A 72,089-nucleotide genomic window follows, 5' to 3' on the forward strand; every position below is an offset into this window, starting at 1 on the left:
CACGGCAGAAACCACCAACACAGACAGCCACTTTAACACTGCGACTGCCACAGCACTTGCAAAAAACACCACGGCGGTAACTGCCAACAGCCAGGCCGAAGACAATGTGCTGCCCACCACATCACAACCCACCAATCCGCCAGCTTTTCCGGGGCGGTACCAACTTCATCAAAAGCACGGCAGAAGCAGTGTTTGGAAGGGAAACCACTCACCGCTTGACCCTCAACAAAGAACCAGGACGCTATGGAGCCCGAGTTACAGGTCCTGCCCATGCTGGTCTACCTCCTCATCTACCAGGAACACCAAAGACGGCGGTGACGACCACAGTGATTACTGTATCTAGTACACAGGGGAGAGGGGAGGAAAAAGAGAATGACACACACACGCAACACACAACAACCCCACCCTCACCCACAACACCATACACACAAACACATGCAGCAACATTACATTTATATCCTTAACCCCCTGGAAGAACGCAAGGACAAAGGAAATTGAGCCACATCAGTGATATTTTAGAAACAGGCAGATATACTTTAGAATTTGAAAAAACTTAGCTACAAAAATTTACAATATGTACAGAAGGCCGTACATTGTCCTTCACAAATGTTCGTGGGCCACTGGGCCAAAAATCATGGGCCAAGCCCACACTTAACTCCTGCCTCAATACAGAGAGAACACTGCAGGTGCATCAGGTCGAAAACACACAGGCAGCTCAGAGGGAAGGGGAAGGGGGGCACCTCAGCTGCAAGGTGGTACTATGCCACTGCTCCTGGAGGAGGCTCCATGCCCACAGCGATGTCCCGGGGAGTGCAAAGCCACAGTCTCTCTAGGGGGTGGTGTGCCTACTGTTTGGTCCTGGGGAGTGCGAAGCCACAGTCTCTCTAGTGGGTGGTTTGCCCACTGCTTGGTCCTGGGGAGTGCAAAGCCACAGTGTCTCTAGTGGGTGGTTTGCCCACTGCTTGGTCCAGGGGAGTGCAAAGCCACAGTGTCTCAAGTGGGTGGTTTGCATACTGCTTGGTCCTGGGGAGTGCAATGCGACAGTCTCTCTAGTGGCTGCTTTGCCCACTGCTTGGTCCTGGGGAGTGCAAAGCCACAGTCTCTCAAGTGGATACCTTCTTCCACTGGTTCTGGAGGGGGCCTTGTGCCCAGAGTGCTTTATCCTGCCAATAATTGGGTGAGTGGATGCCTTTCTCCACTGGTTCTGGAGGGGGCCTTCTGCCCAGAGTAGTTCATCGTGCCAAGGATAGGGTGAGTGGATGCATTTCTCCACTGGTTCTGGAGAGGGCTTTGTGCTCAGTGATGTAGCACTTGGGGTGTGCTTGTTCACATTCCCCCCACCTGGGTGTCTGAGGCACGAGATTTGCAAGGAACAGGTAGCATGATAGTTCACGGAGACAGGGCTAGACTCCATCCTGCGGGACCTAAGGCTGCTAAGTGGTGGTAGCGCTGGAGCTGGTGGGGGTGCTGCCAGTCGTGGTGGTAGGCTCTATACCCTCTCCTGCAGCCTCGGACGGCCGCCCACTGGGGCTGCTGGTGCTGGAAGTGGTCCTGCTGTCAGCGATGCATGTGGCGGTGCTTGCAGTGGTGCTTGCGGCAGGGCTGCTGGAGGTGCTTGCCGTGGTGCAGGTGCCGGTGCTACCAGTGGTGGAGGGAGGCTCCAGCCCTTCTCCTGCAGCCTCGGACCGCTGCCCACTGGGGGTGCTGCTGCTGACCGAAGTGGTGGCAGTGGTGGTGCAGGTGGCGGTGCAGGTGGCGGTGCTTGGGGCGGGGCTGCTGGCGGTGTTGCACACGGTGCAGGTGGCGGGGCTGGTAGTTCTGCTGGTGGTCACCAGGCCTTCACCTGCAGCCTCCGTTGGCTGAAGTGCCTTGCCTTCAGTTTTCTGCCCCTTCCTCACCTTGGCAGATGCTGTTGTGACCTTGGCTCTGTCAGCTGGAGTTTTGGAGAAAGGCTTGCTGGGTGGGTCGTGCTCCTTGCCCTTGCTTCATGCTGTCCCCTTCTTCACCTTGGCAGGTGATGGAATGGTTTGGTCCTTTGCAGGGGTTGGTGGCACAATGACTGTCCTGATGGGTGCCCCCTTTGAGCCTCTGGGAGTTGCAGGTACTACAGCGGACTGCCTACCCCGAAAGTGCACAACGCCATCGCAATTACCTCATTTCCGCCTGTCCCTCCTTACAGGTCAGGCATCCGCCATTTCAGGGGGCACAGGGCATAGCACCTAACTGTGTCACAGCAGATATTGGCACAGCGGCCGAATTTCGGATTCACATTTTGTTTCTGTAAAGTAAAGAAATCAACATTAGTGCAATAGATGTGGGAATATGACCCTCTGCTCACCGTTCTCTTCTGTAGGCTTCAACCGCTGAGGCTGAATATGAGATGGCGGCATCCTCCAGTGTACAGACTCCTGGTGGACCTTGCGACAATGGAGGACAGACCATTATCATTACCTACAGACTTGATTGTACCACAATCCAGGAACTGTTTGCCCAATTGGAGCCAGACCTGATGTCAGCTATCCGACAGCCCACAGGTATCCCCCCTCTTGTGTATGTCCTGTCAGTGCTCCATTTCCTGGCAAGTGGTTCCTTCCAAACAACAGTGGCCATGGCATCAGGGATGTCTCAGCCAATGTTCTCTAACGTGTTGACAATAGTGTTGTCAGCCCTGCTGAAACACATGCGCAGCTACATCGTGTTCCCCCTGGTGGAGGATTTGGCCACAGTGAAAGCTGACTTTTATGCCCTGGGTCATATCCCCAACATCATTGGTGCCGTTGGTGGTACACATGTGGCATGTATCAATCCCCGTAAAAGTGAGCAAGTTATCAGGAATAGAAAAAGATATCCCTCTATGAATGTGCAGCTGGTGTGTTTGGCGGACCAGTACATCTCCATTGTGTATGCCAAATACCCTGGCTTTGTGCATGATGCCTTTATCTTGAGGAATAGCAGCATCCCATATGTGATGGGCCAACTCCAGAGGCACCGGGTGTGGCTAATAGGTGAGCCCAAGGTCCCCACCCAGTATATGGTGGTGTCTGGGTATGGGGTTGTCCTTAAGGGTTAGTGTGTGTCTAACAGTTGTCCCTCAATATTTGCAGGTCACTCTGGTTACCCCAACCTCTCATGGCTACTGACCCCAGTGAGGAATGCCAGGACAAGGGCAGAGGAACGTTACAATGAAACACATGGGGGTACAAGGAGGGTTATAGAAAGGACCTTCGGCCTCCTGAAGGCCAGGTTCCTACATCTGACAGGTGGCTCCCTGTACCACTCACCCACGAAGGTGTGCCAGATCATCTTTGCATGTTGCATAACCTGGCCTTGTGATGCTAGGTGCCTTTTCTGCAGGAGGATGTGCCTGGAGATCGTCTTGTGGCAGCAGTGGATCCTGTGGACAGTGAGGAAGAGGAGGCAGAGGAAGAAGATGTTGACAACAGAAGGAACATAATTCAGCAGTACTTCCAGTGACACACAGGTAAGACATTGTATGTTCACTTTACATTTCTGTTCTCTGTTGGACATTGTACAAGGCAGCCTCTTACCCTATGTCTATGGCCACTGACTGTACCCTTTGTCATCTCTATTTTCAGATCCCTGTGCCCCATTCCTGCTCCTGCTATGTGCACTGCTGGCCATCTAAAGGTCATTCCAAAGTATATTACACTGTACATTTGAGTTGCAATGCTTTAAAAAAGTTTTACTAATACATTTGTGAATCATTTGACAGACTCCAGATTTTTTATTTGTTCCAAGGGTGTTTATTTAAGTGTTTATAAGTAGAGGGGGTGTGCAATGGGCTGGGCTGGTGGATGAAGAAAGTCTATGGTAGAGTCCAGTCTCTTAGTATTACAGGTGCATTTTCCATGGGGACATGGAAAGTGGAGAAATGGCAGTTCAAGCTGGACAGGGTGACAGAGTGGGATAGAAGAGTGACAATCAGGAGAGTCTTATTTCCAGGCGGGGGTCTTGGCAATGTTCTCTGGCTTCCGCCTGGATCACAGGGACCATTTGTGGGGTGGTTCTCCTACTGCAGGGGGTGGGGTGCTGGTGGCCTGTTGTTCCTTTGGCGGGGCCTCCTGTCCACTAGCGCCGGCGGAGATGGAAGGCTGTTTATCGGTTTGGCTAGTGTCAGGGGCCCGTCGTTGTGCCACTGCCTCCCTCATGGTCTTGGCCATGTCAGCCAGCACCCCTGCAATGGTGACCAGGATTGTGTAGATGTTCCCCAGGTAGTGTCTCTACTGCAGCCGCTGGGTCTCCTGCACCTTGGCCAGTATCTGGCCTATGGACTCCTGGGAATGGTGGTATGCTCCCAGGATGTTGGAAAGTGCCATCTAGAGAGTGGGTTGCCTGGGCCTGTCCTCTCCCTGTCGCACAACAGTCCTCCCATCTTCCCTGTTGTCCTTTGACTCTGTCCCCTGAACCGTGTGCCCACGCGCCACGTCCCTGATCGTGCTGTGCTTGTGGGGTTGCCTGGGGTCTCTGTAGTGGTGGACACACTGCTGATTGACGTGTCCTGGGGACAGAGGGATGGGCCCGCTGGGTGGGTGCTATGCTGGTGTTTCCTGAGGGGGGAGGCTCTGTTGTGGGTTGGGACTGTGGCAGGGTAACCAACTGTCCAGAAGTCCCTGATGGGCCAGGTTGGTCATCCTGATCCAGGCATCCAGAGCTGCTGTCGTCACTGTGGGCCTCTTCGGGGGGGACTGGATGTAGCTGGCACCTCCTCTCTGGTTACGTTGATTAGGGGTCCTGTGGGGATGCAAATGCATTGTTAATGTATCTGCATGTGCCATCTTGTGCATGGGTGTGTTTGCCTGTATGGTTGTGATTTCCCTGTCAGCTTGGCCTTGTGTGAGTGGTGATTTTGTTGGCTGGGTGAGTCTCTGTAATGACCATGCTGTGGTGATGGGTGTCCATGCAATCTGTGTTGGGGGTCTATGCATTGGTTTTTCATGCAGGGCTTGGTATTGGGATGGGTGGGTTGTGATGGTGGGGTATATGTGAGGTGTTGGAGTGATGGATGTGAGGGTAGGGTAGGAGTTTGTGATAGCATGCAGGTTGGGGGGTGAAGTAGTAAAAATGTGACTTACCAAAGTTCAGTCCTCCTGCTACTCCTGAGAGGCCCTCATGGTGCATGATCGCCAAGACTTGCTCCTCCCATGTTGTTAGTTGTGTGGGAGGAGGTGGGGGTCCACCGTCAGTCCTCTGTACTGCTACCTGGTGTCTTTCAACCACGGAACGCCCCTTCCCCCGTAGGTCGTTCCACAACTTCCTGATGTCATCCCTTGTTCTGGAGTGCTGTCCCACGGCGTTGACCCTGTCCACGATTCTCCGCCATACCTCCATCTTCCTTGCAATGGACGTCTGCTGCACCTGTGATCCAAACAGCTGTGGCTCTACCCAGATGATTTCCTCCACCATGGCCCTTAGCTCCTTCTCTGAAAACCTGGGGTGTCTTTGGGGTGCCATGGTTGTGGTGTGAGTATATGTGTGTGAGGGAGTGTGGGGTCATGTGTTGGGGTGTGTGGAGTGAGGTACATGGATAGTATATGGGTGATGGTGTTCTGTGCCTCTGATTGAGTGGGTGCTCCTGCCTTGTGTCTCTCACAGTTAGAAATCTTTTTTTTTTTGTGGAAAGGGTTGTGGGTAATGTGGGGGGTGTTTTATAGTGGTTTGGGTGTGTGTGGTGTGTGTATGTGTGTCGGGTGTGTGTAGTTTGAATTGTCCAATGTGGTGTAAATTTGTTAGTGTGTGTGTGTATTTTGAGCGTGGCGGTGTGTACCGCCAATGGTTTACAGCGGTTGAAAGACCGCTGCTGTGATTCGTGGGTCGTGATACTGTGGGCATATTCCTGTTGGCATAACGGTGTGGGTTTTGCTATCACCAGTTTATCACTGACCTTTGGTCTGGCAGACTTGTGTGGGTGTCTGTATAGTGGTGGATTTTTCAGTGTGGGTCATAATACCCGTAGCGGACTAACGCCATGGCCACGGTATGTTGGCGGCCGTCAGCACAGCGGTCGGCAGCATTTACCGCCACAGTTGTAATGAGGGCATTTATATCACTTTTCAGAGACATCTCTACATTTACATATTGCATCTTTGATTGTTTTGACCTGCATTTATCCAGATAAATATTCTATATTTTTCTAAACACTGTGTGGTGTATTTATGTGGTGATGTATGGTGGTATTGTATGATTTATTGCACAGATATTTTACCCATTGCCTTCTAAGTGAAGCCTGATTGCTTAGTGCCAAGCTACCGGAGGGTGGACACAGGATAATTTAGATTGTGTGTGACTTACCCTGACTAGAGTGAGGGTCCTTGCTTGGACAGGGGGTAACCTGACTGCCAGCCAAAGACCCAATTTCTAACAGTAGCCAAACAGACTTATGTTAGATACACATTCATAATGGGATATGATTGAAACGAAAAAGATGACACCTATGGGGACTGAGAATAATAAGAATTTGAGGACTCGCCCGACGAGAAAAAATGAACCACATCATTTGAAATGTGTAGTTTACTTGTTTATGTTACATTCAGCATTGGGTAGCAACAGTAGAATTCATTGTTCATTTCGCACCAAGCAACCATCCAGCCAGTTTAATGTGCCTAGCAGTACTCTTCGGGTATCTGTTGCGTGTTTTTCTTGGTCCAAATGTAGATATCCGTGCCCAGGAAGTTTAGAGTCTACCGGCTAGAAGGGGCACATGATACAATTGTAATGAGGGCACTGCTAAGGTGAGAAGCTGAGAGATTAGAAGATGTTATGGAGGGAACCCGCAGTGGTAATTGGCTCAGATTCATCCAAGAACTCAAAGACGTTTGAGGATGGTGGCCACAACTCTGAAACAACAGTAAAATACAGTAAAGTGTAAGTAGGTGCCCGCTTTTGGAGTTGATGGGCCTTGGCCAACAAATATTAGTTGAATATCTGTGTTAAGAATAAAAAAGATTGGAAAAGAACGGATGAGACCTGAAGGCAAATGAGAATAGTCATGGCAGACGAGACAACAGAAGTGTTGTCCATAGGATGAGAGGTGCAGGCAGACTGCACAGAGCTCATCCATTGGCTATTGACTCAGGACATGGTTAAAACAGGAGCACTATTTTAGGTGGAAGTGAAAATAGCAATGGAGATGGGACACATCAGGGCACTGAAGCACCCCTGCAATGCACACGAGTAACGTACAGTTCAGAATGAAGAGGAGATATACTTCTGCAGTGCACAATTGTTTCTCAGAATTTGCCCCCTGTAAAAAACTTGTCTGACTCCAACCAAAACTCCAAACTTCAACTCAATAACATGAATGCACTGCAGAATGGAGTAAGAGTGGGGTGTGCACCGCCATCAAAATGAAGTAATGTTCCTCTGTGGGTGTGCCCTGCCCATTCATGTATCTCTGACCCTAACTCCACACCCAAGCACCTGTGGCATGCGTAATTCATACTATCACTCCCAGCAACAAACTTTGCTGGGAGGTAGGATAGGATATGAGCCCAAAGAGCATACATGCTGATCTGTTACATGAGAGCATCCCTGAAGTGCTGCGGTTCAGGTGTGACTGGGACACATCTTTACAGTGCAGAGTGGGAGTAAGAGGAGAGCAATAGAACATGTTTCTCCACTTCAAAGATGCTGTAGTTTATGTTACTGATGGCAGGGAATCTATTGTCTTGTAGAGCACAAGTGACTGCAACTGAAGGTAAAGCCTATGACAGGTTATGCTTTTTCAGTAATACATAAGTGCTGCAGCCCAACGATGTGGAAATACTTACCCATGAAGATAGTGCATCGGCAGCTTAATTTGGCAGTTTTCAATCTACAACATAAAAAAGATTAAATCATTTGGCTACATTTGCTAATTTTCACAACTTCTGACAGATAAATCCTTCTCAGGCTAGACCACTGTGTATTTAGTTGATAACATTATACACTGACTCACTTAACTCAGTTCGGGATAATAGACACTCACCGTACACCTACAGACACAAGAGATTGCGAAGGTCCCTCATAAGCCTAAGGGGAAAAGGATGATCATAATCTTGGTCAGAATACATTATAGCATCATAATTTTTTCATTAATTTAAAACACACACATGAACACTTATCAATAACAAAAAATAGGGGCACTTGCCCTTTTGTTATATTGTGCAAACACTGTTTCTAATGTCATAAAAGTCCCTAAACTATGCTTTTCATAATGGCGGGTCACGCTGGCCAACTTTGTAACAGAGCCATTAGAGCCAAAAATAATCAACAGGGAATGTTGTATTAAAAAGGTAGTGGCTTTAGTGAAGCAGATATGTTTTCAAAATCTCCACTTAGCAACTGATGTGAAACCACCAAGTGACAAATATCATGCTGTCCTGTGTTTAAACAGAAAAGCCTGTGTGCACAGTTTTGAAGCAGCTCCTGTCATCACAGACTGCTTGTGCATTGATGGACTGCCAGTAGAGTCATTTGTATTAAAGGCCTACTCTGTGCTGTGGAGGCTGAACGGCTGCAAACAATGGCATCTAGGACTCCAGGAAATGAGCAGTAGCATAAAAATGATGTGGTACATTTTGACATGTATTACACACAAAAGAGAGTTCTGGGAGTGTATTACCCCCATACAGTCTCCCTGACATAAGAATCAATAACACAATATGTATGGGGTATGTTAGGAACAGGCTACGTTGGCCCGTTCCACTGGTCGGTAGTTCACCAACTTGGTGATATACTCGTCGACATGGAATGTGGTAGTGGTAGCCGGGTGTTCAAAGAAAGGTGGGGGTGTTCCCCTTATGGACCAGGTCGTCTCACACACATTATAGTGTCATGCTTTATCATTTGACCACCTACCTCAACCCAAGTAAGATGATACCACCTGGGCGGACTCAACCTCGTTGTTAAAAGAACTCTGAGGGAGTGCTGAAATTAGTCTTTCTGGATAGAGCAGGGATCCACCTGAAATGGAATATAAACTAAAATTAATTCACAAATCACCTGTCTAGTTTAATCCTTTAATAACGGTGTTTGTTAGTAAGATTAAAAACCAATTGAGACAATCTTGAATGTAATGATTTAAGGTATTGTTAGATCTTAAGAGGCCAACATGTTTCTGCCCTCTTCTATAGCCAAACTGCTCTGGGGCATTCATGAGGGCCTAGGATCCCTCCTATTTATGGGGGTGGGTGGCTAAGCTAAAAAGTGAGCACATACATTGAAATGCACACTGGGCCTACCTGTTCGTGAAAACAGTTAGATAGGCCTGAGGAGAAGAAATTTGATAAAATACATTAGTCAAAGAATACGAGGTGTACACGGTGCCTGTGAAAAACCACTGCAAATCACTGCACACATGTGAAAAACCATGCTACGAGTCACACAAACAGCCGTGCAAAACTATCGGAAGTGCTGTATATGGCTCGTATTAGAGCCCTAAATAATATGCTCAGGGCAGAGGCTCTTACCACATGAGGAAAAGGCAATTTGCCTTAGGTCTGGGAAGGGGGGTGCTGTCCCTTGTGGTCACATTCTGTTGAAGGGATACAAGTCCGAATTGGGAAGGTATGCAGGAGGGGTGTCAGAGGAATAAGCAAAATATGTGACAATGCACTACTCTATAAGGCGCACAGGGCCTGCCTGGAGTCTTGAAAAGGATCAGCTAATTAATGTCGATATCTATATTGATAAAAAAAACAGCTACACACATATAGACATAGCGAAAGCAACCAGCTGCAATTAAATGCGCGAGTACGGAGTACTGAGGCAGCCTATTCCCGAAGCCATCTCGGGCCTCTTCAATCCATTTACATCCTCTCCATGGTCCTTCAACTCACTCTTACAGTTTTCTCCCATTGTGACGCATTCTCGTTTTTCTCTTCCTCCGTCCGCATTAAATGCTTGAGGCAGAAAAATAAATACCGGCCCTGAAAAATAAGTGCCGGTGCTCCGAACCGGAAACAACATGCACAAATTCAGCACTGTAGTGATGTGATCACCAGCTTCCATTCTCCAATGGTGAGAGGATCACATCATGCAGGAATCAGAATTTTGCCTCTGCCTCTTCTTAGTAGGTGCCAAAGAGAGTGATGCGGAGCCTGCACATCCTCTTTCTTCTCTCAAGTACTTTTTCGTCCGGATAAAGGCAAGTGCAATAAATACCTTATATTATCGGAATTTTGACATGTCTCTTGATAGCGTCCTTATGCTGTGCATGATTGGAGTTTGGTCGATGAGAAACAGAAGGTGATAATTGTGGGGAAGGTGTCAATCACACCTCATTTAAATTGAGCGTGCTAAATCAGATATTCTACTAAACAAATGTTTCCAATCTGATTAATATTTGTTTCATGTTACTGGATTTTGTTGTAGTGATGGAGACAGATATGTTTTTCCCTTTCTGCATGCAGTCTTGCAATTATTTAATCATTCTGTTTCTGTTTAAATGTGCGTCTTGTGTTTGCACCTGTTTTTAAGTCGACGTTCGATTTTTCTTTGCTTTTTCTGCTCGAATTATTCTCTTTGTTTCTATTTGATTTAATTGTACTTTCGCTTCTGGCCTGCTCTAACGTATGACTTACTGCAAGTCTGAGCTGATGTAAATGTGATCTTGATTTGCCTTTAATACTATTTGAGTCGTTGTGTCTTTTAGTTGGCTTTGTCATAGATTTTTGAGGGTGTGCCGGTGAGTGTGCATGCCACCCATGACTCTTCCTTATTTTCGATTGGGTCTCCCATGTAACAGCAGCTTTTCCACTTTTGGAAGTCACTCTCCATGACTGCGCCCTGATTAAATCCTCACTAGTAGGATTTCAGGATTTACTAATTTGCACTTGTGCCAGATTATTCTGCACACAAGAAATAGGCCTTACCTGTGTGAAGCTTTGTGAAGCGTCATTAATCAACACATGATATAGTGCTACAATAGTACTATTCCTCCGGACAGAAATGGCTTTGCAATTCTATCCCAGACTCTCTTGAAAAGTGAAAGGAGAAGGATATTTACACATGAAACAGTGGTGAGGTTGTCAAGATTTGTTACAAACACAGAAGTTAAACAATTTTCTTGGATTGTAGACACAAAGAGAGCTCCAAGGTTGGCACCTCCGATTAAAATGATTACGACAAAGCGAGCAATGAAATTCATTCATTCAACCACAGTTCAATAGCATCTCAGTCATAACCAAGAATGTACCACAACAAGATTCCTAGTCTGGAACCGGCCATTTTGAATCCTGCATTCTAATTGCACAATCACACTTTTTCAAAGCAGTGTACATATGATTACTCTAGTGAAAGTATTTTTTTCAAAGTGAATGCTGAACCCATTGTTGCAGTTTTGCCAACTTGTTTCAGCCCCTTCTGCTCAAAAGGGCCCAGGGCTTCCGACAATTATGTTACACTGACCAAGTGTGATGCCCAAGTAAAGTGGACACAAAAAGGAAAATGAACAAATTTCTATTAGAAAAAAAGAGTGGACATTCTGCAAAAACTTGGACTATTTATCACAATCATAAATATATCTCCTATTTGCGCTGACTAAAACAAATTATGAATGAGCCAAGCACCTTAGGTTGCAGCTTGATAGCAAAACTTAATTTTATTAAGCTGAGCCTCACCTGTTCACCTTGTGTTGTAGACGCCCTTTGCCTGACTGGATGAAGCATACCTCCTCCTTTGACGAGAGTATTAAGATCCAAGACCAACTACATTGTATTGATTGTACTATTTACGTTGGAAATATATATGACTAGTTTTAACACTCCCTCCTATGTGGCCAATGTAGTTACCAACATATCTCATGTAGGTGAAGAATGCGATGTCTTTATAGAGCAGCACCTCCCTAATCCAGAGAGGAGAAAACAGCAGAATCTAAGGAAAGAAGAAAAGAGGCATTTTGAGCATATCTTCAACGAACCGTCATAAATTCTTAAACACACTAAGCCCCTCATTTCCACCCTGGCGGTCATAGACCGCCAGGGTGGTTGTCCACGGAAGCACCGCCAACAGGCTGGCGGTGCTTCATGTGGAATTCTGACCGCGGCTGTAAAGCCGCGGTCGCCCAGCCGGGTCCGGCGGTTTCCCACCGGATTAGCCCCGGCTGTGAGAATCCTCCATGGCGGCGCTGCTGGGATTCCGACCCCCTTCCCGCCAGCCTGTTTCTGCCGGTTTTCACCGCCAGAAACAGGATGGCGGGAACGGGTGTCGTGGGGCCCCTGGAGGCCCCTGCACTGCCCATGCCACTGGCATGGGCAGTGCAGGGGACCCCTAACAGGGCCCAGCATGATTTTCACTGTCTGCCTAGCAGACAGTGAAAATCGCGACGGGTGCAACTGCACCCGTCGCACCCCTGCAACAACGCCGGCTCCATTTGGAGCCGGCTTCTGGGTTTCAGGGCCTTTCCCGCTGGGCAGGCGGGCGCTCCCTTGGCGGGCGCCCGCCGGCCCAGTGGGATAGCCAGAATGGCCTCTGCGGTCTTTTGACCGCGGAGGGCCAAGTGGCGGTTCCCACTTGGCGGGCGGCGGTAGGAATGACCCCCTAAGTCAGCACAATAGGATTGAGGTAGCACTAAGAACGTGCGCCATTAAAATAACACAAGTGAGAGGTCAAGCATATGAAATACATGAAGGCAACTGCACAATGAAATGCTGCCACCTTGACGGCTTGAAATAAGAGTCTTGATTCTAGTGACATGTCATGTACCAGTGGGATCTAAAAGAAAGCACTCACAGCCAAGCACAGCCCCACTAGTAAAGCAACATAAAGCATTATGCAAAGGCAAGCCGTAAGATGGACTAGTGGAGGGCTGGGAGACCAACAGTGTAGGGTCATGAGTATCCTAGTATTGCTTAAAGGAATTCATTTCTTCCAGTTCAAAAATGGTGAGTGTGCCCCTTCAGAAAACACTGCCTGCAAAGTGCTGAGAGCCATAGAAAATGTAGCTAAATCTCAACACCCTAAGAGTGATATGCATGAGCAGGCATGATTTCTGTTCTCTTCATGAACTTAAACTATATCTCACCGATGAGGGATAGCAATGCTCAAACCAGTCTACAGTTGCTTGTGTCCCTGTTCAGACAGCATGTGGCCTGGGAGCTCAGGCTGGTCTGTTCCTGCAAGACCAGGGACACGGCTGATTTGCTGTGGTGAAAAAGAGGGGCATATTTACAAGCCCCTAGTGTCACAGAAGCACAATGTTTTGTGACGCTCTGGTGGCGCTAGACACTGCACCATATTTCCAAGGGGGCGCTGAGACACTTTATGTGGCTTAACTCTGCCTCATAAAATGTTTTCTTATTAATTAAACAATAGTAGAAGTCCCCTGCAGAGTTGGCAGATAAACAGATAGGAGGTGAAAATATATCAGAACAGAATAATAGATGCCATTTTAGAGCTGTAAAACAATTAGGAAGTGAGAAGTCAGAAGTAAAATAGAAATCAGATGAAGTATATACTAGAGAGACTGCATTAGCAATACAGGCTGAATTAGAAAGACACTTTCTACTTATAGAGAATTGGGCACCTGAGACTTTCATGTACTGATGGAACTACTTAAGTGACAATTGAAGAACACATATCCTAATACACCAATGAGCTTCTGATTAAAATCGTGTGATCAGATACAAGAAGGAGATACAACTCTGTGGGTAAGAGGTTATTATACATTGACTGGATTTAATACACTATTCCCTATTGGGAAACATGGAATAAATTAACAAGATTCCTAAATGATTACTACCATGAGAGCTAGGGTGTAATACAACCAACAAGACGGTATTCTCTCCTCAGTATCAAACAAAAAATTAAACATAAAGTAAAAATGTAATAAAATTAAAATAACATAAAATGGAAATTCCGAAAACAACACTAATGTGATCAATTTGAAGGTGAAAAATTCAGTGGAAAAGGAATTTTTAACCAGGTGCAACTGTGGTGGGCTGAATGTACACAACTTTTTCACGTAGGAGTTCCATCCTTGTTTGTTTGTTCATATAAGCTTCCAATTCACGAACCAAATGGTGTTGTATTTCTGGTAAAACAATTGATGTTACTCAGAACCACTATTGAAAGCATTTGTTCGACAAATGTTTCAGTAGTTTCAAGACAGACAGCTGTTTCTGGACGGGGATTACATCAATTAGCGACATTTACCATTGGTGTTGTGGGACTTTACAATACTATTGAACCTAAAAGTAGCCATCTTTAGTACTTGACCCTAAGGGTACTGATGTACAGAGGTCTAAGATTTAAATAGGTAGGTGGTGTGGGGGAAGAGACTAAGAATTCAATAGAATATTTAATAAAATAATATTACGGGTATTTTGTTAAAAATATGAACACTTTATTACTAACACAACATAATCACTAGACATAACCAGCAAAGCACACTTTCAAATCAAATCAAATCATTAACATTTATAAAGCGCGCTACTCACCCGTGCGGGTCTCAAGGCGCTAGGGGGGAAAGGGGGGGTTATCGCTGCTCGAACAGCCAAGTCTTTAGGAGTCTCCGGAAAGCGGAGTGGTCCTGGGTGGTCCTGAGGCTGGTGGGGAGGGAGTTCCAGGTCTTGGCCGCCAGGAAGGAGAAAGATCTCCCACCCGCCGTGGAGCGGCGGGTGCGAGGGACGGCAGCAAGTGCGAGGCCAGCGGAGTGGAGGGGGCGGGTGGGGACGTAGAAGCTGAGGCGTCTGTTGAGGTATTCCGGTCCCTTGTTGTGGAGGGCTTTGTGTGCGTGGGTGAGAAGACGGAAGGTGATCCTTTTGCTGACTGGGAGCCAATGCAGGTGTCTCAGGTGGGCGGAGATGTGGCTGTTGCGGGGTACGTCGAGGATGAGGCGGGCCGAGGCGTTTTGGATGCGTTGCAGGCGGTTTTGGAGTTTGGCTGTGGTCCCGGCGTAGAGGGTGTTGCCGTAGTCCAGGCGGCTCGTGACGAGGGCGTGGGTCACGGTTTTTCTGGTGTCGGCGGGGATCCAGCGGAAGATCTTACGGAGCATGCGGAGAGTGAGGAAGCAGGCGGAGGACACGGCGTTGACTTGCTTGGTCATGGTGAGAAGAGGGTCCAAGATGAAGCCGAGGTTGCGGGCGTGGTCTGCGGGGGTCGGTGCGGTGCCGAGGGCCGTGGGCCACCAGGAGTCGTCCCAGGCGGACGGGGTGTTGCCGAGGATGAGGACTTCCGTTTTTTCAGAGTTCAGCTTTAGGCGGCTGAGCCTCATCCAATCTGCGACGTCCTTCATACCCTCTTGTAGGTTGGTCTTGGCGCTGGCGGGGTCCTTGGTGAGGGAGAGTACAAGTTGGGTGTCGTCGGCGTAGGAGGTGATGATGATGTCGTGCTTGCGTACGATGTCGGCGAGGGGGCTCATGTAGACATTGAAGAGTGTCGGGCTGAGCGATGAGACTTGAGGTACGCCGCAGATGATCTTGGTGGGTTCTGAGCGAAACGGAGGGAGGTAAACTCTTTGGGAGCGGTTAGCGAGGAAGGAGGCGATCCAGTCCAGGGCCTGGCCTTGGATCCCGGTGGAGCGTAGGCGGGTCATTAGGGTGCGGTGACAGACGGTGTCAAAGGCAGCCGAGAGGTCGAGGAGAATGAGGGCGACTGTTTCACCGTTGTCCATCAGGGTTCTGATGTCGTCTGTGACTGAGATGAGGGCGGTTTCCGTGCTGTGGTTGGTTCGGAATCCGGTTTGTGAGGGGTCGAGCAGGTTGTTGTCTTCCAGGAAGGTGGTCAGCTGTTTGTTGACGGTTTTTTCTATTACCTTGGCTGGGAAAGGTAGAAGAGAGATGGGGCGGAAGTTTTTCAGGTCGCTTGGGTCAGCCGTAGGTTTCTTTAGTAGGGCGTTGACTTCAGCGTGCTTCCAGCATTCGGGGAAGGTAGCAGAAGAAAAAGAAGAGTTGATGACGGTCTGGAGGTGCGGGGCGATGATGTCGTCGGCTTTGTTAAAGATGAAGTGCGGGCAGGGGTCCGAAGGGGCGCCGGAGTGGATAGAGTTCATGATGGATTTGGTTTCTTCCGTGTTGATGTGGGTCCAGTTGTTGAGGGTGATGTCCGGGGAAGCGGGTTCAGTGGTGTATGGTTGGGTCTGGTGTCTGAAGCTGTCGTGGAGGTCGCTGATCTTGCGATGGAAGAAAGTGGCGAGGGATTCGCACAAATCCTGTGAGGGCGTGACGGCGTTGGCGCTGGCGCTGGGGTTGGAGAACTCTTTGACGATGCTGAAGAGTTCTCTGCTGTTGTGGCTGTTTTTGTCTAGTCTGTCGGTGAAAAAGTTCCTTTTGGCAGTGCGGATCAGGTGGTGGTGTTCGCGTGTAGCGTTCTTGAGGGCGGTCATGTTGTCAGCGGTGTGGTCCTTGCGCCAGGCCTTCTCAAGGGCACGACAAGTTTTCTTTGATTCTTTGAGGGTGTCAGAGAACCAGAGAGGTTTTTTGGTGTTGGTCTGTCGATGCGTGCGTTTGAGGGGAGCAAGGTTGTCAGCGCAGTTGGAGATCCAGTTTGTGAGGTTGAGAGCTGCGTCGTTGGGGTCGGTGGTGAGGGTGGGTTGGTTGGCGGCGAGAGCGGAGAAGAGTTGCTCTTCAGGGATCTTGTTCCACTGTCGATGAGGGATGGGTTGAGTGCGGAGGTGGGAGGTCTCGCGTCGGAATGTGAAGTGGACGCAGCTGTGGTCGGTCCAGTGTAGGGCAGAGGTGTGGCTGAAGAAGACGTGTTTGCTGGCGGAGAAGATAGGGTCGAGCGTGTGTCCGGCGATGTGGGTGGCGGTGTTCACCAGTTGTTTGAGGCCGAGGTTGGCGAGGTTGTCGAGCAGGGTGGTGGTGTTGGGGTCGTTGTTTTGTTCCAGATGGAAGTTGAGGTCGCCTAGGAGGATGTAGTCCGGTGAGGCGAGGGCGTGCGGGGAGATGAAGTCGGCGATGGCGTCGCTGAAAGAGGCGCGAGGTCCGGGAGGACGGTAGACGAGGGATCCTCTGAGGGTGGTCCTTGGGTCGGTGCGAATCTGAAAATGCAGGTGTTCAGCGGCGAGGGGGGGGTCTTCGGTGGAGGTGGTGACGCTGATGGAGTCTTTGAAGATGATGGCGACACCTCCTCCTACTTGGTTGGTGCGGTCTTTTCTGGAGATCTTGTAGCCTTCGGGGATGGCGGTAGCGATGTCTGGAGCAGAGGAGGCGTTCATCCATGTCTCCGTGATGAAGGCGACGTCCGGGGCTGTGGAGTCCAGGAGGTCCCAAAGTTCAACGGCGTGCTTGTGGACGGAACGAGCGTTGATCAGGATGCACTTGAGGTGGTTGATGGCGCGTGGGCTTGTGGTCGTGGTAGTTGCGTGGTGGAAGATGCGTTTGCAGGAGTTGCAGGCGAAGGGTCCATGGGTGCGTTTGGGGTGAGCTAGGAAGCAGGTTTTGGAGCGCCCTGGGTTGAGGGCGTGGAGGGTGGTGGGGTCGTAGCGGATCAGCGGGGCTTGGGGGAGCTGGGGACCAGGGGTCGTGGCGCTGGGCGCGGGCCAGGCGCGGGCCAGGCGCGGACGGGCGCAGACGGGCTTGCATCTGGCGCGCCTCCGGCGCGCCAGCGGCGTGCCCGCTGCGCGCGCCCGCTGCGCACTCGCGCAGCGGCCGCCATAAGAGGTAGGAGGGGGGGGAGGGGTCAGCTGGGGGCGAATGGGAGCTGGGGGGCGGGGGCGTGCAGGAGGTCGCGGCGGGAAAGCGCGAGGGAGGGGGGGGACAGGTAGAGTGAGAGGAGCTGGGGGAGGGGGTTTAGGGTGGAGGAGGGTGAGTGTTAGGAGGTTTGGAGATTAGGGAGAGAGATAGGAGTAGGGTTGTGAAGATAGGGGAGGGGGGGTTGTAGAGGTGGGTGAGGGAGAGAGGTAGAGTGAGATGATAGGGAGATAGGTAGTAGAGGGGGTGGCGGGAGGGGGGGAGAGATAGAGAAATAGATAGAGAAAATAGATAGAGAAGTCGATAGATAGGGAAATAGATAGATAGACAGATAGGTAGGTAGGAGGAGGTGGAGAGTGGGGGAGTTAGATAGTGAGATAGGGAGCTAGAGAGATAGGAAGATAGGAGGAGTGAGGGAGGTAGATAGCGAACGGGTTAGCTAGGGGTGAGAGAGGGGGAGGCGAGTGAGGGAGGGGGATGAGGAAGGAGCAGGAGGGCAGGCTCGGGGGAAGAAGACGGAGGAGGTAGAAGAGCCGAAGACAGGAGAACAGAAGACAGAAGAACAGAAGACAGAAGAACAGAAGACCGGAAGAGCAGAAGACAGAAGAACAGAAGAACAGAAGAACAGAAGAACAGAAGCACAGAAGATCGGAAGAGCAGAAGAACAGAGAAGAACAGAGAAGAACAGAGAAGAACGCAGAAGAACCGAGAAGAAGAACACAGAAGCACCGAGAAGAACAGAGAAGAAGAACACAGAAGACCGGAAGAACACAGAAGAACAGAAGGGAAGAACAGAAGAACAGAAGAGAAGAACAGAAGAACACAGAAGAAGATTGCAGAGGGGGAGCGAGGAGGAAGAGACAGAGAGGAGGAAAAGAAGCAGGAGCAGGAGAGAAGGTGAGTGGCGCGGGGCAGGGCGAGGGGATGGGAGGGGGGGGGTACTTACAGTTAGGTGGGTCTCAGGAACACAGGAACTCGGGAACTTGGAGGAGCTGCAGCGGCAGGGGGAGCGACCTACCCTTGGACCTACCTAACCTTTGAGTTGTGCACTGATAGTAACCTGGAAATACTGTACTCTGAAACACAAACTACACTTTTTCCCTATGGAAAACTATAACATGATAATGTTCTTTGGCAATTAAGCTTCTGAGGTGAGTGCCATCGGAGCTAATTCGGTTGGCCCACTTTCTGTCCTTGTTGAAGTCATCAAGAAAAATGTGAGTGCTTTCCACCAGGGTCGCAATGATGTAGTGCCTTTCTCTTATGGTTGTAATTGAAGCAACCTCGGCCTACAGCAAGGAGGCCTTACTTGTTCTTCATCTGGGTCTAGCTGACATTGGTTGCTGTCAGCAGTAGATGTACTGGCGCATACCAAGTTAGGGGAGCATAGGAAGCACCAGTACGAGCAGTGGAGTGACTGGGAGTGATCATGCTACTTACAGTCTGATGAATCATGGGTCTTGCTTCTTCCTGTGGCTCAAACAGCAGTTCCCACTTAAACAAATCTGCAAGTCTCCACAGTGGCAGTGATGGATAGGGCATAGATCCTTGTACTCACTCATGAACAGGGACCAACATACTGATCAGCTCCTTATGCTTCAAAGAGATAGTTTCTGGGAGTGGGTTCATCCCTTAAGAACTCCATTGACCTTCTGGAAAGCTGCTCTACTTGAGGCAAAAAATGTAACTGAAACATGAAATAAAATATAAAATTAAATAGATAGATGTTGGAAAATGGGTCATTGGTAAGGGCAGGTAAGAACCTACACTTAGCAATAGTCTACTAATCCCCACTTAGGTCCAGTTAGGTCTCAGTAAATTAAACCTAGTTCAACCCTTGGTAGCTTGGTAAGGAGGCTTAACTTAGGAGACATATGTGCAAAATATTTAAAGATCACAGAACAGTAAATAAGTAAAACAGTAAACACAATAAAAATCCAACTCCAATTTATAAAAATGGTGTATATTTCTTATCTTTAAAATGACACCAAAATGAATAAAATTGGATAAGGGGAACTGGAGATATGAATTTTTAAAGAATTAATGCTTTCTAGCGCATAGAAACAAAAAGCGCCAATCTGGTCATCTGGTTGCACCTCGACCGGGGCAAAATCAAAGTTTAAGGCTGACTGTGATGGAGCCCGGTTTGGCTACAGCCCGCGGGATGCCTCGGTCAAAAGTTTATCTTAGGACTTAGTTGTTTTTCTGGAGATTTCCTTCAGCGGGACCAAGTCGCCAGTCCAATCCAACCTCCTGAAACTCTTCCTTGGATACACATCGTGGGAGCCCTCCGTGGAGATTTTTACCTTTGGACTTAGTCATTTTTTCGAGGTGAAAATCCTTTGACCGGGGCAAACCTGAATCTTGATCCGACGTCCTTGGAGCCCTCTTTGGATACACTGCCTGGGAAGTCCCGGTCAACTTCCTACGTTCGGACGTAGTCACTTTTTCAGAATTTTTTTTCACCGGGATGAACCTGCAAGTCAGGCCGGGTCGCGATTGAGACAAGCCAGCTAGATTCACCGAGGCGGGTCATTCCCTTTATGGAGCTTTATTTAAAAAGTTCTCCAAACTTCTCCAAACTTCTGGATCTTCTTCCAGATGATCCTTTATGGGGTCCACAGCTCACCACAAGGTTCCAGAAGCTCTTTGTCTTTGTGGTCTTTGTGGTGGGCTTACCACCTCCCTCCCTAGGCTTTTGGGGACCTCACCCCCGCTTCTTGGAGTCTCCCCCCACGGACTTGACAACCACCCTGGTTCTCAACCACTCATCAGCTGCCTCCTGCAGCTCTCTGGGGTTGGTTAGCTTAGAGTCCACTAGATGCTGACGTAACCTTTCTTGCATGCATTTGGTCAAGATGTGCTCTCTCATGATCTAATTGTATAATCCCTCATTAGTATCCACTTTGTTATCATGAATCCAGCCCTCTAGTGCCTTATGTGTCTAGGAAAACAACCCAAGACTGGGTCTGGACATTTTGGGTGTCCCTGAACTTCATCCTTTACTGCTCTGGGGTCAGACCAAACTTTTTGGTTAAGCACCTCTTCATATTAGGGTATGAATCTGCATCCTCCCCACTTAAGGTCAGAAGCCTATGCCTCCCTGAGTTGGGGACCAACTCCCATAGAAATGAACCCCAGTATTGAGGCCTAACCCTTCTCATTTGGAATGCCCTCTCAAAGGCCTCCAACCACTTGTCCATGTCATCCCCCTCTACATAAGCAGGAACCACCCCCTTGGGTAGTCTGGGACAAAAAAAAACTAGCCATGGACACCTCAGCTTCTCTGTTGCTGCCACCATGTCTCTGTTCAAATCTTGCTCCCTTCTCCTTCTCTAAGGCCAACTTCTCTGCCTCCAAAGCTATGAGGGTTTCCTGGGCCTTAAGTTCCCTTTCGCTGAGGCCCAGTTCTGCTTCCTCTTGGTCTGATACCACAGACCTTCCACTCCTACTAGCTCTGGCTGGGGCCCTAGCTGCTGACATCACAGTAAGGCAATCATCCTCCTCCTCCTCGAGGTTGGAGAGGACATCTTTTTCTCTCCATTCCTACCTCTGAAGCTTCCTCTGTCTCTTTCTGCGCTACCCAGGCTTCAAGGTACTTAACCATCACACTCTTCCGAAGGTTGTTAGTAGCAGGTAATCCCCTCTTTCTACCCAACACCCTAAGCTCAGCTGCTGCAATTGTGGGTAGGCTAGCCAGATCAAGCTCCATGGTCCCCCTTAAGTTTTGTGTCACTTAAAAAAACGTTGGCACCAATTGATCAGAACAATTTAGAAAAATAAAAAATTAAGTAATTAATAAATTATTCCAAATTAGAAAAATCAAAAATACTTTTGCTCTAGGTCAATTTTAGAGGATTTTGAACTTATTTCACTTAAATTATTGAATTATTGAATTATTTCACGTAGTTTGATATTAAACAGAAGTACTGGATCCCACCACTGCGCACCAAAAAGGAAAATGGGTTATTGGTAAGGGCAGGTAAGTACCTACACTTAGGAATAGGCCACTAACCTCCACTTAGGTCCAGTTAGGTCTCAATAAATTAAACCTAGTTCAACCCTTGTTAGCTTGGTAACGAGCGACAAGGCTTAATTTAGGAGACATGTGTAAAGCATTTAAAAATTACAAAACAGTAAATAAGTAAAACACTAAAAACAATAAAAATCCAACACCAATTTATACATTTTTTAATATTATTTATCTTTAAAATGACACCAAAACGAATAAAATCGGATAAGGGGAACTGGAGATATGAATTTGTAAAGAATTAATGTTTTCTAGCGCATAGAAACAAAAATCGCCAATCTGGTAATCTGGTCGCACCTCGACCGGGGCAAAGTCAAAGTTTAAGGCCGACTGTGATGGAGCCTGGCTTGGCTACATCCCCAGGGAGGTCTGGGTCAAAAGTTTACCATAGGACTTAGTCGTTTTTCTGGAGATTTTCTTCAGTGGGACCAAGTCGCCAGTCCAAGCCGACCTCCTGAAACTCTTCCTTGGATACACGTGGAGGGACCCCTTGTGGAGATTTTTACCTTTGGACTGATTTTTTCGAGGTGAAAATCCTTCGACTAGGGCAAACCTGAATCTTGATCAGACGTCCTTGGAGCCCTCTTTGGATACACTGCCTGGGAGTTCCCGGTCAACTTCCTATGTTCATTTTCTTCACCGGGATGAACCTCCAAGTCAGACTGGGTCGCCATTGAGGCAAGCCGGCTAGAGTTGCAGTGGCCGGTCTGTCCCTTTCTGTTTTTTTCTTTTAAAAAGTTCTCCAAAGTTCTCCAAACTTCTGGATCTTCTTCCGGACGTTCCTTTAAGGGTCTTTTGATGTCCACAGCTCACCCCAAGGTTCCAGAAGCTCTGAGTTGCTCCTCGAGGGTGTGGACTACAATTCCCAGAATGCACCTGGTGCAAACTACTTTTTAGCCACTGGGCAGTGGTCGGCTGGTGGTTTCTTCAGGAGTTGGTGCAGGGGACTCTGGTTAGCAAGTTTTCACCTCTAGCGAACAGAGAGTCCAGCCTTGACCCAGTTGAAGCCAGGCAAAGTCCTTCTTGTGGTGAAGCCCAAGTGTGCAGCTGGTGCAGTCCTTCAGAGTGCAGTGTTCAGGTGCAGGTCAGGGGTCCAACAGGGCAGTCCTTCTTCTTCTGCAGTTCTTTCTTGTTGGAATCTGATAGGGATCTGAGGTGTGGGTGCAGATCTGCCAGTTTTATCCTTGCTCCTGGGTGACAAACAGGGTGCTCCTGGTTCTCCGATCAGGGGCAGGGTCCTTGCCCCGGGATGTCCACGTCCTGGGAAGTGTGGCAAAAATCAATCCCAGGGAGCAACATTCCTTAAAAATCCATCATGGCTGAAAGTGATTTTTGGAGGTTACATCTGGCTGAGCCCACGCACTGGTGTGGCTAAAAATCCCAAACACACCCCTCTCCTGCCCTCTCCTAATCTAATCAAGGGGGCACCTAATTATCTGGGTTTTCAGGAAGTGAGGGTGTTGCTTGGTTGCTCCAAATGTCCTTCCCTGCCTTTGAAGACCAGTTTGGCAGCCCTCCCACTTCCTGCTTTCCCATCTGCTGAGGGGAGATCTCCTGCCCCAGGCACATCTCTATGTGTTGAGCCAGGCCACATCACACTTCATCCAGGCAGCCTGGCCAGGCTGCCAGAGGCTGGCCAATCATAGCAAAGCAGCAAAAACACTGCATGACTGAAGTTGGCAACTTTTCAGTTAAAGTTTGAAACGCCTTACCTGAACAAGTTATATTAAATCCCACAACTGAAAGTTGTGGGATTTATTATAACAATGAATTGGATACCAAACCTGTGGTATACTTAATGGGACTTTTAAGATTAAAACAAAGTCTCCCCATTCTAGCCATTCACTACAATGAGGAAAAAACTAATTTGGCTGTTTTAACTCACCGGGGCTTATAAAGCTATTTTTATAAGGTCCCTGATTATTGTTACATGGCACCCAGCCCTAGGGGTGACATATTCAAAAATAAGTTAGTTGAAGACTTTGGAACTACTTTTAACTCCAAGGTCGAATTTCCATGTAACTTTAATTTAAAAGCTGCCAGCAAGGCAGGCCTGCCTTTAAAATGACACTGGGTACCTCAGCAGTGCACCTATGGGTGCACCACCTATGCTGGGGTCCCTAAACCTACATGCCCTATAATATACTAGGGCATTATAGGTAGGTTGACGTAGCCAATTATAATGAGCCTAGTTTGCATACTTATTTTCCACAGAGCACATGCCATGGGACTGGTTAGCAGTACCCAGAGTACCATTACAGTCAGGAAAACACCAGCAAAAAGTCAGGGGGCCTCTGCAATCAGCCCTGTTTTCTCACAATAGATTTGTTAAAGTTAAATAACAAAAATATATCTAAAATATGGAAATAAATAAAATTGAAAAATAGTTGGAAAATAACTCCTATAACCTGCATAAAAATACACACAACTTAAAAACAAAGTAAAACTATAACACTTCCAACATCCGTTTAATATAAAATTGAAAAAAAAACAGGTACAAACAAACTTTGAATCCAGTATAAGCAAAGTAGGGAAAGTGCTATACTTTGAGATGGTCTGTGCAGGAGGCTGGCCAGGCTTTTAGTGGGTACCAATGGTACTTACACCTTGTACCAGGTCCAGTTATCCCTTATTAGCAGAGTGTAGTAGTGTTCTAGCAGCTTAGGCTGATGGAGGTAGCTATAGCAGAGCAGCCAAGGCTGAAGTAGGAGACCTGCAAAGTTCATGCAATACCACATATATCATATAGGTACTGTATCATAAGAAAGGCAATACTCATAAATACTAAAAATAAAGGTACTTTATTTTAGTGACAATGTGCCAAAAATATCCCAGAGGATATACTCCCTTAGGAGGTAAGTAACATACATAACATATACACAAATAACCAAATCAGGTAAGTAAAACAGTCAGAAAGTAGTGCAAACACTGGAAAACACAATAGGATGCAATAGGCCTAGGGGCAACACAAACCACATACAAAGTAAGTGGAATGCGAACCACAAATGCACCCCTAGACAAGTTCAGTGTGTGGAGGGTCGCTGGGAGTGTGAGAAACACCAAGGGTGTAAAGGAGACCCCACCCCAAGACCCCGGAAAGCAGGATTAAAGAACTGCTATTTCCCCCAAAACACACTAAAGTTGGGATAAAGGATTTTTCAAGGACCACAACAGACTGCAAAGCACTGAAGATGGATTCCTGGACCTGAAGACCTGTAAAGGAAGGGGACCAAGTCCAAGAGTCGCTAGTGTCCAGGGGGGCAGGAGCCCACTAAACCCCGGATGAAGGTGCAAAATGGCTGCCGCCGGTTGGAAGAAGATGCTGGTTTTGTACCAACGAAAGGAGGTAGGAGGTTCTGCTTTGTTCAGAAGATGTCCCACGGTGTGCTGAAGGATGCAGAGTTCTTTCCTTGGCAAAATACTGCAAACAAGCTTTGCTACCTGCAAGAGTTGCAGTTGAAGAAAAAGGGTGCTGCCCAGGCCCAGGAAGGACCAGGATGTCGCCACTCAGGAGAGGAGACAGATGGTGCCCTCAGCAACGGAGAGAGCCCAATGGAAGGAAGAAAGCACCTGCAGGAGTCCCTGAACACGGGTCAAGAAGACTGAACATGGCAGTCATCTCAACACTGCAAAGAGAGGTCCCACGACACCGGAGGTCAACTCAGGGAGCTGAGCATCTCAGGACGGAGTGCTGGGGACCTCGGCTCGGCTGTGCATGCAGGATTTCTTGGAAATGTGCACAGAAACCATTGTAGTTGCAGATCACACGGTGCACAGGATTACTGTCTGGGGAGGGGAGGCAAGGACTTGCTTCCTCCAAATTCAGACAGTTGGACCACTGGACAGTCGGGGTCACTTGGGTCCACCACCTGTGTTCCAGGGTCCAAGCTCGTCAGGATGAGAGGGAACCCAGAGTACCGGTGAGGCTGTAGTTTGGTGCCTGTTGGATCTGGGGAAATTCCATCGACCCACGGGACATTTCTTCATGGCTTCCAGTGCAGGATGAAGGCAGGCAGCCCGCAGAGCATGCACCACCAGGAAACAGTCGAGAAAGCCAGCAGGACTAGGCGCTACTATGTTGCTGGTAGTCTTCTGGCTACTTTGTTGCAGTTTTAAGGCATCCTGGAGCAGTCAGCGGTCGATCCTTGGCAGAAGTTGCAGAGAGAACTGCATAGGAGTCCTGATGGATTCTTGCAAGTCGTAATCTGAAGAGAAGCCCACAGGAGAGACCCTAAGTAGCCCTGAGAGGAAGATTGGCTACCTACCAAGGTCTGCACCTATCACGAGGGGTCTCTGACATCACCTGTTGGCACTGGCCACTCAGAGGCCTCCAGAGTGTCCTCACACCTCTGAAAGCAAGATGGCAGAGGTCTGAGACACACTGGGGGAGCTCTGGGCACCATCCCTGGGGTGGTGATGGACAGGGGAGTGGTCACTCCCCTTTCCTTTGTCCAGTTTTGTACCAGAGCAGGGACTGGGGGTTCCCTATACCGTTTTAGACTGGCTTATGCAAGGAGGGCACCATCTGTGCCCTTCAAAGCATTTCCAGAGTCTGGGGGAGGCTACCCCTCCCCAGCCTGTAACACCTATTTCCAAAGGGAGAGGGTGTAACACCCTGCTCTCAGAGGAAATGCTTTGTTCTGCCTTTGTGGGACTGGGCTGCCCAGACCCCAGGAGGGCAAAACCTTGTCTGTGAGGTGGCAGCAGCTGTAGCTGCAGTGCAAACCTCAGCGAGCTGGTTTTGTCAGTACTGGGGGTCCATGGTGGAGCCCCCAGGATGCATGGAATTGGCTTCCTAATACCAGACTTGGAATGGGGGGCAATTCCATGTTCTTAGACATGTTACATGGCAATATTCGGAGTTACCATTGTGAAGCTACATATAGGTATTGACCTATATGTAGTGCACGCTTGTAATGGTGTCCCAGCACTCACAAAGTCTGGGGAAATGGCCCCGAACTATGTGGGGGCACCTTGGCTAGTGCAAGGGTGCCCTCCCACTTAGTAACTTTGCACCTAACCTTCAGCAAGTGAAGGTTAGACATATAGGTGACCTATAAGTTACTTAAGTGCTGTGAAAATGGCTGTGAAGTAACATGTGCATTATTTCACGCAGGCTGCAATGGCAGTCCTGTGCAAGGGTTTGTCTGAGTCCCCTTTGGGTGGCAAAAGAAATGCTGCAGCCCATATGGATTTCCTGGAACCCAAATGCCCTGGGTACCTAGATACCATATATTAGGGACTTATAAGGGACTTATAAGGGGGCAAAGTATGCCATTTAGAATTGGTAAATGTAGTCACTAGCCTAAAGGCAGAGAGAGATCATGAGCACTGAGGTTCTGATTAGCAGAGCCTCAGTGACACAGTTAGGCACTACACAGGCATACACATTTAGGCCACAAACTATGAGCTACTACTGGCTAGCAGGATCCCAGTGAGACTGGTAAAAACATACTTTCATACATGTAAAATTGAGTGTAACATGCCAAGAAAGATGGCACTTTCCTACAGTCAAATGTACTATTTCTATTCCTAACTGGGCAACAGTAAAAGAAGAGTTGGACAGTGAAGAGGACATGACCATCTGTAGAAACTCTTTAAACTAATATTTTGCTATAACATTTTTAAACACTTTCAATGAGATTCCACTGCAAACCCAACAACCCACCAATAAATAAAACTCATTTTTTTAAAAACAAATATAATTATTTAAATATATCACCAAAACCCCAAAATAAATTTACTACAAATATTACAAATACATAAAAGTGAAACAGTAATAACTTATAACACTAATGTGACACCCAATAGCCTTTGGGTGGTCTTACCACCAACTTTTTGCCTACCATTTTTTTAACCTGTTTTTTGCTGGCTTTAGGACTCTGCTCATTTTACCTCTGCTAACCAGAGCTAGAGTGCTTGTGCTTTCTCTCCTAAACATGGTAATTGGCACATTTGAGTCCCTAGTAAAGTTCACTGTGTGTGCTCAGGGCCTGTAAATTAAATGCTACTAGTGGGTTTGCAGCACTCATTGAGCCACCCACTTAAGTAGCCCTCTAACCGTAGCTTAGGCCTGTCACTGCAGAGCATATCTTATTACACCCTAGCCATCATGGTAGTAATAATTTAGGAATTTTGTTCATTCATTCCCTGTTTCCCAATAGGGAATAGTGTAGTCAATCCAGTCAATTTCGACTTGGCAAGAGAAACCTCTTGCCAGGCCAATACCTTTTTATACAAATACTCACTCCTGATGTAGGATCTAGACAACCCAGAAACTAAGGTGCAATGTATTTAAAGGACAGGACCTGTACTTTTACGTTTTACATCTCCTGGAAGTGAAAAAAACAGTCATTTTTCACTACAGCAAGACCTATCTCTCCCAATGAATAACATTGGGATCACCTTATGAAATGTTGAAAGGGCAATTCACATTCACGGATAGATGTATTTTTTGAGTTTGGGGTCTTGGGACTCACAAATTAAAATCACAACCGATGGTGAAGTTGAATATTAAATTGCAGTTCTGAAATGCCACTTTTAGAAAGTTGAAATTTTCTTTCTTTAGCTGTTTTGTGCTTGTCGCCAATCTCTGAATACACACCTGGGGTGGTTGATAGCTGGTCTTTGTGCATTCCCTCTAGACAGCCATGGGCAAATGGATCTTAGGTGGTACTTAATGGGCCATTCACATCCAGATGGCACATCCTGGCAGGATGGAAGGAAGGAGCTAGGAAAAGCCTCACACTTACATCTGAATAGACTGTGACCTGTTGTTGGAGGTGGCACATTCTGGTTGGCTGGGACGAGGCCTTAGCCAGGCAGAACCTACCACTCCTGTCAGGGGTGGGTGATTATACTCACTGTATAACCTCACTCACCCAGGGGCAGCTTGGCACAGAATAGTCAGGCTTCCCACAGGGGCAATGTGTAAAGCATTGACACAACAAGTACAATGAGCATCACAAAAGGGACTTCACTCAAGGTGTATGTAAATAAAGGTTGTATTCAACACATACATTAGTTAACACATGACCATCATGTAACTCTGAGCATAAATCACATTTAAAATTATCATTAGCAGTACTAGCCCCAACTGTGTTAAAACAACATCAGCAGTATGTACACAAGAGAAAATAATATTTTCCCTCCCAGCACCCTAATGCGGTAAAAAAATGTTGTCACCACAACACCCACCCTAGCTTAACTAATTTAATATCACACAGCTATAGGGTGCACCCCAGTTCGCACTGACAGCAGCAATGTGTACATACAGAGAATTGCAGCACTTTAATATAGCCCTGCGGCCTAGGCTGCACAGGTAAAACATATTGTTAACTGTGATAGTCCTCTGACAAAATAACAACGTTAAGGCAATTATACCATGTGGTGCAGTCAATCACAGACAGTCACTCCCACTCACTTGTTCTGCACTGCTAAGCAATGCCACGGATATCAGGCAGGGTAGTATACCAAGCACTCGCTCACACTTGCTCCCAGCACCCTAATGCAGTGCACTGATATCCTGCAGACTAGTGATCACTGTGCTCGCAGACCCCCTCCCAGTCCAAACCTCCCTTTACCCTCCAACCAGTTCATACTACCCCACTCCTCACAAGCTGGAGATGAGAGCACCCTTTTCCACAGATCCTAAGTCACTTGTGGCATGAGGTACACTTCTCCAGCATCAAAAATGGGGAGAACAAATAGATAACAGCTTTTCAGACAACATTCGACAAATAGAGGTTGGGCCAATACTTGGGAAGTTCACTCAGGTGTCTCTGTAGCATGCCTTCAGGTGCAGGTGTCGGTCTGCTAAGCATGGGGGAAGGGTCACCTTAGAACACACTCTGTTCACAGTGGATCTCAGTCAAGCTAGGTGCTCCAATACACAAATAGCTATAAATTCTGCACCTCTCTGGTAGGGGGTACAACATTTGGTGAATGATGACTTGAGTCGCACCGGACAGTCCTAGTTGAACACAAAGAATTCTTAGATCCGCACCTCTCTGTAACGAGGCACAATTTTTGGTGCACAAGGACTTAAGTCGCAACAGGCAATTCTGATTGCGCAAGACGAGTTACCAATGCCACACCACCATGGAATGAGACACATCGTTTGATGCACGATGACATGAGACGCACCAGACAACTTCAATTGCAAAGAGTTACTGATGCTGAATCTCCCTGGAATGAGGAACAATGTCTGGGGCACAATGACTTGAGTCGCACCAGACAAATGTGGACACACATGAAGAGTTATCAATGCTGTAACTCCCTGGAATAAGGCACAACATCTGGTGCGTAATGACTTGAGTCACACCAGACAAATCCAGACCCACATCAAGAGTTATCATAGTGTACCTCCCTGGAATGAGGCATGCTGCCTAGTGCGCGATGACTTGAGTCATACAAGACAAATCTGGATGCACACGAAAAGTTGTCAATGCTGTACCTTTCTGGAATGAGGCACACCATCTGGTATGTGATGACCTGTTCGCACCAGACAATTCTGTTTGCAGGTAATGGGTTACCAATGCCGCACCTCCTTGGAATGAGGAACAAAATCTGGTGCACAATGATGTGAGTCACACCAGACAACTCCAATTGCATAGGAAGAGTTATTGATGCTGCATTTCCCTGAAATGAGGAACAGTGTCAGGTGCGCAATGACTTGAGTCGCACTAGACAAATCCGGACACACATGAAGATTTATCAATGCTGTACCTCCCTGGATTGAGGCACAACATCTGGTGTGTAATGACTTGAGTCGCACCAGATGAATCCAGACCCACACAAAGAGTTATCATTGGGTACTTCCCTGGAATGAGGGACAACATCTGGTGCACAAAGACTTGAGTCACAGCAGACAAATCCAGATGCACACAAAGAGTTATCAATGTTGTACCTCCCTAGAATGAGGCACAAATTCTGATGCATGGTGACAAGTCACACCAGACAAATTTGGTCACACATGAAAAGTTATCAATGCTGTACCTCCCTGGAATTAAGCATACCATCTGGTGCACGATGACTTGAGTTGCTCCAGACAAATTCAGACACACACACTCACATGCAAGTTAAGCAGTCCCACATTAGGTAGAATGCTATGTAACCCCCACCTCTAATGTTTGTTGAATCAGACACCGCAAACAATAAGCATGCAGTCAGGGATCAAACAAGAGAAATGCGGTATGCTCAACAAAAGTGGGTTCCCACAACTGGTGAATCAGTTCACTACCAACAAGATGCTTATGGCTGTCGTGGCCCCACAAACCACACTTCTTAAATTAGGGCAGTACTTTGAGGCTTTGCACCAGGTAAATCCAGTCTTCAGGCACAATACTTAGTTTCACACTCCCAGTGCTGCTGCCAGGTGACATTCAGCAGATCATGCAGGCAATTTGAGAGGACACCGCTCTCCAGATGACAGAGGTAGGAGTAAGCCCCTCGCAGGAGGTCTTTGATGACTCTGAGACCTCCACCAGAGCACAGGGGCAAGCCAATAAGCCCTTAGAGAGCACACCTTAGGGTGCCACAAAGCAGCAACCAGTTTGCCCAGGCCATCAACAATGTAGGAAGGGTGTGAAGTCCCTTCCTAGGGCAGTAATTACACATTGAACACAACAGATTCTTCTGTCATCGTGCACCTTGCAGACCAGGGCCTTCATCCCATGTTACTTCAGTGTATCTCTCCTTTGCTGCAGTCCACCATTGTAGTTGGGGGAGGTTCAGAGGGTTCCGCTTTGAACCACAGATGTCTTCCCAAAAATGTCAGTACTGTCTGCCATGAAGCTGTGGAATGCAGATCTTAAGGCCTGATTTAAGGAAAGTGGTGCTGCACCCAGTGCAGCTACACTGTCCTTTCAACCCTTAGCACACCCATACTGCCACCATGTGTGTTGCCTATTTAAAATAGGCGCACCATGGCGCAAGGGAGGGGGCAATAGCGTCAGAATTTCTGATGCTGTTGCTGTACTCCTGCAGAGAACATATGGCCCATTGTCTTCAATGGCATGCCCCTTTTAATGCCGGTTCCGAGCAGGCATTAAAAGTGCCAAAACAATGGCGCAAGGAACTCTGTTGGATTTCCTTGCGCCGTTTTTTCCGCCCCCCTCTAACGGGGGAACGCCTCCTGAGCATACATAGGCCCTCATCACAACCCTGGCGGTCGATGTTAAAGCGGCGGTAGTACCGCCAACAGGCCGGCGGTAAAATAAATGGGATCACAACCATGGTGGAAACCGGCAACACAGCCAGCCACTTTAATACTCCGACCGTCATGGCGGTAGCAACAAACACCGTGGCGGTAACTGCCAACAGCTAGGCGGGAGACAATGTACTGCCCAGCCCATCACAACCCGCCCATCCACCAGCTTTTCCGGGGCGGTACCAACACCATCAAAAGCACAGCAGAAACAGGACTTCGAACGGAAATCACTCACCTCTCGACACTCATCGAAGAACCAGGACACCATGGGGCTTGAGCTGCAGGTCCTGCCCATGCTGGTCTAACTCCTCATCTACCAGGAATACGAAAGGCGGTGGCCATGACCACGGTGAGTACTGCATCTAGTACACAGGGAATGGGTGGATGAAAAAGAGAGTGACACACACACGCAACACGGAACACGCCCACCCCCAGCCTCACCCACAACACCATATACACAAACACATGCATCAACATTACATTTACACCCCGTAACCCCCACGAAGAATGCAAGGACAAAAGGAATTGAGTTAAACAGTGATATTTTAGAAATAGGCAGATATACGTAATAAATAGAAAAACAGTATTTACAAAAATGTACACTATGTACATAAGACGGTACAATGTCCATTTAAAATGTCCGTGGTCCATTGGGCCATAAATCATGGGCCAAGCCCACACTTGGCTCCTGCCTCAATACGGAGAGAACACTGCAGGGGCATCAGGTTGAAAACACACAGGCACCTCAGAGGGATGGGAAAGGGGGCACTTCAGCTGGAAGATGGAATAACACCACTGCTCCTAGAGGGGGCTCCATGCCCACTGTTGAATTCTGGAGAGCGCAAGGCAATAGTCTCTCTAGTGGGTGGTTTGCCTACTGTTTGGTCCTGGGGAGTGCAAAGCCACAGTCTCACAAGTCTCTCAAGTGGGTGGTTTGCCCACTTCTTGGCCCTGGAGAGTGCAAGGCCACAGTCTCTTAAGTAAGTGGTTTTGCTTGGTCCTGGGGAGTGCAAGGCCACAGTCTCTCAAGTGGGTGGTTTGCCCACTGCTTGGTCTTGGGGAGTGCAAGGCCACAGTTTTCCAAGTGGATGGCTTCTTCTACTAGTCCTGGAGTGGGCCTTGTGCCCAGTGTGCTTCATCCTGCCAAGGATAGGGTGAGTGGATGCATATCTCCACTGGTTCTGGAGGGGGCATTGTGCCCAGTGTGCTTCATCCTGCCAAGGAGGGGGTGAGTGGATGCCTTCTTCCACTGGTTCTGGAGGGGGCTTTGTGCCCAGTGTGGTTCATTCTGCCAAGGATAGGGTGAGTGGATGTCTTCTTCCACTGGTTCTGGAGGGGGCTTTGTGCCCAGTGTGCTTCATTCTGCTAAGGAGGGGGTGAGTGGATGACTTTTTCCACTGGTTCTGGAGGGGACTTTTTGCCCAGTGTGCTTCATCCTGCCAAGGATTAGGTGAGTGGATGCATATCTCCACTGGTTCTGGAGGGGGCCTTGTTCCCAGTGTGCTTCATCCTGCCAAGGAGGGGGTGAGTGGATGCCTTCTTCCACAGATTCTGGTGGGGGCTTTGTGCCCAGTGTGCTTCATCCTGTTAAGGAGGGGGTCAGTGGATGCCTTCTTCCACTGGTTCTGGAGGGGGGTTTGTGCCCAGTGTGCTTCATCCTGGATGGTGGAAGGTCACAGTCTCTCACCTGGGTGTCTGAGGCATGAGATTTGCATGGAACAGGTTGCATGATAGTCCATGGAGGCAGGGCTAGACTCCAATCTGTGGCGGCTAAGGCTGCAAACTGGTGGTAGTGCCAGTGCTGGTGGGAGTGCTGCCAGTGGTGGTGGGAGGCTCCAGCCCTTCTCCTGCAGCCTCAGACGGCTGCCAACTGGGGCTGCTGCTGCTGGTAGTTGTCCTACTGTCAGCGGTGCAGGTGGCAGTGCTTGCAGTGGGGTCTGCGGTGGTGCTAGCGGTGGTGCAGATGGTGGTGCTGGCCGTGGTGCAGGTGCTGCCAGTGGTGGAGGGAGGCTCCAGCCCTTCTCCTGCAGCCTCGGACGGCTGGGGCTGCTGCAGCTGCCAGTAGTGGTGCTAGCAGTGGTGCAGGTGGCGGTGCAGGTGGTGGTGCTAGCGACGGGGCTGCTGGTGGTGCTGGCCGCAGTGCAAGTGGCGGGGCTGGCGGTTGTGCTGGTAGCCATCAAGGCTTCACCTGCAGCCTCCGACAGCTGAAGTTCCTTGCCTTGTGTTTTCTGCCCCTTCCTCACCTTGGCAGATGGTGGTGTGACCTTGGGTCTGGCAGCTGGAGTTTTTGAGGAAGCCTTGCTGGGTGGTTCGTGCTCCTTGCCCTTGCTACATGCTGTTCCCCTCTTCACCTTGGCAGATGGCGGAATGGTTTGGTCCTTTGCAGGGGTTGGTGGCACACTGACTGGGCTGACGGGTGCCCCCTTTGATCCTCGTGAGTTGCTGGTACCACAGCGGATGTTGACTTGGTGGCTGAGGTGCTGGCCTGGGTTCTGGACACTGGTTTGTTTCAGTGTCCTTAAAAAATCCTTGCTTGCTAGTGGTCAATCCTTGCTCTTTGTCCTACCTTTTCCACAGTTTTACACTCTCCTGGAGCATGGCCTTAGTACTTGTACCCTTCCACTTGTGCCTATATAGCATGTGCTTAGCAATTACTTTCTTCATAGGCTAATAGCATTTGACCAGAGCGCTGATGTTCAGTGGCTCCTGTCTGTTTCTGTTAACAGGGCTCTAAATTATGTTATTCAAATGCTTGTTCTTTTGATTTCCAGTGCAATTGAAAGCAGGCCTGTAAATCTTGTCACAGTACTGTTTTCATGTTTCACCATGAAGCATTTAGAATGGCGCCTGTCCACAACTGGTCATTGGCACTGCAATGACTCCAGTATGTGAACTCTCACCCCAGGAGCCTACGAGCACAAGCCTCTTGTTAAGATTCAGAGGACGAAGAACATTTCAGGCTGTGTTTACACTGTGTGATTTGGGTCACTATTGGGTTAAAGGCCAGCCTTGCTTATGTTGTTTTTCCCTAACCCCGTGCTTGGAGACTCAGGACTTTAATTTGTCCCAGCTAAAAGCTCTCCTCCTTACTGTCACTGCCTCTTTTCTCTGTTCACAACACTTCCCAGCACAGAATATACTCCTGCCCCTAGTTTTACCACATACCCTTCCTCCCCCAACCAGCCCCCAGCCAACCCTTTGCAGTAGATGGCACTGTCTTGGTTTTACTTTGCCTTGCCAATGTTTGATTACGTGCTTCAGAAGCATTGGCAAAGGCTGCATGGCTCCCATGTGCCGGACTTGCACTTCAGAGCTGAGGAGACCCGTCCCCAATAGCTGTAGACATCTTGGAAATGTTGCTGCTGTTGCTCCACCCCAGGACATGCAGCTGCTTCCTCACTCTGCTTCTAAATCTTGTATCAGGTCACAGCCTCACGTCTACCAGGGCACATGAGCTGAGGTACCAGGAGTCGTTTGTATTGTTTTTGGTGCATATCTGTGGTAATGTTGTGTTGGAAGGAGAGAGGGCTCCTTCTTATCAACTTCCTACCAGGACCAGGGAGAGCAGAGAAAGGAGGCAGGGATTGGCAACTCTTGTTGCACGCGTTAGTATGTTAGCTTACCTACTCTATACACCTTCTATAATGGTGAGTACAAGTAAAAAAAAATGCGTGATGTGGCCGTATGGCTAAACGCACTTCTACTGGGCGTCAAAGACCCATTGAAATCTCTGTTATGCTCACAGGCATCACCTCAGCTTTATCCAAGCAGTTCAGAAGCGCTGCTCATATGGAAATGAGAAATCTTTTCTTTCACTTCTTCATCACAGAGCACTTTACAGGGACCAGCTCTGTGTGCAACCCATTATTGAAAAGAATTGGACCTCTGCCAGCAACATGGCAGTAATCTGATCTCAGATAGCGCCAAGTAACATGCTTCTGCTGTTTGTGAATACTATAGAACACGTAAATGGTCCCTATTTCAGCACACGTAACCAAATGAAGCACGTTACAATAGTGCTTAATGGAAGGTCCTTGCTCTTCATCTGTTGTGTGCATAAAATCAAAAACATGTCAGGTTTTCTTAGCACTGGAGTCTTAGAAGAATATGAAAGGATTTGCTGTCTATTCATCTTTCTTTTCTCATTGTTATCTTTTTAAATCTTACTTTCAATACTTTTACACGTAATTCTACCAGCACCAACTTTTCCTACATATGCCTACGGTTACTCCTAAAGATACTCCTACTGATTTTTGTTTCTACTCATAGGTTTCATTCTTACTCTGTTACTTAACCTCTTACTTTTAGTTACTTCTTTCTCTTACACCTCAGTTTTGTCCCTACTCTTATATTTTATTATTTCAACATGCTCTTACAGACCCTTGCTTCCACCTACAACATGTTACGCCTATTTCCCCTTGCTCATTTATCCGCTTACTCCTATAACGTTTACTTACTGCTGTTCTTCCTTTTTTACTTTTACTACTGTATTTCCCTATTCCCATATTACTGTTACACTTAGTCTTAACGACTCCTAGTTACATTCTTACTCCTAGATGCTCCTACTTGAACTTACCTTCTACTACTTTTACATACTTCAGCTCTTCTGCTTAGCCCTTTGTATGCCCACTCTTACTCATACTTACTCCTACTTGCTGCTATTTACTTCCATTCTTCAACTTGTACACTCCTACATGCTTATATTTTTTTTGCTACTTCCTTCTACTTTTCCTCCCACTTTTCTACTTTCTGGTACATACTTCCTATTCATCCTTGTATCCCTACTGTTGCTTGCATTTTGTTCTTCTAATCCTAGTTAGTCATACTTACTCCCAAACACTTTTACCTACCGCTACTAACACATCTTACTTTTGCTTATTACTGCTCTTCATTACTTCTAATCATTGCTCTTTTTCATACTCCTCCACATAGGGGGTCATTACAACCCTGGCGGATGGTGTTAAAGGTGCGGTAATACCGCAAACAGGCCGGCGGACAAAAAAAGGGAATCATGACCCTGGCGGAAACCGCCAACAAAGACAGCCACTTTAACACACAGCCCGCCACGGCGGTACAAACAAGCAGCGCGGCGGTCACCGCCAACAGACAGGCGGAAGACAATGTACCGCCCATAGTATCACAACCCGCCAATCCGCCACCTTTTCCGGGGCGGATTCACAGTGGATAAAAACATGGCGGAAACAGTTTCAGCAACGGGAAAACGCTCACCTGAACACATCCCACGAGGAAGGAGGACTCCATGGAGCCAGAACTCCAAATACTCCCTGCGCTTGTCTTTCTGCTCCTCTACGACCACCATCTACATATGCGCCGAAGACAATGGTGAGTACTGCACCTATGACAAAGAGGAGGGGGGAGGCAAAAGTCAGGGGGACACACACGCAACACCCCCACCCCCACCCGCACCCCACCCTTGCATATTACAACACACACACCAATGCATTCACAAACATCACAGTAACAACCCCCCCGGAAGAATATACACATATATTAGAAAATCATACAAAAGTATATACATTCCGAGAAGTAGTGCAGATATGCACATATCAATGTCCGTGCACCACTAGTCCAAAAATGCATGGGCGAGGCCCACAAAAGATACCTGTCCACACACGGAGAGAACACTGCCGGGGCATCAGATCGAAATACTACAGGCACCTCAGGGGGAGGGGTAGGGGGGGGGCACCTCGGCCGGAGGAGTGCAAAGCCAGATCCACGACGGGGCTCCATGCCCATTGATGTATCCTGGGGAGTGCAAAGCCACAGTCTCTCAAGTCTCTACAGTGGGTGGTTTGCCCACTGTACCATCCTGGGGAGTGCAAACCCACAGTATCTCAAGTCTCTACAGTGGGTGGCTTGCCCACTGTTCCATCCTGGGGAGTGCAAAGCCACAGTCTCTACAGTGGGTGGGTTGCCCACTGTTCCATCCTGGGGAGTGCAAAGCCACAGTCTCTCAAGTCTCTACAGTGGGTGATTTGCCCACTGTACCATCATGGGGAGTGCAAAGCCACAGTCTCTCAAGTCTCTACAGTGGGTGGTTTGCCCACTGTTACATCCTGGGGAGTGCAAAGCCACAGTCTCTCAAGTCTCTGCAGTGGGTGATTTGCACACTGTACCATCCTGGGGAGTGCAAAGCCATAGTCTCTCAAGTCTCTACAGTGGGTGGGTTGCCCACTGTTACATCCTGGGGAGTGCAAAGCCACAGTCTCTCAAGTCTCACAAGTGGGTGGTTTGCCCACTGATTGGTCCTGGGGAGTGCAAAGCCACAGTTTCGCAAGTAAATAACAGCCTCCACTGGTTCTGGAGGGGGACTGGTGCCCAGACTGGATTGGTCTCCCCGTGGAAGTTCCTGTCCCGTCACTGTCCCACCTGCACATGGGATAACGATGCTTGAAGTGGCGGCCTTTTCATTCTTCCCCGGTGCATGCCCTGTTCAGCGGTGCTTTGCCATGGCGGTGTCTGGACTGTTCAGCGGTGCTTTGCCATGGCGGTGTCTGGACTGTTCAGCTGTGCTTTGCCATGGCGGTTCTGGACTGTTCAGCGGTGCTTTGCCATGGCGGTGTCTGGACTGTTCAGCGGTGCTTTAACATGCCAGTTCTGGACTGTTCAGCGGTGCTTTGCCATGGCGGTTCTGGACTGTTCAGCGGTGCTTTGGCATGGCGGTTCTGGACTGTTCAGCGGTGCTTTGCCATGGCAGTTTCTGGACTGTTCAGCGGTGCTTTGCCATGGTGGTCTCTGGACTGGGCATTGGTGTGTGGCAGGACGTTCTCTGGACTGGGCATTGGTGTGTGGCATGACATTCCCTCATTGCCCAGCGGGGCTGTGGCAGCCGGGGCTCTCCTGAGCACTGACTCTGGCGGTGGTCTCCTGACCAGTGACGATACTTGGGCCCTCCTGGGCACTGACTCCGGCGGTGGTCTCCTGACCAGTGACGATACTTGGGCCCTCCTGGGCACTGACTCCGGCGGTGGCGGTGGTCTCCTGACCAGTGACGATACTTGGGCCCTCCTGGGCACTGACTCCGCTGGTGGCAGGGGTCTCCTGACCAGTGACGATACTTGGGCCCTCCTGGGCACTGACTCCGCTGGTGGCGGTGGTCTCCTGACCAGTGACGATACTTGGGCCCTCCTGGGCACTGACTCTGGCGGTGGTCTCCTGACCAGTGACGACGGTGCTGGCGGTGGCGTCCCGACCGCCAGGAAGGATGCCGCCCTTCTTCACCGTGCTGCTCACACTAGGCTGTGCAGACTTCCTCTGGCCCTTCCCCACCTTTGGAGGAGTCACAGCTGACTCTGCAATCCCCCTGGAACCCCTGTGAGTTGTTTTGCCTCCAGGAGTCTTCACAGGGTCCCGTCGCCCACTTTCCAATTTCAGAGCCTTTACAGGGGGTGGGCTGCCAGTGAATTGGCTCCGGGTCACACTGCCTGCCCTGGTAGCCGTGCACTCCATACACCTTGAACAGGCACCACTGGTTTTGGAGGCTTTTTGGCTGAGGTGCTACGACGGGACTGATGAATTGGAGGGGGGGGGCACAAAGGTCAACTTTACACAGGGACAGTTTCTGACGAACACTGGGGTGGGTAGTTGGAGGGGGTCTGGGAGTGGAGGAAGAGGAGGTGGTTGTAGGTGGTGTCACTTTAGGTGTTTTGGGTGCAGGTGCAGGTACTGGAGGCTGTCGTGAGGTGGATGGATGTTGGGTGTGTGGGTGGCTGCGTTTTTGTACTTTGGGAGGGGGCGTCACAGACACACTGGGAGAGGACACCGGGGACGTGTAAATGGGAGTGGAGGCGGTGAGTGCAGGTGAGCGGGGTGTGGTGCTGGGTGTACTGCTGCGAGTCCTAGTGCCTGTAGATGTAGTGCATGCAGGTGAGAGTGTAGATGACACTGGGAGGGAGGAGGGAGACGACGAGGAGGGGGACACAGTGGAGGCAGTGGATGTTGCTGTGTCTGCACGTGGGTGATGCTTGTGTGTGTGCCTGTGGGTTGTGTGGTGCCTATGTTTGCCTGAGCTACTTTTGGGTGTTGAGGTCTGATGGTGTGCTTGGGATAGGATGGGGTACAGGGGATTGGGTCTGGGTGGAGGAAGTTGGAGGGGGGAGGCTAGACACAGGGACAATGGCTGCCATCAGTGCTGAGGTCAGAGATTGCAGGGTTCGCTGAAGGACAGCCTGACCAGAATGAATGCCCTTCAGGAATGCATTACCATGTTGCAACTCCCTTTCTACACCCTGGATGGCATTCACAATGGTAGACTGCCCAAAAGTGAGTGACCTGAGGAGGTCAATGGCCTCCTCACTGAGGGCAGCAGGGGAGACTGGGGCAGGACCTGAGGTGCCTGGGGCGAAGGTGATGCCCACCCTCCTGGGTGAGCGGGCACAGGGCGAACGCTGAGGGGCTGCTGGGAGGGCGGTGCTGGTAGGGGAGGTGGCGGCTGTACTTGTAGAAGTGGGGCGCGCAGATGGTGCCGCCACCACAAGGGAGCTCCCATCGGTGGACGAGTCCGTGTCGCTGGTTGGTGATCCGGTGGCCGACATGAAGCTCCCCTCGCCCTCCGTCCCACTGGTGCATTCTGAGTCCATGATGTGGCCCTCCATGGCCATGTGGGATGCAGCTCCCTCGTGCCCCGGTACCACTGTACCTCCGCCTGATGATGCTGATGCACAAAAGAACAGGGAGAGCACAAAAAGTGGGGGGAGACAGAAGAAAGACAGGTTGAGTGCATGGCATACCTCGACCGTTGGCGGACAATACAGACACAGCAGCCCCCTGCACTACGCTGTGCTCCTGGCCTCTACAGATGCAATTCCTGGGATCTGGCCTACATGGCTATGGTGGACATCTGCACACATGGATGCCACAGGGGCATCTATACCTGTACATGGCACTTCACTGCGGTGGGGTAGGGTGCCACATGGCCTGCATTACGGAAGGGCCTAGTCTACCTATTTCTGCCTGGCCTAGGTACACCCACAGGCCTCCTCCCCCACCCAGACCCTCCACTGCGCGCAGTCAGCAGAATGATGTTGTACTCACCCCCTTGTGTCTGCTGTGATGCCCTCAAGCGCCCATCCAACTCAGGGTAGGCCACCGCCAGGATCCTGAACATCAGGGGGTCATGGGGCGACTGGCACCCCTCCCACGTTGGGAGGCCATCCCCAGCTGAGCCTCCGCCGTCTTCTTGCTCCAGCGGCGAATGTCCTCCCATCTTTTCCGGCAGTGGGTGCCCCGTCTCTGGTGGACCCTCAGGGTCCGGACGTCCTTGGCGATGGCATGCCAAATGTCCTTCTTCTGGTGGGCGCTGACCTACATGACATGCACAAGGGAAGAAGAGAAGTCATTAACAACCGCACAGTCAATGTGCGTGGCCTCCCTCCCTACCCTAGCCATGTGGCACATTCATTCACATGCATTAATGTTCCCTGAACTCTGCCCCCTTCCCTCTTCCAACCAGCCCTCTCCACCCAGGCCTAGCCCATACAACGTGCTACCTGTGTACTAACCTGTTGGTCTGGAGGACCGTAGAGTAGCGTGTATTGGGGGAGGACCCCGTCTACCAGTCTCTCCAACTTCTGAGCAGTGAAGGCAGGGGCCCTTTCCCCGGATGCAGCAGCCATTGTCTCTTCCAGACCGAGGTCACAGCAGCACTTGCAGTGTAGGTCCTCTCCTGTCAAAGATCAGGTATCTAGTGATTGAACAGATAGAAAATGGCAGTGACGTCCGCAGCGGTGCGTATCATCACCGCCGGCGCACTTCCTCATTGGCTCGTGGGACCCATAGGGTCCAATGTTAACCAATGCAGCATTGCGCCGCGGTCTACGACCGCCTACCGCGACGGTGTGCAACGGCAAAGCAGTTACTCCACAATCCCATTGTCCCAGTTTAGAGGTCAGGCAGCCGCCATTTCAGGGGCCCACATGGCTTCATTTACTTCTGCGTCACACATAGCTAGGCCTACACTCAACACACATACAGGAAGGGTTTTGTGTTTGGTGTCGTCTTCTGTGTAACTGGGGGTACATACCTGGAAAAAAGTTGACCCGATCCTCGCTGTTGTCCTTCCTAGGCGCCGTCAGCTGGCACATTTGAGAAGATGGCGGAATCCTCTGGTGTACCGACTGCTGGTGGACCTGTTGACAATGGAGGAGCGACATTTAATCGTGACCTACAGGTTTCACCGTGCCACAATCCATGAACTATGTACCCAGTTGGAGCTAGACCTGATGTCACCAATCCGCCATCCCACTGGAATCCCCCCTGACGTGCAGGTGCTGTCAGTGCTCCATTTCCTTGCAAGTGGGTCTTTTCAGACAACAGTGGCCATGGCATCAGGGATGTCCCAGCCTATGTTTTCCAACGTGCTGTCCAGAGTGTTGGCTGCCCTGCTGAAACATGTAAGGAGATACATCATTTTCCCTGAGGTGGAAGATTTGGCTACAGTGAAAGGTGACTACTATGCCCTTGGACATATCCCCAACATCATAGATGCTATTGATGGGACCCATGTAGCTCTGGTCCCCCCCAACAGGAGTGAACAGGTGTACAGGAACCGTAAGAGTTATCATTCTATGAATGTACAGATGGTCTGCTTGGCAGACCGGTACATCTCCCAGGCAAATGCTATGTTCGCTGGCTCAGTGCATGATGCCTACATCCTGCGGAATAGCAGCATCCCTGATATGATGGGTCAACTCCAGAGGCACCGTGTGTGGCTATTAGGGGACTCTGGTTACCCCAACCTTTCCTGGCTATTGACGCCAGTGAGGAATCCCAGGACCAGGGCAGAGGAACAGTACAATGAGGCCCATGGGAGGACTAGGAGGGTGATCGAACGCACCTTCGGCCTCCTGAAGGCCAGGTTCAGGTGCCTCCATATGACAGGTGGTTCCCTATTCTATTCACCGAAGAAGGTGTGCCAGATCATCATCGCCTGCTTGATGCTTCACAATCTTGCTTTGCGACGCCAGGTGCCTTTTCTGCAGGAGGATGGTCCAGATGACGGTGTTGTGGCAGCTGTGGAGCCTGTGGACAGTGATGAGGAGGAAGCTGAGGAAAAAGACAACGACAACAGGGAGTCAGTCATACAGCAATATTTCCAGCGACACACAGGTGAGAACATTTTCATTTTTTACATTACATTCACTGTCACACGTCTTACTCTATCCTGTGTGTAATTTACTGGGATTATTTGGTAACTGAGTTGTTCCTTTCCATTACGCTTTCACAGGTGTGGTTACCAACGTGTGTCATCTGCATGCATCCTTCAAGGACTTGTGATGTGTGACATTGGTATGTTGCCTTAACAACTAAAAAAGCATTTTGACAATGTCATTGATAATACATTTTACAATATCATAGACTGACTCCAGAATGTTTTGTGGTTCAAGGGTGTTTATTTAAGTGCTCAAAAATGGAGGGTGGTTGTAAAATGGTGATGGGGGACGGTGGAGGAATGTCCATGGCAAAGTCCAGTCTATTGATCACACAGGTGCACTGCCCATATGGGAATAGGAAGTGGAGCTGGGGCAGTTTAAGTATGGACAGGGTAACAAAGTGAGACAGTGTGGGGACAATCAGGGTGGTCTCATTTCCTGGTGGGGGTCTTGCCATCTTGCTCTGTCCTGTTCCTGGATCTCAGGGACCACTTGCGTGGTGGTTGTCCGTCTGCAGGGGGTGGGGTGCTGGTGTGGTGGTCCTGTGGCAGGGCGTCCGGTCCACTAGCGCCGGCAGAGGTGGTGGGCAGTTCATCGTCCTGGCTAGTGTCAGGGGCCCCTTGGAGTGCCACGGTGTCCCTCAAGTTATGCTGTATGACCTTCAGCACTCCTACGATGGTGCCCAAGGTGGAGCTGATGGTCCTGAGCTCCTCTCTGAACCCCAAATACAGTTCGTCCTGCATGCGCTGGGTCTCCTGAAACTTTTCCAGGACCGTCACCATCGTCTCCTGGGAGTGGTGGTATGCTCCCATGATGGAGGAGAGTGCCTCGTGGAGAGTGGGATCCCTTGGCCTATCCGCCCCCTGTTGCACAGCAGCCCTCCCAGTTCCCCTGTGTTCCTGTGCCTCCGTCCCCTGGACCATGTGCCCACTACCACTGCCCCCAGGCCCCTGTTGTTGTTGGGGTGGTGGGTTATCCTGGGTTCCCTGTAGTGGTGGACACACAGCTGATTGACCTGTCCTGGGTACGGAGGTTTGGGCCCGCTGGGTGGGTGCTGTGCTGGTGTTACCAGAGGGTGGAAGGTCAGTGTTGGGCTGTGCCTGTGCGAGGGGAACCGACTGTCCTGAGGCCCACGATGGTCCGGGCTGGTCATCAGGCTCCAGTAGGGCAGAGCTGCTATCGTCACTGTGGGCCTCTTCTGTGGGTGGAGTGGAGATGTCTGGACCCTCCGGTGTGGTGACGGTCCTTCGTGATCCTGCAGGGGCATAAGAGCATTATTATTGCATGTGTGTGTCATGGTGTGCAATGGGTGGGTGTTTGTGTACCCCAGTGCTAGCAATCCTGTGTGGGGGCTTGTGTGATGTGATGTGTGATGATGGTTAGGGGGTTCTTCTGGGTATGTGCAGTGAGCATGCTTTGGTGAGGGGTGACCATGCTTAGTTGTGTCATGCAGGGCTTGGTGTTGGGATGAGTGGTTTGTGTTATTAGTACATTATTTAGGATTTGGGGTGATAGGGGAGGGTGTGAGGGTGGGGGTGTGATAGCATGCAGGTAGGGTGGGGGATATGATAGTTAAGATTAGACTTACCAGTGTCCATTCCTCCACCGACTCCTCCGAGGCCCTCTGGATGCATGATGGTCAAGACTTGCTCCTCCCATGTGGTTAGTTGTGGGAGAGGAGGTGGGGGTCCTCCGCCAGTCCGCTGGAGACCACTGAACGCACCTTCCCCCGTAGGTTGTTCCACCTCTTCCTGATGTCCTCCCGATTTCTTAGGTGCTGTCCCACTGCGTTGACCCTATCGACTATTCTGCGCCATAGCTCCATCTTCCTGGCTATGGATGTGTGCTGCACCTGTGAGCCAAATAGCTGTGGCTCTACCCGGACGATTTCCTCCACCATGACCCTGAGCTCCTCCTCGGAAAAGCGGGGGTGTCTTTGGCGTGCCATGGGGTGGTGTGTGTGATGTGTGAGGTGGTGTATGTGGTGATGAGTGTAGTGATGTGTAGTGGTGTATGGTGTTTTGTGCGTGAATGTTGTGTGGGTGATGGTGTTGTGTGCCTCTGTGTGGTGGGATTGTCTATTCTGTGCTATCTCTCTGTCGCCTTCGTGACTAATTTTTGGTCGTAGGGGTTTGTGGGTGATGTGGGTGTGTGTTCTATATTGTAATGGGTGTGTGGGAGTGTTGTTTGTATGTGTATCAGGTGTGTGTATTTTGAATTGTCCAATGTGGTGGTGTTTTGGTGATGTGTGTGTATTTTGAGCGCGGCAGTGTGTACCGCCAATGGAATACCGCGGTTGAAAGACCACCGCGTGGATTCGTGGGTCGTAATAGCATGGGCGTGTTTCTGTTGGCGTGGAGGTGGAGGTTTTGTTTTCGCCAGTTTAACACTGACCTTTGGTGTGGCGGACTTGTGTGGGTGACTGAATTTTGGCGGATTCTGAGATGTGTGTCATAATAGCTGTGGCGGAATTCCGCGGCCGCGGCGGTGTATTGGCGGTCTTCTGCACGGCGGGAAGCGCCTTTTACCGCCAATGTTATGATAACCCCCATAATCTTAGTCGTACTAGCATGTCTACTTAGTCCTGCTTACTTATACTCCTACAGCTACTCTTAGCCCATCTTATCCCTAATTTTATTCTTTCTTACTCCTACGTACTCTTACCATCGTGTTCTTACTCTTAGATTTTATTTCCAACTATTCTCTGTACTCCTGACTACTTTCATACTTTCATACTTAGACCTTCTTTTGCTCATAATCACACAACATATTACTTCTTTTTACACCTATTTGAATTACTTCCACTCCTACTTTAACCTGCTCCTACCTTTTCAAATGTATGCTTACATTTATTCCTGCTCCCACTCCTTCCTACTATTATCTATATATACTCTTGTTCTTACTCCACTCAATCCAATTTACTTCTGTTCAAACTCTTACCTCATCCGTACCCTACACAGATTCATACTTAGTCCTATTCCTAGAATTACCCCTACTCTTTCTCCTTTGCTTACTTCCGCTTATGCCTTCTCTAATTTTCACATACTCCTACTTATACCTGCTATTTTTATTGCTACTCTTGCCCCTACCATTGCTTATCCGCTACCTACTTGTTGGAATCTGTGTTTGCTCAGCTCACAGCAGAGCCCTTTTACGGCATCTATCCAAACCTTCACAGGGGAGAGGTTTGTCTACCCTAAAAGATGGCTGCTGTCTAAAGTTTGCACTGTTATAAATAGACGAAGATCAGGATGTGTTTTTACTGTCTGGATATAAACCTGCTGTTGCAAGTTGCCGTAGTTACTATAGCCTTAGAACCCGCCATAGCGGGCTCTACCGGCTATTAAAGGCCCGCTCCCGCGTTAAAGGCCTGAGCCGAAGGTTCTTAGAACATTCTGCCACTCAGGGCTGAATGTTCTATTAAATAAAACAAATTCCTCACAGAGCCCGAGAGGATTAAAATCCCCTGGGCTCCGTGAGGCTTTGTTCACAGCTCTTGCTGTGAACAAAGAGAACATTGGAATGTTGGTGGCTGCTGGCTTTTACCGGCCAGCATTGTTTTCAATGGAGCTGCCAATGTTCCAATGTTCTAATAGTGGGTAGAAAATATACGACCAATACTGCACAATGAAAATGTTTAAGCCGAGGTACACGGGAACCATTACTTATTCTGGTCCTTTTCAAAAAAGATCACTGATCCTAGTTCAAAGGAGGAACACGTTACTGATTCCTGTTGACTAAATTAAATTAAGTAGGATTTCTGGGTCAAAGTAGGATTTCTGGGTCAAAGCAACACATTACAAATTATTTATTCCCTCTTCAAAGATGCAGCTCTAATATGTATTAAGTATTCCAATTACACGTAAGGCACTCATAAAGTTATGCTTCCTGAGCTAAAGGGATATTAATGTACGGAGTACAGATTACTAACTCACAGGAGGAGTACTGACTCCTCAAAAATCAGCTTCAAACTCTAATGAGTCATTATTCAAGATCTACTTCCCTGCATATGAAACCCTTGCAAAAGAGGTGGGTGGGGACAGAACACAGACCTCGGAGGTGTACAGAGAAGGCAGAGAGATGAAACCTTCCCTTATGCACCGATCCCAAACATACCTATACACCCACCTTAACCAATCCCTAATTCCCCTACATTCTGGACTGCATCACTCACCTGAAACACTTGAGGATACCTCAGTACCTACGCTCCACCAGGCATAATGTTGCAACCACAACAGTCATAAGTGTGTAAAAGGCTTCTGTAATTCACTATGCCACCAAATAATTCCACTACACAAATATACTCTACACCACCCAATTCCACCCCAAACAATTGCACAACTAACTATTACGATAGAACGCCCATAATTCCACTCCACTCCAAACCAAAACACATAAGTAAAAAACATTGACATTTACAGCGCCAATAGCTTTAACTGTCACAAATGCGAGACCTATTGCATTGCAAATGCTTGTTTTTTTAACCGTTCTCTTTACTTTCCTATATACGTTGCAGCGGATGATGCACACTATCCTTAGCACACAGCCAGGTTGGTTTAAAATGAAAGTGACATGTTTATGGAAAAAAATACAGTAATTTAAAATTACAGCTTGAGAGGAACCGGAGAAAAGTAATGGCCAAACACCCGCTGTGATGCTAGAGTGAACAAAATACTCTTCCATTTGTAGGAGAGAGAAAAATCCAACGCGATTACTATCAATCAAAGGTAAGTGATATTGAATGTAAAATGAGTCATTGCAGGACGTTTAGATCAAATGACTGAACCTTAACCAAGGCAGTCCCACCTATGAGGCACTCAGCAGAAAATATGCTTCTTTTACCAGCCAATCAGCTTCAAAACCATGGGCGTAATAAAAAGCAGAATTCTGTGTATGAGCAGAGCATCAACCTGAAACTATTTACGAGTCAAATTTCCTGCAGGTGAGCAATTTGCATTTTTCAAATGTATGTGTCCCTAAAGCAAAACGGTTAGTTGGTTCAGTGCCAGGAAGATGGAAGTCATGTACGAGGCTGCATCCTTTAATTACCATGAGATGCAGTAAAATGAGCACCTTGGACACTTCACATTAAAGACGTTGGGCCTCAATACAGTTGCAACCCAAATTGGATATAAACGGTTGTTTGTGTCAAATCGAGATCATGAGTGGTGTAATAATTTCGCTTTTCTATTCCCACAATGACTTTGCCTGGAACAGTTTGATTAAATCCATGAAGTGAAAAGCACGAGGATCCAAGGGGCGCGTTAACTAAGCTGTCCTGTAACGCAGCACGGCAACCAAAGTCAGTAACGACTGGTGATGCTTGATAGTGGTGAAGCGTGATACTTGCCACGGGTTCAAATCATTGTTTTATAAAATTGCCTTTGATGCTCCTTGTTCGCAGGATACAATGGAAATACCTTCAGTTTGCCAATGCAAGATTTAGCCATGGGTTCCCCCTTATTCCAAGTATTACATACAACATGTCTGAATTTTGTCATTGATATCACTCATAGACCACGAATGACCTAGAGTGTCAGCATTTTCTCTTGGTTTACTTCCACTAACCATATCTCCCAAACCCAATCTGCCCTGGTTGCCAAATATTACATGTAGTATGCTGACACCATTATTTTGCCATATGTGACCCCAGTATGGCAAGGATGACAACCAGTATGTCAGGGTCTACACGTGTCAACACGTGCCCTCCCTTATTACAAGAATTACAGTTGTGACAGGAGGTTACCTGAGGTGTGCTAATAATCCAAGAATGACCTTTAGTATGGCAAGACCAGCAGCAGATTTAGAAGCATAAAACATGTTAAAAAAAAAACCACTACTACTCACTTACACTCACTCAAACTCACTTTTGCTCCTCTCACTCACTATAACCCATACTCTCTCACTAACTCATGCTGATTCCTACTCACAATGACTCACTGACATTTACACACAAATATACCCATACACTCACACTTACTGCATCTCACTCTCACTCACAAACACACTTTCAAACACTAAGGGGAATATTTACAAGCCCCTCGTGCCACCAGAGCGTCACTTTTTGTTACACTCAACTGGTGCTGTGCCCTGTGCCATATTTACAAGGTGGCGCTAAGTCCCGCCATGTAAATATGGCCCGACACAGTTTTATGTGTCAGAGGGACATGCAATGGGGGTTGTTGTGGGCATATCCACACAACACGCATAGCTTTTTGACACTGCCCCAAATTTACAAGGAAACATAAATCTGAGGCAGCGCCAAAAACGTGGTGCAACGAAGAGAAATACTTTTATTTCTCCTTGTTTTTGCATTTTCTATGTGTGCCACAGACTGCAGCACACATAGAAAGAGCAAGAGGCCATTGATGAGTGTTTATATGCTTGAAGGAGTCCCTTCCTGCACATAAACAATCATTAAATAATGATGATTTGGTACTTCGACATAACAATTTGCCATTATTGATTGTTTATGTGTAGGAAGGAACACTTTCCTGCACATAAACAATCATTCCCTGCAATGCAGACACCCTTGCACCATAGTGTAAGGGTGCCTGCGTTGGTGCTAGGCAGCTAAATTTAGCTCCACTGCTAGGGAAACAAAGGGGTTGATATAAATAAAGTGCACCCTTGCATTTCTGAAGTGAAGCAGCAAGGTGCTGCCAATTTTTTCTCTTGTAATTCTTTCACAACTACTGATACTCACTGACAAGTACTGCTGTATAAGGGCATCGACATAAACTACTATGTTACAGGTGCTCAGCTTTAATAAATAGGTTTGTGTACACTCCTCAGTCCTTTGGGCACTGGTACAATTGGATCCAATGCATCATTAGTATCAGCACTCCTGACTCACTCCAACTCTCTCTCACAATCTCCACCTCACTTACTCAACCTAACTAATTTACAATGCTTTACTTGCTTTCTTGCTTTCACTTACTCATGCTCACTATCACACTAACTCATTGGTTCTCACACACTATCACTCTCACTGGCACTCAGCCAAGGGCAATTTTCTAGTGCAAAAACAGTCTTGATCTGTAAAGTAAATATTCTCTCAATAATGTGTGCATCTTTGATTTATTTTGAGTTGCATTACGGCATTGCAAAGTCTTGATAAATCTTCCCCTCAGTTGTTTTGCTTGGAAAGGTAAAAAGTAAGCTACCTACTCTGAAGTGCAGGTTTTGAATGAGAAGGTAAAGCAGTAAATGTTTTACATATCTGTATCAGTGTTTACTAGGTGTAATTATGAAATGATAATAAGACTCTCAGATGTCTATTTCTTAGTAAGAATAAAAACAGTTGAACATGATGCAAATAGCTTTGTTTTCAGGAGTTTGCTTAATTTAAAATATCGAGCTTCAACACTGAACAATGGCCTAAATCTGTTCCAATGTCTTGAGCCAGGGACCTCAAGGATCTTGTGACTTGTGTTCTTCTCTTAATTGCTTAACAGCTGCCCCCCTCCCTCCCAGTGATGAGCCCTTTTTTTGGCTATTTGGGTTACTTACTGCTTACGCCTACACATTCCAAGGTCAATGTCTGTTGAATCCTTAACATCAAGATGCAGCATCCCCTTTGTCATAATATGAGCTTTTCAACAGCGATCATGTCTTCTCTCTGGATGGAAGAGGATTTTGCTGGTACTTTGATTTGTTCCCCGTGGACCATTGCCTTCGTAATCTTCCAGTTACTTCAGTTGAACTATTGACTGATCAGGGTGTGATCTGTCTTGCTGGGTTGGGTGCTGGTGAAGGTTTTCATGTCCATTAGAAGTGTCCATGTCTGTGTCAAACAGTGAGGCCAAGATACTTTCCATTTGGCCTGGGTCATCATATTTTGCTGTCTTATTCACATGACTGATGAACATTTAGTTAGGGTCTTGCATGCCACATTGGATGTCCAATGTCTAGAGACATGGCCGTAGCTTCAGGAATTTTCTGTGTCTATGTACTGTTTCCTGCAAGAATATTTTGAAGATGAAAATAATGTGTTCTTCATAGATGAAGGGCCCAGTTTCTTTGCTTCTGTGATGATCAGAAGCACATGGTGACAGAAAAACAGAGGAAAGAAGCTAATATCTGACCTTGGTCCTACCATGTGTCTGTATCAGATTCTGTGAGCCTGTTGGAACTCTAGAGGAGGCTCAAAAGAAAATGTTTGGGATATGTTGTATTACACAGAAAAGGAATGCTAGCATGTCATTACCTTCCTGGTTCTAGGGTTCATTAAGAAAGCATTGAGTGTCTCTGCGATGTCAGTATTCAAGCTCCACAATCATTTTTTTGCATGTTCTAGTTAGTGGACCTGCTCCCAGTCAGTCGAGCCAATTATTTGTTTTTTAACCCGATCCAGTCTGCCTTTGAGGCCCTGAAAAGGTGCATTGAAGGAAGCAATACCTGTTCTAATAGTGAGAATAGCTGCAGATGATTTTGTTGTATAGTCCTCAACTAAAGTCATTGTTGTTCTGAGTGCTGTTAGCTGCTTCAATGTGGTTTCCAGGGATGTGTCCTTGGGCCCTACTGTCAGCAATTGCTTTAGAAGTTTCACCAGAGACCTCTTCTGTGGAGAGGATTTATCTGGCTGGTTTCCACATCTTGCTGTGATTGTTTAGTAACAGCACTCAAATGCTCACTTTCAGTGGTTGTTTTGGTCAGTTAGTAGTTGACACTGAAAGTGAGGAACGCAGCTTGAGGCAATTATCTTTGCTTCTCTGTTGTAATCTGAGAGATGCTATGTGGTGTCCATCTATCTTGAGTTCATCTCCCCTGTTGGCTTCACAAAAGTGAAGCATTTATGCTACCAGGTTCGATGCACTGTGAGGTAATGTGTGGACCCAATGTCTTTAACACAATGGTGGTCATTCTGACCCTGGCGGTCTTTGACCGCCAGGGCGGAGGACCGCGGGAGCACCGCCGACAGGCCGGCGGTGCTCCAATGGGGATTCCGACCGCGGCGGTAAAGCCGCGGTCGGACCGGCACCACTGGCGGGGTCCCGCCAGTGTACCGCCGCCCCATTGAATCCTCCGCGGCGGCGCAGCTTGCTGCACCGCCGCGGGGATTCCGACCCCCCCTACCGCCATCCAGATCCCGGCGGTCGGACCGCCGGGATCCGGATGGCGGTAGGGGGGGTCGCGGGGCCCCTGGGGGCCCCTGCAGTGCCCATGCCACTGGCATGGGCATTGCAGGGGCCCCCGTAAGAGGGCCCCTACATGTATTTCACTGTCTGCTGCGCAGACAGTGAAATACGCGACGGGTGCAACTGCACCCGTCGCACAGCTTCCACTCCGCCGGCTCGATTCCGAGCCGGCTTCATCGTGGAAGCCTCTTTCCCGCTGGGCTGGCTGGCGGTCTGAAGGCGACCGCCTGCCAGCCCAGCGGGAAAGTCAGAATTACCGCTGCGGTCTTTCGACCGCGGAACGGTAACCTGACGGCGGGACTTTGGCGGGCGGCCTCCGCCGCCCGCCAAGGTCAGAATGAGGGCCAATGTGTCCTAATATGGATCAGGAAATGGGCCATGTACAACCTTTCCACATTTAACTCTCAAGGCACTCAGGGTGAGCAGTCAGAAATACTTCAATTAAGGTGTCTGGGGAGTAGAGACTCAAAACTCACATTCAAGCAACAGGCACAGTAATGCACTGTCCTAGCCAGTGTTTGTCTTTGAAAACAGAATGTGACGGGAAAACAATTTTCTACACATATTAATCATATTAATTATAGGTACAGAAACAGTGTTTTACAACCTCACCTGCAACTTCTAGTCATCTACTGTAATAAATCAAATTTCTGAGGATACCTTGGGATCCTCAGTGACTTAGCAAAGATAACTGTTCATAAGCTATGTGTAGACACATGTGAGAGTTCACTAAGAAATCATTTCATGAGATAACCAGCAAATCATGTTAATAATTTCTTCTGTAAAAGATGACATGCTGCCAAATGTTTATTCCCTAATAGCAGACTTATCTTTGTGAGTTCAGGGCACAATTTATCAGTTTTGTTTCCTTAAGATGTCTGTTACCTGTTGATCAGTGATGTGACTGGGTGAGGCATTGAACAGAGTTCTCATCAAGATCACTTCAACTGTGACTTCATCAATTGAATAAGAATCCTAGATGATCACCTTGTTGATCACTCTAGTTACTGGCATCAAGCACCATGGCAGGCTTGGCCAGCAGCTGTGACCTTTGGGCCATTTTAGTAGGCAATGGTACTGTTGACACTTGAGCAGGGTCTAGACATCCTGCTATGATGGTTTAGTACCAGCACTCAAAGCCTCAATTTTAGTGTTCTTTGTCATCAGTTAGTACACTTTCACAGCTTTATATGTGTTACAATGAGGAGACCTACTACGTTTTGTAAACTGAGAAGACTACATTGTCAAAAAGTAGGTTGAACTAAATATAGCTGTATTTGAGGCAGTCAGCACTTGATTCATCGAGAAATGAACACAGTTGCTGTTGAAAAAGACAGACTAGTTTTCTTTTGTTGTCCAGGAGACACAGGCCTTTCTGCAGGAGCTGCATCATAGGCTTTGCAGGCTCCCTATAGAGCCACGGCATTCCGTTTTTCCATTTTGATAGGCAAAGGTATAGTTGGCATAGGAGCAGGGGGAAACTTCAGTGTTGTACACCTGTGCGTTCAAAGTGATAGACCCATGAACACATTTTCTCCTAAGTGAAACCCTGTTTTTCTGATCATGCTGTGAAAATGAAGACTCATCCGTGTGTCCTAACTTTATGCAGCTGAAATGACTTCTTTTGTGTTTGCCTGATTAGGTGTTGTAAGAGGGTCCAAGGATGCAGGCCTTCCACGGGTGCGTTCAGGCTTTGTCCTGAGGCTACACCAGGCTCTGACTCTCTATACACATTCTATACAGTCCTCACATTTCACCATTTTATTAGGCAAAAGTACAGGTGAGACTGCAACAGGCGTAGGACTCCAGTGGCGTATGCCTATGCATCCATGCATGCATGTATTTTCCCTTTTATAAAATATGTTGTCAGTGGAGGACCTGGATTCATTATCATGAGATCAGATACCATCTGACAAAACAGAATATTTACCCATATGCTTTGCTTGGTGGAGTTTGACTTCATTTGGTGTAACATTTCTCATGAACCCCAAGCCTACATGCAGGATACCAGTGGCGGGACCTTTTTCTTCCCCCAGGCTGACTCCTGTCAGAGCACACAGCACAGTCTCTCTCCTTTCGCCCAGGCAACAGCCAAATGCTATGCTCTTCAATGCAAGGAGAAAATAGTGGTGCCCTAGAAATTTGTTCTTGAGAGACCCCATCCTACCTGAGGCAAAGTGGCTCTAGAACACACTATAAAACTGTGGCAACGCTAGACATTGATTGGATCAGCATTCAGTTTATACAATTCTTAAGCGCTCATTATCAACACATCAATCAGATTACGCCAAACCTTGGACCAAGAACAGTGTGTTGATCTCTCAGCTATGAATTCATATGCTTTGCAGTCACTTATCTATCCCACCAATTCCTTTGTTGTATTCTAGAATGAATTGAGGTTTGATGATTGACTTCTCAGGTATGGACTGTAGAGTCACACCATGTGCTATGATAGGGGTGGACAGCAGTACGACAGGGTTGCACTGGTTTTGATTTTTCCTAAAGGCACATGCCAATACCCCTTTATTTCTCATATACTTAAACATTTCTGTCTGCGCTGTGTGAAAGGGAAAGAATGCACCATATTTAACTTTATATGGTGCATTCCTGTTCTTGTGCTTGCGAACTATGTGCTGCCTAACGCCAACACAGGTACCCTTAGGCCATGGTGCAACGGTGCCTGCATGTGGGCAGGATTGTTTTTGTCAGGAAGGATCCAACTGTAATGGATTAACGACCTTGAAAGACTTAGAAAAGTGTCATTTGAGGTCAAAGCCCAGCAGACATAACACCCCTCCACCAATTCAACCAAGGAAAATGCAAGTATTTATCAAGACAATTACAGTAATGCAACACTAGCAACAAATGATCCACAGGTTGCGTGATACATACCTTGAGACACCTAAACAATTTAAATAGAGGTCAAAGGTCACAAAGCATGACCCCCTCCAAATTAGTACCCAAGTAGGATGTAAGTACTCAACATGACGATTCCAATAATGCCTCACTTGTAACAAATGATCTAACAGTAATGGATTAATGACCATGCAACATTTAGAACAGTGAAAATAGAGGTCAAAGGTCAAAAAGCATTACCCCCTACCCACCAATTTAAGCAAGAAAAATTTAAGTACTTATCATGAAGATTCAAACACTGCAGCACTTGTAAAAAATGATCTAACCATAATGGAATAACTGCCTTGAAACACTTATAATAAGTGCAATTAGAGATCATAGGACAAATGTTATGGTCTCGCAAACAATTTAAACAAGGAAAATAAAGTGCTTTTCCAGTCAAGTCCGATAATACCACACTTGCAAAAATTGACCCAAGGGTAAGAGAAAAAATAATGAAAAATGTTTTAAAAAGTGTATATAGGGGTCAAACGTCACATTTTTTTGACCTCTCATAAAATTTGACTAGTTGACTTATGAGTTCAGACAATGAAATTTCCAATGATACCTCACTTTACAAAAACAATTGAAAAGCGATAAAGAAGCATCGTTTGTACACTTCCAGGAGCTATTATTTAAGGTCAAAGGTCCAGAATTGTGACAGTCAAGTGACTATGAATGAAATCATACATCACCTATTCACCAAATATGCATCAGTGATATAAATAAGAGTCAGAAAATAAATTTTGAGAACATATCTCCAATAACAATATTGAGCTCATCATTTGAAAAATATTAACATAAAAAATAACATGTTGGCCATTTTGTAGTATGTAAATTGTTGTCAAAAGCAGCAGAAATATGTATTTTCATATCTTTACTAACAGTACTCTCTGAAACATTCATTTTACTACTGTAAACCAATTGTGCTAGGCTTATAACTTTAGATTCTGTACAATAATAGAAGAACATTAAAAATATATGTGCCTTACATCTATATCATAGTATGACAAATGGCCATTAAAAACACAAATAACAAAAATAAAATAGAATCCACCATTTTACCTCACGAGCAAACAGAATAATACAGATTTCTTTGCATCTTTAAAAAACGCAATTTTTTTTTATTGCCCTACTAACGCGGTCATTTACAGTCCCCTGTCGACCATCCGGAATTGTGTCATGTACCTTCAGGGTGTTTTGTAAATTTATGTATTATATATTAATTGATAGTACAAGAAGTACTAAAACCCCCAAAATATAGTTTCTCAATATTATAATCATAATTATACAAACTACAGCAGGTTAAAGCGAAGGACGTCAAAACTTCATTGAATGGCTTTGCACTGAAGGATTTTCAATGGGGACTTATAATGTTAATGGTAAGATTGGATTTATCATTACAATTTTGAAAATGCCACTTTCAGAAAGCTGGCTGTTAGAAATGGGGTTTCTGGTTGGCTAGGGTATGCACCTAAACCAGACAGAACCCACCCACTCTAGTCAGGGCAAGGGAGTTACATGTCCAAGATAACCCCTGCTCACCCCTTCGTAGCTTGGCAGGAGCAATCAGGCCTGAGGCAATGTGTAAAGCGTTTGCACAACACACACAACACATGTGACACACTATCCCCACCACAAAGGAAACCCAACACCAGGTTAAATAAAAATCAACAGTATTGTACACAACATAATTAGACCAGACACAACACATAAGTAATAACCTGCCACTCAAGCAATTGTCCGAACGTTAAACAATAGTTACTCTGCAGAAAGCAGCAGTAATCACACATAACACACAGGTTACTTATTATTACGCAACATAAGCAGTAGTCAGCAATCACATTACTAAGGAAATGCACTTGTCATAAAAATATCATAAATGCCCATACCAGGAACATTATAAAACATATGGCAAGTAATAAAAACATATCAGCATGCCTTGTCATTAAAAGGGACATCAGCAAATATATGTCACATCATACAAGAAAAACAGTTTAACATACTAGTCAACAATGTTCATTCCAGGAACATTCAGAAAACATATATCACAGTGGTGAGAAACCAAATAGACTGTTTGTCACTACCAGGACAGGCCACATACTAGGCACATGTCCTGCTTTCTACATACATAGCACCCTGTCCATAGGGCTAGCTAGGGCCTACCTAATGGTGACTTACATGTAGTAAAAGGGGAGATCTGGGCCTGACAAGTAAATTTAGATGCCAGGTCCCTTTGGCAGAAAACTGGGCACGCAGGCCCAGCGCTAGCAGCCCTGAGACAGGTTTGAAAGGCTAGTTCAGTGGGTGGCGCAAGCAGCACTGCAGGCCCACTGGTAGCATTTAATTTATAAGTCCTGGATATAGGGATACCACTGTACAAGGGACTTACAGGTAAATTAAATATGCCAATTCTGTATAAGTCAATCATACCAACTTTAGAAAGGAAAGCACCTGTACTTTAGCACTGATCAGCAGTGATAAATTCCTCAGAGTCCTAGAGCCAACAGCGAGAGGTCAGAAAAAACAGAAGGAAGGAGGAAAAAATTGAAGGGAAGAACCTGACAAAAGGGCCAGGTCCAACACTGGCATTTTCCTGTTCTTAGCCCTCTGTGCCTGCAGCCTGCCTTATCACACATGGCTGGGTGTAACTGACAATTGAGACTTTGTGAATTCACTCGAGACAGTCACACAGTAGTAGGATTAGCATAGCCTAAATGGGCGGGCCATTAACTGACTTGATGGAGGGGGCAGAGCAAAGCACAGCTCATGTGCATCTGAATAGTCTGGGCTCTGCCACCACACAATAGGCTTAATAATGCTGTATTTTCAGTGCTACCAGCTAGGAGCCAGTGCAAAGGAGGCTGGAAAGTCCTAGAACATCAAATACCCATTCTGGAAATGTCTCCTATCTTCTAGGAGAAGGGCAACAGGATATGAAAATAGGGCTGTTAGACCCACTCTTCATTTCACTACTGGACCTGTGAAGGAACTCTCAAAGGACTGCCTGCTACTGTGATCGTCTATGCATTCTACCAGACCGCTGATCTATCTGAAAGGATCTCTTTGCTGCCTAGAGCCTTCCTTGAACCTTCAGAGGCCAGACTTGCATCTTCACCTGCACCTAGGACTTTAGAAGTGACTCTAAGGGCTTGTTTAGCTGGCCTCCTGCTCAGAACTACAGCAACATAACAGGCTTTCACCATCTAGAATTCACACCTGGGCCAATCCTAAGTGAGTTTTGAACCCCCAAGAGGTCTCCTTTCAGTCCTGGGTCCTTGGTTGTGGTGCTAAATGTGTCCAGGAGGCCAGTTTCTAAAACTGAGGGCTTTCTATTTCGAACCTTAGACTTTACAAATTTGTAACTCTGGTTCTACTTATTGGATTTTGATGCTTTTGTAGTCAAATAATGTAATTCATTTTTATCTATTATTCTAAATTGATTTGGGATCGTCACTGTATTGCTGTTTGTGTGCTGCATAAATACTTAACACATTGCCTCTAAGTTTAGCATGACTGCTTTTTGTGCCAAGCTACTCAGGGTTAAGCTGAGGTTAAATTAGTGACTTTTTGTAGTTCATCCTGCAAGGTCTTGTGGCTGTTGCTTGACTAGGGCTCACAGCCGAGTCAACCAATAACCCAATTTCTTACATCCTCCAACAACTGAACTATACATTAAAACTTTTTTCATTGTTTAATGAGGATAGAGCAAGACATAGGTAAAACATAAAAATTTAAATATGGGTATGATGGAAACCTATGTATTTCTAAATTCATGTATTCTGAAATGTACACAACATGCTGAGTTTAGGAGCAATGGTTATTTGTACATCTCTGAATTTGCGGGTGCACACACCAGCATGAGATTGTGAGAGCAGTTTGCTACATGTCTTCTTTTTTACATAATGGCTAACATTTGGAAAGGCGCAAATGCAAAATGCAAAATCAAATTGGTAACAACAAAAATTCTAGAAGTCTTGGTTCCCACGTTACCCAATAAAATGGTTCCCCGGTTGTGTGCCTGTGCCTAGCACCTCCCTCAATATAGACCCCCAAAATGCAACCCTGAGGCATCATATTCACTCACCAGAATCTATATTTTTATTTTTACATTGGTGGTAGCTGGGAATTTTTACACATCTGAAAGCTAGAAACCATGGAGTAGAGTCCAGGATGGCATGAATTGTGTGGTTCTCACCAGATCTTTTACCCAGAAGGCCTTTAAAACCTCAAACGTTGGATAAAATACATATTTTCCTCAAAGTTATGTAATGGAAAATTCTGGAATCTTTGGTGAACCACACATTTCCTAGCACTATCTAAGTTTTCTTATATAAAGAATACCTCACTGGTGTCTATGGGCCTAACACCCGTGACAGGGAAGGAACCAAAGTGAAACATGAACACATCAACATTTTGCACTGAGAATGAAACCTTTTTCTGTACATAGGGTAGCTCTGGATTTTGTTCCCTAGCTCAATATGCACCCAGAGAAGCCTACCAAACCCAGGCATTTCTAAAAACTAGACATCCACGGGAGTCTAGGGTGGAATGCCTTAGTTGATCCCATTAAGGTTTTTTTTTTATCCAGAATGCCTTGCAAACCTCAAACTTTGCCTGAATATCTACAGTTCCCTTGCATGTCTGTGATGTAAACTTCCAAAATCTACTGGGATATACAAAATTCCTACTTTCCAGTCTACCCTTACTTGTCCTATTAAAAACACTGAGGCCCATATTTATACTTTTTTAGCGCCGCGTTTGTGCCACTTTTTAACACAAAAGCAGCACAAATTTACAAAATACAATTGTATTTTGTAAGTTTGCACTGCTTTTGCATCAAAAAATCATGCAAACGCAGCGCTATGAAAGTATAAATATGGGCCCTAATGCCCACAACAGGAACAATTCAAATCAGAGTTAATGGGAGTCCCCCATGAGGATTCCCACTGTCCTATTGACCCTGGTTTCACCTGTTCCTTTTCCTGAACACCCCAATCCACCCTCCCTGGGAAAGCAGAAAGACTAATGGAGTCTAGGGCAGGGGAGAGCATAGGCCGGGGCCAGGGGGGATGGGGGAATGCTGCTTCACCAAAAAACCCTTGGGTCTCGTGGGCTTTCTGCCACCTAGGGGAGCAGATTGGGGGTGAACACCCAATCCACCCCCTGGGGAAGGCAGAACGACTAATGGGGCCTTAGAGGAGCACAGGCCCAAGCCCAGGGGGGCACTGTCTAACCCAAACAAAACTGCATATCTAAAAACCCTGGTATCTAGTAGGCTTTCTACCTGCCTGCTCCAGGGGAGTGGATTGGGGATGGACATCCCATTCAAATCTTGGGCGTCAGGAAGTCTAAAATGGGCTTAGGTTGGGGGGCACAGGCCTATGACTAGGGCGGGGGGTGCTTGCACCAAAAAATAGTAGACATCTGTAAATACCTGGAGTAGTGGGCTTTGTGCCCTCTCTGGGGGGCACATTGGGGGTGAACTTCCCCATCCCCTAAAAGAAAGTCTAATTAGGCCAGAGGTGGGGGAAGCACAGGCCCATGTTAAACAGGAGCTCTTCACCCACAATCCTATCCTGAGTGTCTAATTGGAGGATTCCTGCTTGGGGATAGTCCTCCTGTGATGACCCACTAGCAGGGATCCACTAGGAAGGGAGATTATTGGTAAGGAGAGATCATTCCCTTTCCAATTATACCTCCCCCATGTAAATTGATACACAGGACCATGGGAGATATGTCACAGACCACTAATCCATTGAAAGTAAAATAAGTCAATCAGTTTGTTTAACTTTCAGCGAAATTATGTCAAAGCGCCATGCACGCTGATCATTTTTCATGCAAAAGAAGACTCAGGCTACTGGAGACGTTCTTCCCCAGCAGGTCTACTGGAAAAATAGAAAAAAGAAATCCTCTGGTGCCACCATCAGGGGTTCCTTAAAGCCCTGCCAGTGCAAGCCAAACTGGGTAGGGAGTGGAAATGGAGTGTTGATGTCAAGTTGTGGCTGAAGCCCACAGTTACAAGGCCAAAGTAGTTTTGCAGGATCTGATAAGCACTGGTGAATGACAAATTCCTGGTTGAGGCATGATGGCATTACACTTTCTACATTGGATCTATAGTGGTGAGCAATATGTTTCCTGGTTGATGCATGGGGTTATTCCAATGTCTGAAGGTAACAAAGCTTTGCATGTAATACAGAACATTTTAAAGATGATCATAAACAATACTGAAAATCAGTGAATTGTAGTCATGGTTAGTTTACCTTGGTCACATCCATCCAAATGTAAGAAAATCTGGCTGCCTGATGTGGTGCTCTTTGTAGCATTTCAAAGGCTTCTTTGTGGATAGCAGTGTGGACAAAATAACAGAAGTCCACACATGTCAAAATACAAGCTTGTTTCAACTCTATTCGGTGCTTTCCTTTGAGGAATAAGAGTTTTAGAAAAATCAAAAGATGAAAGTTTGTTCCTTTGAAATCTGCATTGACTTGCTGAACAAGGGTTAGGCCAGAAACAAAAATGATCTCTAGATTTCTGACATTCTATGTGGGTGTGGAAAGACTGTTTAGGCTAGTAGGGCTGTTGAGGACTCCTCTGATTAACACATATTTATTTTGATTTGTTTAGACATAGCAAGCTTTCCATCCAATGGTTGGTTTGTTTGAGGTATTTCATAATGCAATTATGCTTTTCCTCACTATTCTCAAATGGATATGCATTTAGAAATCATCAGTATAGATGTGAAATTGCTACTTGTTTATATAGAAGTTGAAAAAGAAGACTTTTTTAGATTAATGAGTAGATGCTATAGAATGGGTTTCCCAAGGTGGGTACTGGCTAGTGCCAGAGAGCTTCCTGAATAAGAGAGAATTCATTGTCCCAAAAAATTAGCATTCAAGGTACCCAGTGCAAACTAGAGACCTTAGGTCCATAACTCTTTAAGTAGATGTAGGTAAGCAGTCCATGTCGCAAATTAAAAGAAGGAACATGAGCTGATTTAATGTAGTAAAGAAATTGAGCAAAAATAAAGTATCAATGTCCAACCAACACTGTTTATCTACACATTTAGTAAAAACCTCAATATACCAAATACATTTGGAATATAAACAGGAATAATCCAGAATGTAAGTCTACACAACCTAGTTCTTCACAGTACTTAACAGAACATCAAATACAACATGGTATATCCTGCATCTTAGAACCTGGGATGAGCAGGATGCAGGTGGAATGGTGTGGGTGGAATGCTGTGGGATAAAATTTTCAGGTGGTTCCAAGAGAGGTGGTTACACAGATAGAGAGCTCTCCATTAAGTGCTATGATCATGGGTTGCTCTTTCTGTACATAAATAAACTTACTTTGAAACCATTGGACCAGAATATGTATTTACTACATATTGGTGATGACGATGGAAGCTGGAGCAGCCACGAGGTGCAGCTATGATGTTCAGCACTTACAAGTGGAAATTGGTGTTTATGAGTGGAAATCACTAGAATGACACATCGTCAGGTTTTTCTGCAGCATCACACTGAGGGTCCCGGGGTGGCTAAATTAACTTTAGCTTCAAATAGTATTTGACTTTACTGGCAGTAACTTAAGTGAATCCATGAGTGGGAATTTGCCTGTGAGTAGTTACTCAAGCAAGCTGGTTAAACCGCACGCACTATTCCAAGCTCCTGATATACTTGGTTCATGAGCTGTCAACCACCTGCACAGTCTTGAGTGCATGACGCTGGAGAGAGTGATGCAGGGATGCAGGCAGCAAGACACGACACACGGTGGTGGCCATCTTAGTTTGGCTCCAAACTGTTTATGAGCATATAGTAATCCACTCACTATTTTGAGTACAGCCGCATTCAAAGACACATTCAAGAGCATATACCCAGTGATGCGCCCAGAATTGTAAAGGTTGCCACCTGCATGAGCATATCTAAGGTGATATGCTTACCATTATATCATTCAAGAGTGTGTGCATGATGTTACACATACCATGTTTTTTAATCAAAGTCTACTGCAAACAAGAGTATAGCTACTGTGATGTGTTCACCATTTTTAACAATCAGTGAAATGCTCACCAGTTATTAACAGTTGTACTGTGCATGCAGGAGCACTCACAAAGAGGAGTTAACTACTAGCTAGTGGAAGCTTTATTCTTACATCAATATATTTGCTTGCTACCTCTTTGTTGTTGTTTAGCCATATACCATCAACTTTCAGAAGGTGATCCACTTATGGATTGGAAACTCTAATATCTCATGCTTTTACCCTATGTGGAGGTTTTAGACTGGGAGGAGTGTGCTCCTCAAAGAAAATTAGCATTATTGAAACATACATTGGGTGGAGTGGGTCTCAAAGAATGTAAAACTTTACAGCCTGTGGAAAATCCAGGAATTTTAATGTTTTTGACTAAGCTGAAGAACAACTCACCAATAGATATGATTATAAAGGTTAACACTGTAGTGAAGGATTCAAGTTTAATTCAGGAGTGCAAAACTGATGACCATGTTTTGCTGTACTAGGTCATGATGGGAATTAAAAGTAAGAAGGTGCAAGAAGGACTTTGGGTGGAAACTGTCATGACGTTGAGTGCCATTGTAACTGTCACAAAGTAGTATTGAACAATGTGAAAATAGTTTACTAGAGATTAAAGGATCTAGTGGAAATGGTAGAGGAGGTTGCAAAAAACCCAAATTCTATTACAAGTGTAGGTGTCAATGCTATTAAGAATGATAAGGAAAAACAAAATGCGCCTAACAAAAAAAAAAAAATGTTTACTAATTGTTACAGATGTGGCAGTAGTTTTCATGTTGGAAATTTAAAAAATGATGACCTGCAGTTGAAAAGTCTTGTAACACTGTGAGAAAAAAGGCCATCTTGGAAGAGTGTGCAAAAGTAAACCTGAAATGAGTTTCAATTGTGTCCTGCATGAAGATGAAGAGAAAGAGTTGACTCCCAATGCAATAATATGTCTTAGAGATGGGCTGGCATTCTAGGCCCTCCTCTAATGTTTTGCCTCTGCTTCCCATGTTTTGACTGTTTGTGGAAGTTGTTTTTGCTGGTTTTGTTACTCTGGTCACTTTACCACTGCTGACTAGTGCTAAAGTGCAAGTTCTCCCTGTGTAAATTGTATGTGTAATTGGCATTTCAATGAATGGCATATTTGGTTTACTAGTAAGTCCCTAGTAAAGTGCACTAGAGGTGCCCAGGCCCTGTAAATCAAATGCTTTTAGTGGTCCTTGAGCACTGATTGTACCACCCACATAAGTAGCCCTGTGAACATGTCTCAGACCTGCCACTGCAGTGTCTGTGTGTGCAGGTTTAAGCTGCCAATTCAACCTGGCAAGTGTACCCACTTGCCAGGCCTAAACGTTCCCTTTTATTACATGTAAGGCACCCCTAAGGTAGACCCTAGGTAGCCCCAAAGGCAGAGTGCAATGTATGTTAAAGGAGGGACATGTACTGAAGTGTTTTACATGTCATGTTCTAACAGTGAAATACTTCAAAATGCAGTTTTCACTGCTGCAAGGCCTATCTCTCTCATAGGTTAACATGGGGGCTGTCTTAAATTATTCCTAAAGTGCAGTTTCCTTTGAAAGCAGATAGAATAATGGAGTTTAGGGTCTCTGAACTCACTATTTAAAAACACATATTTTAGTGGAGTGGCTTTTTAGATTGCTAGTTTGAAAATGTCACTTTTAGAAAGTGGGTATTTTCTTACTCAAACCATTCTGTGTCTCTGCCTGTTTATGGATTCCCTGTCTGGGTCAGCTTGACAGGTGGGCTGTTTGCACCTCTCCTCTAGGCAGTGACACAAAGGGAGCTGGGGTGTAGCCTACATATCCTGATGAGCCTTCTGAGCTAGAGTAGAAGGAGGAGTGGTCACTTACACCTGAAAGGACTGTACCTGCCCTCACATAATGCAGTCTCCAACCCCCTAGAGTGTGTCCGGGCCTGGCATGGGCAAGGCAGGATCTTGTCAACAATGGAGACTTTCCTTTGAAGTAGGCCTACTTAAAAGGCAGAAAGGGATATACGTAGTGGACCTAAAACCCAGACTTTTAGAATCTTTCTGGAATCAAGAGGAACCTCTGCCAAGGAGAAGAGCTGAAGAGCTGGAGGAGTACTGTCCCTTTGCTGTGTTGCTTTGCTGGATTGGACTGCAGTTGCTGCTTCTGCCTTAAAAGAGAGAAAAGGGTGAACTTTGCTGTGTATCCTGCTTAAGTAAGTTCTGCCAGGGTTTGAAGTAGAGCTTGCCCCATGTTGGAAGTCTCAGGGTTTTTCAAAGACTTCAGTTTCATTGTCCTACAGCACTGGGAACTTTGTGTTTTGTGCTGTTCAAGGAGAAAAACCATCACAACACTATCAACGTCACCGCTGGCCTGCATGTGACCTGCCAACACCATAGGGAGCCACACTGCACTGCTTCGCACCAAGACTCTAGTCTCAATGACGCCGTTATCGGACAACTTAACCAAGCTGCTGCTTGCACTGTGACCTGTGGGCCCCGCATTCTGGCATCGCCTTGCTCACACTGCAGCCTGGGCATCCCTGACAACGATGGTCCTGCTCTTACTGACGCCGCTGCCTGCACTGTGGCCTGTGGACACCTCTTGTGAGGAACACGAAGCATCATCCCGTCCCGCACTCCAGCCTTGGTCCACTGACGCCAGCACCTTCGACTCCAGTGTCATCAACAGATATCCCTGTCTGCACTGCGACCCATGGATGCTGCTAACTTGGGCCTACCGAGGACGGCGCTTCAACAACAATGATGCCGCTGCCTGAACCGTGACATATGGGCACCGCACGTCACATTGTCTCCCTTTGCACCGCAGCCCCAACGCCATCCACACAGCACTCCTGACTTCATCAGCCTGGAGTTCAATCTGCAATACGTGTGATTTAAAGGGCCTGACGACCCCCGCACTGACTCCAGGACAGACGCCGTGATGCCAGCGATGCCACTCTCCGGAGCTCACAGCGATGATCAAAACACCCTGCAAATCTAAAGGTACTGTTTGAGGATCTTCCCGACACTGTAGCTAGCCCGCAACGCCGTGGCCAGCCTGAACTGTTGGTTTTGTTGATCATGACGCCGTGATAGCCCCAGGTGAAGCTATCGACTTCAAGGAACTGTATTTTTAAGTTAAATCTTACAAAATTCATATCTTTATTACTGTATGTCAGATTTGTATTCTTTTGGTCTTGTTTTACACAGATAAATATTGGCTATTTTTCTAAAACTGTTGTGGTGTCCCTTTGTAGTGTTTTCAATGTATTATTATGTGTTATGTTGAACTGTTTTACACATTGCTTCTGAGATAAGCCTGACTGCTCGTGCCAAGCTACCAAGGGGATGAGCAGGAGTTATCAGAGCGGGTATCTCCCTTATCCTGCATAGAGTGAGGTTTCCTACTTTCACAGGGTGCAAACCGACTGCCAACTAGAGACTCCATTTTTAACAGGCATGCATGAGGTCCTATCCCCAGATCATCTTTTGGAACCAGAGGACCTGATCACCCGGGGCCTTATGCAATAGGAGCTGCCCCAAAGGCCTCATCTCCCCAGGCAGAATACATCCAGAACTGGAGCGCTGCCTTGCCTAAACCTTGCTGGATGACCTTTCCTGCTCTGAGTGCCTGTGTTTGGGGGAGTGGAACACACCCAACTATCCAGCCTCAAGCCTGCTCTTCTGGTGCGTCAGGGGAAGAGATCCCACATGTTCTTCCTGCCTGTGGAAGAATAGAGCATAGGTGGGGAGGAAGGATCCAGCATGCCCAAATATAAGGGCTGCCTGCTTGTTCCAAATCATAGATACATGTGGGGGCCTCAGCAAAGTGGCTATGTGAAAGTGTGGCCCCAGAAAAAGTATTTTGGAAAAGAAGTGAGGTGATATTCAAAACCGCTAATTAAATATTCAAGCCTAACACAAAGGAGTGCCCCTTATTTCCACAGGGTTGCTCCAAAATTCAGCACAATCACTTGTGTGGTCCCACAGGAAGAACAAGGATAGCATCAATGAATGGCCAAGTACAGCAGCTCACTCCCCAGAATCATTTTATTGAAAGTCACTGTTCCTCTCTCAGGGGTTATATTCTTGACTGCTGGATGGTTTCAAGCACTCTGAGATCAGGAGCCTTTGGTTATAGGCTCTAGTGGGGAAGCCTTATTGGCTGGTTCTAAATCTCAGTAGCAACAGAGTAAAAGAATGGCTGTGGGACACATTCTTTAATTCAGTGCTTTATTAGTAATATGATTGTTGACAATGCAAAGTTCGACACTATAGTGAATGTTATTGATAGATGGTGCTACCCTGTTGACATCAATGGTTGTTCATAACCTGTTTTGCATACTTATAATGTTCCCATTGATTTCAGTGTCATTGCAATGGTGAATTATAGCATGCTGTTTCTTTTGCTAATATGGTGACACCCTAACAAAACCACTAGGTCCACCTTATTCATAATGACACCCCTTCTATATTGTGATATTGTATCTAGTATATGCAGAAACTGTATTGTGCTTGTAAGGTTTAAGACCTACTGAGGTGATATGTGACATGTGAGTTTCACTGAAGTTCCCTCTACCTCATTGTATGTATTTGTAAATAATGCATAGCATTCAGTAATGTTATGTTATAAAAGTACTTTTCCTTTTTTATAAGAATAATACACTGACTGGACAATAATGTATTGGGTGTTGTTGCGGCGTACCACCTCCCCTGAAAAGGCCTCTCACTGCTCTGCTTCGCTACCCCAGGAGAGACAAGTGCTACAATGAGGTACTTGATTCCCAGTAAAGAGAAGTTGCAGTGAAGGAAATACATCATTTGCGTCTAATAACACCAGTTTCACCCTCAGGATAACCACCACTGAAGGAAAAGCGTACAGAGACTCACAGGCACCAGGTACAGCAGGGTCTGTATTATCTAAGGTGTTGGTCAAAATGGTCTGGTGCAGAACTGAGAAAGAAAAGAGCCCTTCTTGGATGCAAAGAAGTCCAGGCATGGAAGAACGTATCAAGAAACTAGGAATAGAAACTGCCTTGATTAAGAATGAAGATCACCCTAAAACTGCCCTTGAGTTCTCCACTGTAACTAAGGAAGATGCTGGGGTCAGTGAATGGGTCACATGAGCTAGACTCCAAAACATCTGGTTCCCTCAGATAATTTATGTATGCCTTTAGTAGTTTAATGTCCATACTTATTAATGACATCTTACCTCTTAGAAGAGAAGCAATGTACAGAGCTCTGATAAATGCTACTAGCTCTTTCGAGGTTGATGAATCATTTGGTTCTGTCTGTGACCATTTTCCCTCAGTAGAACTGTTATTCAACATGGCACCCCCTAGCACTGGTATCCATTCTGATCTAGAGTGAATGCCTTCAGAATATGAAGATCAAATAGCTACCAGGATATTTTCTTCTTGAGCTAAGATGCCAATGAAATTAGAATGTTCCAGGTTTTGGTTTGTCAGATCCAAATGAAATAAAAGATGTTGAATTATCAATATGAGGTGAAATTGAGCCTAAAGGGCTATCACTGACCATCATGAAGCCAGGTACCATTAGAAATGTCCTTGCTGAACATTTTTCCATAAACAGAAGTTTTCCTTTTTTTTAAGTACTCTTTCAGTGTCAACATCCTGATCCTGGGAAGGAAGCTTCCAAGGTCTGTCTGAAAATGGCCTTCCATAAAAATCCAATAATGTGCAGGAGGGGTACTTTATGCATGCTGTGAGAGCTAAAGAAAGGAAAGGATAGATCTGTGAACCAAAGCACTGATTATTTCACCATTGTGAAAAAGAACAGCAACCCCTCCAAAGTGTTTGCTCTTCCACCTTGACATCAGAAGAGGATTGATTGTGTGAAAATGGAAGAGCCTCTTGAACCTCCAGCTGACACCATTCTGAAGCAATCTGTAATACCTAATGGTCCATTATATGAAGTTTTCATTTATTTTCAAGCAGTAACTTACTAGAGTTTTAGGCTTCTGTACATAGGTATGCCTTTTGAGTTTGATAGGAGGCTGGAGTACTTGATCAAGACTTTTTTCAGCAGTGTGGCTCTCTGACTTCGATCCTTTCCTCTAAAGGGCTCTATTGAATTGCACTGTTACTGCTGCAAAGTTTGATTCTGCTTTCAAGGTGCTTTTTCTAGAAAAAGAAAAGATGTTGGCCATGAAATCTGCATTTGAGAAGGTTGCAATACATTTTTTTGCTTAAGGTGAATTTTGGAAGATCATTAACCTATAGATCAAAATGTTTAAGCCCCTGAAATGGAAGGCCAGATGAAAGAGTTTTCTGAGATGCAGCTAGCTTCCAGGTACACAGTCAAATTAGTATTCTTCCTGCAGTATAGTTAATAAGTTTATTTCTGGAACTATCCCACAAAATGTGTTGTACAGCAAAAGAATTGTTACAAGTAAAAATTACTAACAAGTAAAACAATTCCTAAAACAATAACAACAAAGGGTTTAAAAGAAAGAAATGTTTGGACAATGTTTAAAATATTTTTGTCTGAAAACTAAGACCACATTAAAAGATGCATGAGACAAATAATCCATAGAGTTTGTAAATGAAATAAAGTGCGCAGTAAATTATTTTGACAATATCCTACGCTAATATATTCTGTACGAACTTCAAATGAAAGATTTAAAACAACAATTAAAAAGAACATTTAAATGAATGTAACAATCGATTCAAAGGTTATAGCGAAATACCCAGCCTCTTCCTTAGTAGCCAAACTGAATACAGATAGCGGCTAAGTCCAAAGACTATAAAAATGGCTAGTATCCACCTGAAGGTTTTGATAGGCCACTTTAAATTGTCTCATGTCCTGCACTGCAAACAGTATAGATCCAAGTTTGCCTTGACCTTATGTACCTAGGACAGAAAAGAACACATGTTCAACATCCTCCTTGCATTATTACAAAGTGCACAAGTTGGGGATTTGGTTGGGTTAGAATTCCAATTACAGATAAACTTGCTAACCTGTAGTATACTTTACCAAAATTTTAAAAACAATGTACGAGCCTTAGATGGTAAGATTGTGTCCATATATGGTTCCATGGCTGGTACATATTTATTGGATACAAACACAACCACCAACACCCTTTAGCAGTACTATGGTAAGAGAGGATCCTATGGTTCCAGAATGCCTCTTTTTCTACAACTTTGGTGTTATCATTAATTTAAGTGCGGTTGCTCGAATAGATACTCAGTCCTGGGTCACCAAAATGGTATTTAAAATGAGAAAAGGAGGAGAAAAGATGTGATATCCACAAATTCATGATTTTTTCTATTGAGGACCTGTTTTGGGATAACTCATGGGTTGACGACAATCTCACACAAAAAGGGAGAGATTTTATAGTTGCTAGATCACCAATCTATTTGAGCACTGTGTCAAAGAATAAGGGGATCATTAGGGTGGTCTGACGCAAACTGAATAAAGATCTTAAAAATCTATTTTCTTTGGAGGTCAATCCACCAGTATTTCCTACCTCCCAGAGTTTAACCCCTTAAAGGACCGCAGTTTGGGCTTTTGCCTGATATACCTCGATGGCAGGACCCACCTCCCAGATTTTAACCCCATAAAGGACCACAGTTTGGGCTTTGCCTGATGTACCTTGATGGCAGGGGAGAAGGATTTGGGAGTAGATGCTTTATATCTCTTAGTAACCGCAAATATGCTATGAAGTAGTGACAGGTTGCCTCTTTTTTGGATATGAGTCTTTCAATTGTGTGATATATCTCTTCTAATTCCCAAGCAGTTAAACCTCCTGTAGTAATGACACCAACCAAATTTGCCAACATTGCAGCAGTAAACAGTTCAGCAAATGTGGTGTCAGACAGGAATTGCACCATCAACTCCATGATCAAAGTAAATCTGTATAGTCCTCTCTATTTTGCACTCCTTCATAATGTGACTGAAGATTGTTTAATGATGCTTGAGTAGCATATGCTACATAAGTGAAAGATAGAACATGAAGTGTGAGGCTGCATAAGCTCACTTTGGAGAGCCCTCTACTTTCTTATATTCTGGATGATTAGGCAAGCAGTTGTCAGTGGCCAAGTGTAGGAAAGTACCAACTTGTCTGGCATGTTTTCCCCATTTTTACATGTATGTAAGTTTGTTTTTGCCAGTCTCACTGGGATCCTGCTTGCCAGGACCCCAGTGCTCATAGTTTGTGGCCTGAATGTGTGTACCTGTCTAGTGACTAACTGCGTCACTGAGTCTCTGCTAATTAGAAACCTCAGTGCTTATGCTCTCTCTGCCTTTAAAATTGTCACTATAGGCTAGTGACCATTTTTACCAATTCTAATTGGCACACTGTAACACCCTTATAATTCCTTAGCATATGGTACCTAGGTCCCCAGGGTATTGGGGTTCCAGGAGATCCCTATGGGCTGGAGCATTTATTTTGCCACCCATAGGGAGCTCAGACAAATCTTACACAGGACTGCCACTGCAACCTGAGTGAAATAACACACATGTTATTTCACAGCCATTTTTACTGCACTTGAATAACTTTTAAGCCACCTTTATGTCTAACCTTTACTTGCTGAAGGTTAGGTGCAACGTTACTAAGTGTGAGGGCACTCTTGCACCAGAAAAGGTGCCCCTACATAGTTCAGGGCAATTTTCCTGGACTTTGTGAGTGCGGGGACACCATTGCACGTGTGCACTACATATAGGTCAATACCTATGTGTAGCTTCACAATGGTAACTCCAAATATGGCCATGTAACATGTCTAAGATCACGGAATTGTCCCCCCATGCCACAGCTGGTATTGGGGTGCCAATCCTATGCATCCCCGGGGCTCCACTATGGACCCCGGGCACTGCCAAACCAGCTCTCTGGGGTTTTCTCTGCAGCTACCGCTGCTGCCACCCCACAGACATGGTTATGCCCTCCTGGGGTCTGGGCAGCTCAGTCCCAGGAAGGCAGAACAAAGGATTTCCACTGAGTGAGGGTGTTACACCCTCTCTCTTTGGAAATAGGTGTTAAAGGCTGG

The sequence above is a fragment of the Pleurodeles waltl genome, chromosome 2_1 (assembly GCF_031143425.1).
Source record: "Pleurodeles waltl isolate 20211129_DDA chromosome 2_1, aPleWal1.hap1.20221129, whole genome shotgun sequence".
In the NCBI taxonomy this organism is placed as follows: domain Eukaryota; kingdom Metazoa; phylum Chordata; class Amphibia; order Caudata; family Salamandridae; genus Pleurodeles; species Pleurodeles waltl.